This window comes from Urtica dioica, chromosome 7, assembly GCF_054948205.1.
Source record: "Urtica dioica subsp. dioica isolate 48M chromosome 7, U.dioica_male_clone48M_v1_H2, whole genome shotgun sequence".
Taxonomy (NCBI): Eukaryota; Viridiplantae; Streptophyta; class Magnoliopsida; order Rosales; family Urticaceae; genus Urtica; species Urtica dioica.
In genome coordinates, this window is record NC_142762.1 from 36,188,066 (window position 1) to 36,241,117 (window position 53,052).

Here is a 53,052-nt window from a genome sequence, read left to right on the forward strand (position 1 = left end):
TCCACTGAATATTATCTATCTTTACCCTTCATGAATATCATCAGCTAGTCGGGATTTACAAAAATTACCATTTTACCCTTCTAGTTGTTATTTTCTCAACTCCTTTGTCGCTTGTGACCAAGTTAGAAACAATGTATTGACGAGGAGCTAACAAGTCACATTGTTTCATCCAAAAGAGTCATGACTCAATTTGGACACTTGCCAGTTCATTTATTCACATTCCAATGAACAAAGCATGAGGTGATATACATTGCATTTCAGCAATCTTGTACATGAATTCCATATCTATGAGATCTTCACAAAGTTACTCATGACATCTTCATAACTTAGTACTTCACCAATAGATCCTGTTAAGAATCACATAGTGAATCCGAATTCTGACTTTCTCAAATGAGAATACGTAAGCTATGAAATGACATGTCTCATTTCAGGATTGAGGTAAGCATGATGCAATTCATACATGGTGACCTCGAGACATAAAAGGTTAAATGGTTTGTTCTTATTTTGTCTCTAGAAGTGCACTGGTCAATTCAGTACCTTCGGAAGATACCTAGAAGAACTATAGAGTCTCCAACTCTCAATGTCCCATAACCAGACATCATAGATTCTCCTAACAATCGTACTGAGATCAATAATCATTTGATCATTAGATTGCGAATATATTGTTTTAAGCAAACCATAAAGAGTTTGTTCATGCAAATCTACATTTGTCTCTTCATGTGATGCTAGGTTTGTTTATGGGCTAAAGACTAAGATTTTATCATAAAGCTTCAGACAATGAAGAATGGATGAATGTTTCAACTTTTATTAATAAATAAGCAATTACAAGCAAGAGTCTTCGTGAGACTTTATTACATCAAATGTACATAAGTAAATACTACAACTCTTCTTGTGGGCACCATTGACAACATCACCCACCTGTCAAACGACGACGACAACAACGTGGTGGTAGAAGAGAGAGAATGACTCAAAAGTGTGATTTGAGGTGTTATTGTGTGTCCAAAGTCTCATTTATTTTTTCAAGTTGGAACGAAATCTTTACCTACATTCAATAACTCAATGATGAAGATTGAGTTCGGAGAAAAAAAAATCAGAATCTTATGATTCTTCTTTCTTGTGTAAAAAATGTGGGGAAAAAATTGTCATTTTAGATCTTCTTATCAAGGAAGAGGTCTGATCGGCATGGTGGATGTCCTTGTTTTAGATATTTGGGTACGAAAAGTTGGATTCTGAATGTTATACATATATATTTATGTGAGATTTGTAACTAATTAGGCCACCTAAAACGTTTGATTTGGGATCTAGCCTATGTTTGGAGATTTTTAGGGAAATAGTCAAACGTATTAGGTGGCAAAATATTTTTTACTTTTTTGTCCTTCAATAATTAAGATAGTTTTTTAAAATCACGTTATATTCAGTATTTCTATTTGATTAAGTAAAAGGACAAATTAGTCTATTAATTATTGACACCTAAGCACGTTGGCTATTTCCCTAAAAGTTATGAAACATAAGCTAAAAACAAATTCTATAGTTTCAAACTGGCTATTTTGCTACACTGTCCTATTTATATATTCTTCTATAATTTGATATTTAATTTGTTTTATTTATTTTAGTTTTTAATATTTTATTTTTATATAAGGTCAGTGGTTCAATAGCCCATTCTCCTTTTAAAAAATAGTCAAAATTTTATTTTGTTAAAAAAATAGTCCATCATGTCGAAGTCAATTAAATTAATTTAACAATTAATTTAATAAATTTCGATCGGGTGAACTATTTTCTTAATAAAATAAAAATTTGACTTAAATTTTAAAAGAAACTAAGAAATTGACCAATTGCAACAAATTTTTCTTAAAAATAAGGTGTAGGAATTAAATTAACGTTAAACTGTTGATTTAACGTAAGTCTTAGCGTTGAACTAAAAATAAATAATAAATATTTTACTCGAACAAAAAAAAATACCAACTATATTCAATGAAAAAATATATGTGTTTGGTTTTCATTCCAAAAACTGTTTTTCACTTTTTGAGTGGAAAAAATTGAAAACAAAAAGTGAAAATGGTGTTTGTTTTAATTTTTCGGAAAAAAATTTCAAAAAATTTTGAAGTTGTTTTGTAAAAGAGTAAAGAAAATTGAAAACAAATAAAATGTGTTTTGTAAAAAAAATTTCTTCTCTTCTCTCCTCCTTCTCCTCATCTTCTCTTTTCATTTTTTCAAAAACAAAAATGAAAACTGTACTAAACAGTTTTTTCAGTTTTTTCAATTTCTCAAAAACAAAAATGAAAACTGTACCAAACAGCTTTTTGAAAACAACTGCAAAATAATTTTTCAGTACAACTACAAAAATTAAAAAATAGAAAACAAAACTTTTTGAGAAACTACCAAACAAGCCTTCCTCTTGTTAAAAAAATAAAAAATAAATAAATAAATAAATATTCCACTTTCAACGACAATAAACCCAACCCCTTCATTCTGAATGCTGATCAGTGCCTCTGTCGTTTACCCATTGGAAACCGCTCGTTCCTTCCCAACCTCATCGGAACCATCGCCGGAGCGTTTCCGAAATTAAAACGGAAGCCGAACACGGCCGCTGCGAATCCCCATACACTACACTCGACGATCCCGCCGCAACGTCAGCAGCACCGCCGGAGCTTCCCTTCGGAATCCGGCACGACTGAATCGGCCGGGAAGGGGTTTCGCCACTGCAGCAGAGGTCCGGCGACCAGGAGCGTTGTCAGAACCGGTCCGGCGTCCATCACCGCTTTCATCAGCCTCCTTCTCAGAGTTGGTGGTTTTTTTATTTTTATTTTTTTTAATAATTAAAAAATGAGCGAGTGTTTATTCAAAGGTCATAGCTTTTAATTTTGTATTAACTAAAAACAAATCTGTTGTATCACTGATGTGTTCCGTTTCTGTAGGAACTCCGATCATGAGTGAAGCCCAGTCATATCCTCCGATCGAGCCCAACACATTTGAGCTCATCGTCGTCGGAACGGGCCTCCCTGAATCCGTGACCGCCGCGGCCGCCTCCGCCGCCGGAAAGACCGTCCTTCACCTCGATCCGAACCCCTTCTACGGCTCCCACTACGCCTCTCTCTCCATCTCCGACCTCACCTCGTTCCTTAATTACCACTCTACCCCTCCCCAGCCCCAATCGGACCTCCCAAACACCGCCCGCGACGATGACGGCTTGGAAGCCGTAGATCTCCCTCGCCGCCTTTTGTACTCGGACGTCGAGATCTCTTGTTACGAGCCGGAAGCTCTCGCGGAACATTCCAGAGGCTTCAACCTGGACGTGGCCGGGCCGAGGGTTTTGTTCTGCGCGGACAAGGCCATCGATCTCGTGGTGAGATCGGGGGCGAGCAACTACGTGGAGTTCAAGGGAATCGACGCGAGCTTCGTGTGCGACGAGAGCGGGAGGCTCTGGAACGTTCCGGACTCTAGGGCGGCGATATTTAAAGACAAGACGCTCGGGCTCATCGAGAAGGGTCAGCTTATGAGGTTCTTCAAGCTTGTGCACCAGCATTTGGAGAGTAGCGAGGGCTCGAGGATTTCCGCAGAGGATTTGGAGAGTCCTTTTGTTGAGTTCTTGAAGAAGATGAAGTTACCGCCAAAGATCAAATCGTACAAGATCGTTTGCCTTTCTTCCGAATCAACCTTTTTAACTGTATTGGTTTATTTCAATTTTTTTTTTTTTTACGCAGGATTATTCTGTATGCTATAGCTATGGCTGATTATGATCAAAACGACATTGAAGTCTGCAGAGATGTAGTAAAGACAAAAGATGCAATAGAGCATTTGGCTCTTTACAACAAATCAGTTGGCAGGTTAACACTTCAATGAATTATCTTATGAATTTCTTGTCTAGTGTTTACACTAATATTATCTCCTTCTTGTTCGCTTGGATTCATTCTAGTTTCATTTACACTTTCTCTGTATGCTTCATTCTCGCTTTGTATAGTCTAGTTATGCTTCGATATGTTTTTTTTACTGAAAATATTTAAACTCGTCGATAGCAGTCTTTAAGTTGTGTATAACTACATTTTTTTGTAATTTTTTTTTTTAAATTGCTCAGGTTCCCAAATGCACCGGGGGCTTTAATATATCCTATATATGGTCAGGAATGATTTATTTCCTCGTATTCCATCGTTATTGTCCTGCAATGGAGTTTTTCCACCACTTAACAAGAAACAATACTTGGCTATTTATAGCTTATTTCAAAGTGTGTAAAGGTATCATCTAATTCATCAATCATGGAATCAAGGTCAACACCTCATCAAGGCTAAAAAAATCTCTTCTCTCATCAAGTCAAACAGCCAAGGAGTGAATCCTTGTCAGTTGACACAACCAATAGGAATTGAGCACGCAATTGAGTCATTTCGATTGTCACTTAAGAAAATTCAACAAAATGACATATGCTGCTTAATTTCCTTGACCGAAATCAACATGCCACATAAGGCTAAATAGCTAAATTCAATTCTTATGATGTTGTCATCATCCAATCACATTTTGATATTTGAATAATCTTATTTAATTACACTAATATACAATGACATGTGTAAAATCAAATATTAATTTTTCTTTTTTTTTCTTATTTAATCTTGCGACCATATTATAAATTATAACCTATGGTATTTATTTCATTTAGCATAAGGCCTCAAAATTATGTTTTGACCATTCAACGAGTTTTAGTGAAAAACTAGTTTTTGCACTAAGTAAATCCCTTAGTTGCATTACTCAAAATGAATTGTATTCAACATTGGAATCTTATTTAAATTTAGCTGATTCAACATATCTTAATTTTTTTGGCTAGATGGAGAGATCTAATGGACTCATACAAAACTTAATATTGAATCATTGTTGCAATATTTTCGTAAGTAAGTGCACGTAGTCGCTCAAGTAATATAATCATAAGTACGAGTCAATCCTACAAGTACTATGCTTAATCGAAAATCAAACGAGCTAATAACGATTGAACTCAAATAAGTGATGATGATTATCAACTAAAATTTTCAAAAAATAAATAAAACAAAAAATAAACACGGATGAATGGATACGTAGAAGGCAAGGCAAAGGCGTCTCAAAACTCTCGTATGGTCGGGATTCTTATTACTACGCACGATTTTTCGGTTCTATCTCTTCACTAATCACACTCACGTAATATTATCGCTAAATCTCTCTCGACCATCTAACAACCTATGTCAATACCGTATTTTTATCTCTTGATCTCAAACCCTAAAAATACGACAAGCATTACGATCAAGAGCTTTCGCACGACTCCGTAGCAGACTAGCTATATCTAGTCTTAGGAATGTACTACGGTTATCTAACTCTTATGTACGATTATAATGTTTCCTCTTATTTCCGGAGTGGTTTTTGTCCATTAGATATGATCTTGTGGTGGAAAACTGAAGAAAAAACAAAAAAATGGGTGAGTTGTCTGCGTCCTACCGCGCGGCATGCAAATGTCTTGGCGCGGCGCGTAAACTATTTTGGACCGGCTTTGCACAAGCGCGTGGCACACTCATATTATGTACGATGCAACGCGTAACTTCCACGAGGCAGGGCTCAACTTCCATGGCATACGCTTGAAGAGTTCCTGGCAGCATGGCACACGCTTGAAGAGTTCCTTGCTGCACGACGCGCCGTGGGTGTTGCGTGGGGTACCCCCGCGTTTTCTGATGCTGCGCGCGTAACTCTTCTAGCGTCGTCTTCACTTCTGCGCTGCGGGCTCTGCAACCCGCGCGGTGTTGACGGTCTTCTGGATGGTGCGGCGCGCTGTGTGTGACTCATGACATGCCGGGAGCTTGTCTGATTTCTCACTCTGATTGCTCCATTTGACAACCCATTATTTCCTTGATGTCCATAATTGCTCCAAAAACAAGCTTAACCCCAACATGTTCTCTAAATCATGGAAAACACTCGAACACACATCAAATACAACAAAAATCACTCAAGACGCATGAGATTCAAGTCCGAGAGCCACGTATAAAACACTCTCATCAATCATTAGACTATAGAATTCACAAACTTTTTACAATGTTCATCCTTAACGTTAATTGACTCATCTAAAAAATTGACAATGAAAATCTCTTAGTTAATATGTTCTAGTTTTCTACTCTATGCACTACTACTTTTGTACATGAGATACATTGTATATCTTTCGAGATGTATCCTTCACGAATATCATTAACTAGATGATAATTATGAAATTACCATAAAACCTTTTTAGTTATTACTTCCTTGAACTTTTTTTTTGTTTGTTGATAAACACAAGAATTCTTAGTGAGATGTAGTTAACGTGTCATAATGCTTAATTAAATTCATTGGATGAAGACATAAAAGGATTCCATTTCCACCATTGACAAGTTTGGGTGCTCTATTTTGACAACTCAAGGAATTTTGTGGTGGCTTTCCTTCACCCACCAGTCAAACGACGACGACGACAACGTGGTGGCAGAAGAGAGAGAATGACTCAAAAGTGTGATTTGAGGTGTTATTGTGTGTCCAAAGTCTCATTTATTTTTTCAAGTTGGAACGAAATCTTTACCTACATTCAATAACTCAATGATGAAGATTGAGTTCGGAGAAAAAAAAATCAGAATCTTATATGTTTCTTCTTTCTTGTGTAAAAAATGTGGGAAAAAAATTGTCATTTTAGATCTTCCTATCAAGGAAGAGGTCTGATCGGCATGGTGGATGTCCTTGTTTTAGACATTTAGGTACGAAAAGTTGGATTTCTGAATGTTATATATGTATATATATTGAATGTTATATATGTATATATATTTATATATTCTTCTATCATTTGTTATTTACTTTGTTTTATTTATTTATTTATTTTAATTTTTAATATTTTCTTTTTATACAAGGTCAGTAGTTCAATAGCCTATTCTCCTTTTAAAAAATAGTCAAAATTTTATTTTGTTAAAAAAATAGATCACTATGTCGAAGTTAATTAAATTAATTGAATAATTAATTTTATTAATTAAACAATTAATTTAATAAATTTCGATCGGTTGAACTATTTTCTTAATAAAATAAAAAAATTTAAATTTTAAAAGAAGCTAAGAAATTGACCATTGCAACAAATTTTTCTTAAAAATAAGGTGTAGGAATTAAATTAACGTCACCCATTGGAACAAAAAAAAAAAAAAAAAAAAAAAATTCCACTTTCAACGACAATAAACCCAACCCCTTCATTCTGAATGCTGATCAGTGCCTCTGTCGTTTACCCATTGGAAACCGCTCGTTCCTTCCCAACCTCATCGGAACCATCGCCGGAGCGTTTCCGAAATTAAAAACGGAAGCCGAACACGGCCGCTGCGAATCCCCATACACTACACTCGACGATCCCGCCGCAACGTCAGCAGCACCGCCGGAGCTTCCCTTCGGGATCCGGCACGACTGAATCGGCCGGGAAGGGGTTTCGCCACTGCAGCAGAGGTCCGGCGACCAGGAGCGTTGTCAGAACCGGTCCGGCGTCCATCACCGCTTTCATCAGCCTCCTTCTCAGAGTTGGTGGTTTTTTTTTTTTTTTTTTTTTTAATAATTAAAAAATGAGCGAGTGTTTATTCAAAGGTCATAGCTTTTAATTTTGTATTAACTAAAAACAAATCTGTTGTATCACTGATGTGTTCCGTTTCTGTAGGAACTCCGATCATGAGTGAAGCCCAGTCATATCCTCCGATCGAGCCCAACACATTTGAGCTCATCGTCGTCGGAACGGGCCTCCCTGAATCCGTGACCGCCGCGGCCGCCTCCGCCGCCGGAAAGACCGTCCTTCACCTCGACCCGAACCCCTTCTACGGCTCCCACTACGCCTCTCTCTCCATCTCCGACCTCACCTCGTTCCTTAATTACCACTCTACCCCTCCCCAACCCCAATCGGACCTCCCAAACACCGCCCGCGACGATGACGGCTTGGAAGCCGTAGATCTCCCTCGCCGCCTTTTGTACTCGGACGTCGAGATCTCTTGTTACGAGCCGGAAGCTCTCGCGGAACATTCCAGAGGCTTCAACCTGGACGTGGCCGGGCCGAGGGTTTTGTTCTGCGCGGACAAGGCCATCGATCTCGTGGTGAGATCGGGGGCGAGCAACTACGTGGAGTTCAAGGGAATCGACGCGAGCTTCGTGTGCGACGAGAGCGGGAGGCTCTGGAACGTTCCGGACTCTAGGGCGGCGATATTTAAAGACAAGACGCTCGGGCTCATCGAGAAGGGTCAGCTTATGAGGTTCTTCAAGCTTGTGCACCAGCATTTGGAGAGTAGCGAGGGCTCGAGGATTTCCGCAGAGGATTTGGAGAGTCCTTTTGTTGAGTTCTTGAAGAAGATGAAATTACCGCCAAAGATCAAATCGTACAAGATCGTTTGCCTTTCTTCCGAATCAACCTTTTTAACTGTATTGGTTTACTTCAAATTTTTTTTTTTACGCAGGATTATTCTGTATGCTATAGCTATGGCTGATTATGATCAAAACGACATTGAAGTCTGCAGAGATGTAGTAAAGACAAAAGATGCAATAGAGCATTTGGCTCTTTACAACAAATCAGTTGCCAGGTTAACACTTAAATAAATTATCTTTGGAATTTTGAGTCTAGTGTTTACACTAATATTATCTCCTTCTAGTTCGCTTGGATTCATTCTAGTTACATTTGCACTTTCTCTGTATACTTCAAACTCGCGTGGTATAGTCTAGTTATGCTTCGATATGTTTTTTTTACTGAAAATATTTAAACTCGTCGATAGCAGTCTTTAATTTGTGTAAAACTACATTTTTTTGTTAACTTTTTTTTTAAATTGCTCAGGTTCCCAAATGCACCGGGGGCTTTAATATATCCTATATATGGTCACGGGGAATTGTCACAGGCCTTTTGTCGCCGTGCTGCTGTCAAAGGTTGCCTTTACGTAAGTTTTTTTAATTTTTATATATATGGTGAGATCTACTATTTTCTATCTTGTACAGAATTTTATGTTCCATGTTATAGTGTCACTAAATGATCAGTTAGCATTCTTAGATATGTTTGTACTCAGTAGCAAGGTGTGTTTTGAAGGAAAAACTTGGATGTATTTACATTATTTGACAAAAAAAATAAGTTACACATAGAATAGCCTGGGTTAAATGTCAGGAAATTAGATTTACAAATTTGAAACTTTCTGATCCGTTAAGTTTTGCTGTATCTTTTTCTGCCCTATATATATATATATATATATATATATATATATATATATATATATATATATATATATATATAATTTTTCACCCGAAAGCCTACTCTTGCGCTTTATTTCAACGTATCTTACTAAATGGAAGAGAATGAGAAGGACGGGATATTCTATTCTGCTGTGATCAAGGTTCAATGATTGATTCATATTAACAAGCATTTCTTTGGAATGGCGTGTTAGGTTCTGCGAATGCCAGTTACTGCCTTGTTGATTGAAAAGGTACAACATACTTTACTCATGACCCTAGAGACCGAAATATTTTTCGAATACTCTTCTTTTTCATTGTCTGGGCCAAAATATTTTGTTGTAGGAAAGTGGAAAATACAAAGGTGTAAGGTTAGAATCGGGTCAGGATATATTCAGCGATCAGATTATCCTCGACCCGACTTTCACAGTCCAGTCACCGTCGAAGCCTCTCAGAGAAAGCGTTGATGGTAAAAGGAAAGTGGGTAGGGGGATTTGTGTCTTGTCGAGGCCGTTAAAACCAGAAGTTTCTAATTTTAATATTGTATACCCTCCTCGGTGTAAGTTCATTGCTGTTTGCTTCTGTACCTTTCCTTAAAATGGTCACTGGAAAATTAGCAACAAAAATATTTCCTTATATTGGTTTTAGCTTTATACCCTGAGCAGAAGACATCGGTTCGAGCTTTGCATATCGCTGGTGGTTTGGCCGTTTGTCCGCAAGGCATGTAAGTGATATCAGTTTCTAAAAAGGCGATGTTCATTCTTCTGTTTCACCATAATACTGTTGATTCTCAACCCGGGTTTGTGAAGAAACTACACAAACGGTAGTTTTATTGATAAATTCGATTACTATTTTAGAGGCGAACCAATCCCTTCGATTACTCTTGTATAGCCTAATTACCCACCCTCGTGACTTAAATACGAATATAAATAAATAAAACGAAACTTAACAAATAAATTACTTATTTACCCTTCCGGGTCTAAAATAGTCCCAAGTTTTGTTGTTGTTTTTGCCATGTCCATAGTGTCACTGTATTGCCCTGTTTAGTACACCATGGGATTTTGGCTCTCGAACACCTTTTATTTTTATTTTTATTTTTTGCTTGGTAGATAAGACAAATTGCGGTTATCTCTCTGCTCTCCAGGTTTGTGCTGTACTTCTCGGCAGTATGCGAGGACAAAAAACAAGGGAAGAGCTTGCTACGTGCAGCCATGGATGCACTTCTTAGAATCCCAGTCGTCGAAAACACAGAAACTAGTCCTCAATCGCAAAACCAAACTGAAGAAAAGCCTATTCTGCTCTGGAGCGCAACGTATATTCAGGAACTGACTACAGTGCGTTTCTCATTCCAATCGTTTCGTATTTTAAAACCTTCATTTTCCGCCGGTACTTGGTTGGCCATGCAATAAAGTTCGTTGCGTCACTTTTCAGGGTTGTTTTGGAGATTTCAGTTCCACTCCAATGCCAGATGGAAGTCTGAACTATGACGACCTGTTAGAGTCAACTGGAGAGGTAAAAAAGACTCTTTGGCTAAAAAATCATCGAATGTGCATATGAAGTGCTTCTCTCACAAGTCTTATGATGACAGTTATTCCAAAAAATGTATCCGGACCTGGAATTCTTCACCAACACTACTTCTGATGAAAACGTAGAGGAGGAAAGTGAGATCGGTCTTGAGAGTTGATAACGCCTCTGAATTTGTGACATAAAGGTTCTGCAGATTCTTAAAGATAGAATCCAATACATAGCCTGTAGAATCCGTTTCCTCAGATACATGTCGATAAAAACGCAACCAATGAATTCATAAGAATTCGAGGGTGAAAATTTTCAGCGTTACAGGAAAAATTTCAAACGAAAATCTTGATCAAATATAATTTTTTTCTTCTTCTCGGGTTGTTTGCATTGTATAATAATTATGCCCAGCTGTTGTAATAACCTTAAGTTATTATTATTATTTGCAATTAAATAGCCTCAAGTTATTATTAACTTATTAGCCTGTACCCATGTTCATTGAATTGCTTGTGGTTGTAAAGATGGCTGTTTGGATTACTTGAGAAAGTGGAGACTAAAATTTGAGGATTGATCAAGAAACTTGTTGAGTAATGCAGTTTTCAAGAATCCGCCCAGACCAATCACAATCACAGGTCTGCAGTAAACAAAATGTACATCCGTTTGAAAAGAGAAATTTGGTTTTGTAGATCTCAAAAGTGAAAAAAATATCAAGGCTAGATTTATTAGTTCGAAAATGTACAAAATTGGACTTTTTTTACTCATTTTCGGACAAAAATATCTTTTCACCCAATATAACCCTTAAATCCCTCGTTCTCTTCTCAAGTCTCTCATTTTCTCGTCTCGTTCTTCTCTATTTGGTGGAATTCTGTCAAGAATGAGTAAGCTCATTTATTTAATTTTCTTTGATAGATTTAGTGATATTTTGAGGAAAATCAAATAAATTAGTAGATCTAGGTAAATTTTTTTGGAATTTCACGTTATTTCCGATGAAATCCGATAGTTTATGATGAAATTTAACTATTTCTTACTATGAAATGCATGTTGAAATAGTCTAAATTTTCGATAACTTCCAATGGAATCCGATGAAATTAGATAAATTCTGATTATGTTCAAAATTTACGATAGGATCTGATGAATTTAGATAAAACCCGATGCTTTCCAACATGTTCCGATGCTTTCCGACATGTTCTGATGATGTCCGACTATTTCCAATGGTTTATTTGTATTTTTTTTTTGGTGTTTTTGCAGTTTTTATCTTGTTAAACGGCACGTGGAAGAAAGTAGAACACTTATGGGTGTTCAGTAATGCGGTTACATTTGTTGTTGATGTTTCGAAAGACATAACCTTCACAGAGTCAGTGGATAAGGTGTACAAGACGATCGATTTAGATAGATTCACGGTCGACTTAAAACTTGAAGTCCCATACGCAATGGGTACGATTCCGATGGCTCCTATTGTTTTGAAGAACAATGCCGACGTTTCATATTATATGAAGCACAAAAATCGTAAGAGATTTCCACTTTGTTTAAGCTTGGTATCGAAAGAAATCATAACGTCAAGTGCATATCGAGGAGTAGCTAAAGGGAAAAATAAATATGATGATTAAAAAACGTCAATTTGTCATAAAAAAACAAAAAAAAACATAATTTTTTTTAGAAATAGCATCGGAGACCATAGGAATTCATCTGGAAGTATCGGAATTCATCGCAACTCAATGGAGACTGTTGGAACTCATCGGATTTCATTGAAAACTATCGAAAATTATGATTTCATCATAACCTATCAGAAACCTATCTGAATTCATCAGAAATCATCGTAAAAATCATATGAACTTCATCTTAATTCATCGGAACTAGACATGAATTTCACCGAAACCCATTCTATTTCATCGGATTCCATCGGAAAAAATTCCAAATTCAAAACCCTAATTTTTTAAAAATAAACCCAAATCTGAAGAAGTCAACAAATAATCACTATTAAAACTATCCTACAACAATCAAAGCATAAAAATAAAGTTGAAATCTTACCTTTTTCGTCATTTTGAGCTCTGGAAGCTTAAAATCTGAGTTTCTAGCTCTGAAAGCTTGAAGAACGTTGAAGGCTGGATGAAGAGCGTCGGACCTCATCGAAAGCACTCGGAATTGGTCGGAGCTCGTCGGATGTGGTCGGATTTGGTGTGAGAGAAAAAGAGATGAAGAGAGATGCGAGAAGGAGGAGAGAAGAGAAGAGAGAAATGGTGTTTATTTGACTTGAGGAGTATTTTTGTTCTAAATTGGCTCATGAATCAAATTTTGGATACTTTTCAATTAGTGGGTCTAATCAATGATATTTCTCTAATTTTAAGGTCCACAAATTAAAAATATGATCATTTTGTCTACCTCGGTTTCAAACTCAACCGTTGTACTTGGGTTTGATGTTTTGATTTCAGTAGCATAGTCCCATGGTGCCGCACATTGTTAGTTTATTAGCTCTATACGCCCAGACTCACACGAGAACAGTACATGAACACTAAATGAGCTCATTGTTCTTTGCAATATTAGCATTTCTTTGTATTATCCGTCAAGGACTGTGAATCATGGTCAGCACCAGATTTCATGAACCAAGTTCACGGCTTTACCATCAACTTGTACTTCATGGTACGCTGACCCACGTCTTCAATAGTGGGAGCTTCTTTATGCACATCTTGCTGATCCACGTCTTTAACAATGGGAGCTTCCTCATGCACAACCTGTTGATATAAATCTCAGACTTTTGTATTCACATTCGGGCCTAACTCGAGCACCGAGGGCTTAAAATAACACACTAAAATATCAGCATACAAAAAAAAGAAGGGTGATACGTCCTCGTTCAGGATGAATCGTCAATGAACCTCTTCGAGTGAGGCATAACTCCAAAACTCAGAAAAAAAATTACTGAGAACAAATAATAAGGAAGAAAATGTCTGTATTTTCATTGAAAAACTCTATTCAGCAAATATTCCTCTTACATACTCCTTGATACGTGATTGTGACGTAGTTAAATAAATGGGCTTTTATATAAAGCCCGACTCTGATGCATTTAGTTATTTAGGTAGTTAGCATTTTGAGTGATGCTATTTGTCCCGATTCACGAGTGGGAACGATCCACTCGTAAGTTGACACGTGGCAGTTAATGGCCACGTGTCAACTCACGAGTGGATCGTTCCCCACTCGTGAATCGGGACGAAAATCATTTCCCTAGCATTTTATAGTGTTCTATACGTTTTTATTGTTGAGCAAAGGCTATAAATATAGCTAATGATATTGTACGAAAGAAATTAAGCATGAATCGAAGAATTGATTTGTGCTTTGGAGTTCGGCACCGACTCGAAGTTTACATGTAGAAAAAAGATGAAGAAAGAGAGAATCAGAAATGAGAGAGAGAGTGATCCGAAACTTTGAATATTCCTTATATTTGATATGAAGTTGTATCACCTATTTATACATATGGTAGATACATGAGAGTAGTCTAGATACATGTGAAGTAATAAATGACGTGTAATAAATATGCCTAGTAAATAGATAATAATAAATATTACACAGAGAACAAGACATAGAAAATAACATGAGAAATAAATGCGACAATTTCCCATGTGAAATGAATGTCGAGTGGTGTGAGTTCCCAAAGGCACAATTGTAACGCGTACTTTTTATTTAATAGTTTAATAAAACTGAAAATACCGTTTAAAATTCAAAATCATAATTTTTTTTTTTTATAAAAACATAATACTTTCTTTTTATTTCAAAATGCTAATATTCAACTATTAGAAGTCTAGAAAATAAAAGGACAATAATTATACATCCTCAAACATAGTAGAGTGAGTGCGGAAATTTAAAACATAGACTTAGATTAGAAGGTCATAATTAGTACTAAAATAGATAACTAATTATATATTTGCCACTAGTCACGTCGCAAGTCGTCTCATCGTCTTCGTTCGGTAACCAACTACTCGTCTCCTGAAAAAGAGTTTGGGAAAAAGGGGTGAGCTATAAAGCTCAGTAAGTAAACCTCATGCACGTGAATGATGACATGATAATGCAACCTGTATCTCTAAATTATTTTGCATCTCGTTTATTTAAATCTTTCTCTTTGATTCGAGCGCTCGGTGTGTGCCTAGTCTTTTGGTACCAATGGACCGTGGTTAAAGAACCTGTTAAACCTTATTGGATCCATTGTTCTATGCTAGAGGGAGAAGAGTACGAATTAAACCATGGAATCGTACACCACTCAATACTCCCGCCGAAACGGGCTCATTGTCCCCATCATGAATAGGAAAATAAGGGACCTTCCCTAGCATAGTCATTCATTTCATTAAAAACATTTTCAGTCGGTGGGTACGCCGGTCCTCCGCGTCCCTTGCCATTGCGCCCTCCAGACATAAACACACACCTTTTACATTATCAAAACCATTTTCATATCATTACGAGTGTTTTATTCCTTTATTCCTTAAAAACTTTGGATTCATGAGTTTTGAACACTTTATCATGATATGCTATGCTTGAGACCTAAATATCATATGTAATATTCTATCATGACATATATTAATCAATCAAGCATATAATAGATAACTCACACAAACACATAATCATACATAAATTAAATCTATTAACTAATGCAAGTAAGTAAGGTTTACTTACCTCGTCAGATGTTAATAAAGCGAAGTCTCCTCCGACCGCTCACGATATAGGTGCCCCAAAATTTTCTATAACTATTGTTTGGTTTATTATTAGTAACATAATTATAAAATATGTATGACTTTGTAAAGAATTATAATCATAAATCACATGTTTGCAACTTTATGGAAAATTATTAGATCCAGACCACTTAGTTCATAAAAAATTAAAATACCTTTGATTATAAAAAAAAATACTAATCAACAGACTACAAAGCTTTAATTCAATATGTATAATTATATATACATGCGATTAATTTTATAACGTAAACTAAAGAGGATTATCAAAAGAACACTAATTAACATCAATACTTTAATAAAACTTCTCAATATAGTAACAACAAATTCGAAATAGTTTATATAAAATAATTAGAGCAATAAACGGTAAGTGGTATAAAATATATGCCAACACTAGGTACTATTCCAAAGAATAAAAATAAAAATTGTAGAAAGTATATATATACTTGATAGGAGTGAGTGGAAAGTATATACATTTGATCTAAAATCTTGATACTACTATACAGAATACTTGAAAAAGATGTATAGTGGAGATAATATTGAAAATAGGAGTGAGTGGATATTACATAAAAATAAGTAAGGTATACAAGTGAATTATTTACCAGTGAAATGGACAAACTCTATAGTCACCGCTTGGATGAGAAAGAAGATTTGTTTCTCCACTACTTCTTAGATGAGTATTTATAGCATAAAATGAGTATAAGTGATCACCGAACTAAGAATGAAAACTAATATGTATAGGGGTATAAATTTGTCAAAGGTTGTATACTGGTAACATGACCACCGAAAAGAACCAAAACTAGTGTGTGTATATATACAGTATAGCATGCAAAAGAATAATAACGTGGTCATAGAGAAAGATTGTAGTATGAATACAAGTATAAATGTGTCAACATATAACAAATCACCACCGTAAAGTGCTTTCAAATTTTCTAAGAAGGCAGCAGTAAATACGTAGGAAGGAGTGTTTGAAAAATATGCTATTGACAAAACTGTAAGCGTTTACATTATCTAGATAAGTAAAAAAACTCTTTACTGTTGAATAATGCTAAAAACTCAAAATAAATATGTACATACGATTATAATATCATATATGCAGACACACATATATATCTGTATATAATAACTTTATATTTTAAATATATAAGCACTTATAATCACCATTAATTAATTTGGGCCCTTATAATCGTTGAAGCGCGTCGGTGGATATTTTACTGTAAATAAAATAATAACGATAATAATAATAATAATAATAAATATTATTAGTAATAATAGATTCCATCGTAGTTTAAATAGGCGTTACAACAATAGTCAGGAAGAGGGGGCAAAGTGACGAGGACGAGGTGAAGCTTAGCTCGGACGAGGTGACGAAGTGTCAAGAGAAGGCCGAACTGCCGAGCTAGATTTCAACATTCCCCCTCAAGCTTGACTGTATATATTGAGGAGATCAAGCTTGCTACATAGCTCGGAGAATGTAGTTCGCGGAAGAGCTTTGGTGAGGATGTCGGCGAGCTGAAGACCTGACGGAATGTATTCCATATCGATAATTTTTGCTTCAATCTTTTCACTGATGAAGTATCGGTCGATCTCGATATGTTTTGTTCTGTCATGGTGGACTGGATTTTTCGCTATGCTGAGAGCGGCTTGATTATCACAGAAAAGCTTGATTGGACATTCGATGATGATCTTGAGGTCGTCGAGAACTTTCTTCAGCCAGATGCCTTCACATACTCCACTTGCTAAAGACCTGAGCTCGGCTTCAGCACTACTTCTTGAGACAACAGACTGCTTCTTGCTTCGCCAGGTAACAAGATTTCCCCAGACGTATGTGCACATGCCTGATGTTGATTGTCTGTCTGGAACATATCCGGCCCAGTCTGCATCTGTGAACACTTCGACACCGCGACTTCGTCTTTTCTTGAAGGAGAAGCCAGTCCCTGTGGCAGCTTTGAGATATTGGAGGATCCTCATAACTGCATCCATGTGAGTTTTCGAAGGGTTACTCATGAATCGACTTACCATACTCACTGCGAATCCAATATCTGGTCTCGTGTGAGTGAGGTATATGAGTTTTCCCATGAGCTGCTGCAAATTTTCTTTGTCAGTGGCGGCCTCAGTGGTGCGAGCTAGAAGTTTCACATTGGTATCCATCGGAGTGTCTACTGGTTTGCAGCCAAGCATGCCAGTTTCTTTGAGGAGATCCAAAGTGTACTTGCGCTGTGAAACAAAGATACCCTTCTCAGACCGAGCTACCTCCATGCCAAGGAAGTATCGTAGGCTGCCGAGGTCCTTAACTTCGAACTCTGATGACAAAGTTTGCTTCAATCTCTTGATCTCTTCTAGGTCGTCTCCGGTGATGACTATATCGTCCACATACACACTAAGGATGGTGTGTTTGCCTTGTGTGGAGATTTTTGAGAAGAGTGTTGGATCTGCTTGACTCTGCTCGTACACATTGGTGAATTTTCCAAACCATGCTCGAGGGGACTGCTTTAGACCGTATAGAGACTTCTTGAGTTTGCAGACTTTGTTGGCTCCTTGATCATTGTCAAATCCCGGTGGGAGTTGCATGTAGACTTCCTCTTCCATTTCGCCATTTAGAAAAACATTCTTCACATCGAGCTGAATGAGAGGCCAATCTAAGTTGGCCGCTAGTGAAAGGAGGATTCTGATGGTATTGAACTTCGCAACTGGAGCAAACGTCTCTTGATAGTCAATGCCATATGCCTGAGTGTACCCTTTCGCGACAAGGCGGGCTTGTATCTCTCCACTGTCCCATCTGGATTGTGTTTGATGGTGAAGAGCCATCTACATCCAACAGTTCGCTTGCCTGGTGGTAGCTCGACGATATCCCACGTATCATTCTGTTCGAGGGCTTGGATCTCGGCATGACTCGCATCTCGCCACTCGGGACTTTGAAGGGCTTCCTCGATGGATTGTGGCACTTTACCTTCATCTAACTTCGCCACATAGGCTTGGTAGCCCGTAGATAGGTTCCCATAGTACACGTAATCCTCCATCCTGTATTGACCACACGACCGAGCAGGTTTTCTCAATGCAATGGGTAAGTCTGGAGATGAGATGTTACCTTGTTCAATAGTGTCGTGGTTCAGGTTCGGAGAGTCATTTTGTTCGCGAGCTTGTACCGGACTCTGGGTGATGTTCAGTTCGCATGAAGAGGGTTCAGAGGATTGCGAGCTGGGTGTCAGAGTCGGACTGGGCGAGCTGGGAATCTCTTGAACAGGTGAGGTCGGACTGTGGGGCGAGGTGATCGTGTTTTGGATAGGTGAGGTCGGATTTGGGAGCGAACTAGGTGGACTAAGAGGCGAGGTGAATTCTGGGTTTATGATGAGCCAATTTGGGAAGTCATTTTCATTATTCTCCCCCTGACGAACTGGATTGGCGAAGTAAGGGCTGAACTCATGAAAAGATACATCCATAGAGACTATGAATTTTCGTGACCGGGGTTCATAGCATTTGTAGCCTTTCTGAGTTGCTGAATAGCCAAGGAAGATGCACTTGAGCGATTTTGGTTCCAGTTTACCTTGGTCATAAGAATGGGTGAAGACTGAACAGCCGAATACTTTCGCAGGTAGAGTTGAGATGAGACGAGAATGAGGGTATGTCTCTAGAAGGACTCGGGTCGGAATTTTGTAACCAAGGACCCGAGATAGCATTCTGTTTATGAGGTATGTGGTTGTAAGGACTGATTCTCCCCAAAACTGAGATGGAACGTTTGAGGAGAACATGATGGCTCGGGCGACCTCGAGAATGTGTCGATTTTTCCGCTCGGCTACCCCATTTTGTTGCGGGGTATGAACTAGGCCTGTGCACGGTCCGGTCCGGTCCAAAACCGGCCAAAAAACCGGACCGGACCGTTCAAAACGGTTCAAAAAAACCCAAACCGGACCGGACCAAAAAACTGTAAAAACCGGACCGGACCGGACCGTTTTAAATCATCCAGACCGGACCGAACCGTTTTAAACCGTTTAGACCGTTTTGAACCGTTTAGACCGGACCGGACCGGACCGTTTTGGACCGTTGGACCGTTTTGAACCGTTTAACATAATTTTTTTTAAAAAAAACCATTAATTTTCTACCAAAACACAAACATATAATCATATTTGGGAGTTAAATACATGCACAAATGCCTAATTTGGTTAATTGGACATCAATTAATTTTTTTTAAATTTTTTTAAATTTTTTTTATAAATAAACCGGTCCGGTCCGGTTTAACGGTTTTTTTTTTAAAAAAACCGGACCGGACCGTTTACATTGAGTAAACCGGACCGGACCGGACCGGGGAAAAAAAAAACCGTTTTAAACCGGACCGGCGGTTTAAAAATCCCCGGTCCGGTCCGGTTTACGGTTTTTACGGTTTTTTTGCGCCGCCCTAGTATGAACGCACGAGCTGGAGTGAATTATGCCATGTGTTTTGAAGAAATCACCGAGCTCAGAATTAAAGTAATCGCGAGCGTTGTCGGTGTGGACAATTTGAATGGAGGTGTCGAACTGTGTTTGGACCATTTTGTGAAAAGTTTTGAATAGATTGGATGTTTCGGATTTTTGTTTCATCATGTATATCCAACTGAGTCTAGTGTGGTCGTCAACAAAGAGAATGAACCATCGAACTCCAGTGATATTGGGAACTTTTGAGGGTCCCCATATATCACTGTGAATTATGACAAAAGGACGAGATGGTTTGTACGAGGTGGGGTGATACGAGCTCCGAGAATGTTTGCCGAACTCACACATGTCACACTGAATGGAATTGATATTTTTATTGATAAACAAAGAAGGAAACAGTCTTTTGAGATACATGAAATTTGGATGCCCTAGTCTAAGGTGATTGAGCATGATCTCTTTGTACTGGGGTGAATGTTGGGCGAGCTGACACGTGACGGGCTGATCTGGCTTGATGACATAGAGTCCGGTACTCAGCTCGGCATTACCAATCTGCCTCCCCATGACCTGTTCCTGAAACACACATGAACTTTCATAAAAAATAGTTCGGCACTTAGAGTCTTGGTTGAACTTATGCACAAATAAGAGATTTCACTGTAGTTGAGGAACAAAGAACACCGAGTCTAGCCTCATGGACTTCGTCAAGACCACGGTGCCAATACCAGTGAATTGAGTCTTGGCTCCGTTGGCGATGGTGACTGATATGCTTCTATTACAAACGTAGTAAGTTGTGAATAGACTTCGATTACCAGTCATGTGATCAGAGGCACCGGAGTCAACAATCCATGCTGTGGGATTCTCTGAGCTTACATGGAGGGCTCTAGGAGAGTTACCTAGAGGACCAATGCCCGAGCGTTCTCCATTGAGTTTGACTTGTTGGATAAGCTTCTGGAGAATAGCGAGCTGGTCGTTGCTGAAAGGAGAAGAGTCCGAGGTCGAGGTCGAGGCAGCGGACGAGGTGGATACTAAGTTTCCGGCGGAGTTCGGATCCTTAGTGTCTCGGGTTGACTTCGAGCTCGGTGGTTTCCCATGCAGCTTCCAGCAGGTTTCTCGGAGGTGTCCAGGTCGTCTGCAATGATCACAATATGGGCGTGGTTTGCGAGGTCTCTCTATTGAGACGCAAGCTGCAAGTGCTTCATCTCCATGCGTGATGAGGGCGGAAGAGATTGAGGATGAGCCCGGAATTGAGCTCGATTGGATAACTCCAAGCATGAGTTTCCTCCTGCTTTCTTCGTGTCTGACCGCGGAGAAGGCTTCACAGAGAGATGGTAGTGGTTTTGTACTGAGTATCCGACCTCTGACCTCATCGAGGTCTTGGTTGAACCCGGATAATAGTTTAAACACACGTTTGGTCTCCACTATCCTGCGGTAGAGTTTTGAGTCTTCGGAGCAGGTCCACTGGTGATGTTCGTAGAGGTCGATCTTCTGCCATAGATGCGTGAGCGAGCTGAAGAACTGAGTAACAGACATCTCTCCTTGACGTAGGTCATGGAGAGTGCTCTCAGTCTCAAACAGCTCGGACACATCTTCGGAGTTGGAGAAGATTTCTCTAGCTGCTTGCCAGATTTCCACTGCCGTTGGGTAAAGAAGGAAGGTTTCCCCGATTTCGGGATGCATGGAGTTTATGAGCCAGGACATCACCATGTTGTTGTCTGCCTTCCAACTCTTAAATGCCGGATCTTCGATCTTTGGAGATGTAGCCATGCCTGTGAGGTAGTCATCTTTACCTCGTCCCGATATGAACATGAGCACAGATTGAGACCACTGTAAGAAGTTGTGGCCATTTAGTTTGTGGCTCGTGATATGTTGGGAGAAGGATTCAGATTGAGACTGAGTGGGCGAGGTCTGCGAGATGGTCGAAGTGGTGTTAAAGGCGGATGAGTTTTCGGAGGAGTTCATGATGCTTGAATTTCTGTGCTCTGATACCATGTAGAAAAGATGAAGAAAGAGAGAATCGGAAATGAGAGAGAGAGTGATCCGAAACTTTGAATATTCATTATATTTGATATGAAGTTGTATCACCTATTTATACATATGGTAGATACATGAGAGTAGTCTAGATACATGTGAAGTAATAAATGACGTGTAATAAATATGCCTAGTAAATAGATAATAACAAATATTACACAGAGAACAAGACATAGAAAATAACATGAGAAATAAATACGACAATTTCCCATGTGAAATGAATGCCGAGTGGTGTGAGTTCCCAAAGGCACACTAGTCAGGAAAAGGGGGCAAAGTGACGAGGACGAGGTGAAGCTTAGCTCGGACGAGGTGACGAAGTGTAGGGCGGCACAAAAAAACCGTAAAAACCGTAAACCGGACCGGACCGGGGATTTTTAAACCGCCGGTCCGGTTTAAAACGGTTTTTTTTTTCCCCGGTCCGGTCCGGTCCGGTTTACTCAATGTAAACGGTCCGGTCCGGTTTTAAAAAAAAAAAAACCGTTAAACCGGACCGGACCGGTTTATTTATAAAAAAAATTTAAAAAAATTTAAAAAAAATTAATTGATGTCCAATTAGCCAAATTAGGCATTTGTGCATGTATTTAACTCTCAAATATGATTATATGTTTGTGTTTTGGTGGAAAATTAATGGTTTTTTTAAAAAAAATTATGTTAAACGGTTCAAAACGGTCCAACGGTCCAAAACGGTCCGGTCCGGTCCGGTCTAAACGGTTCAAAACAGTCTAAACGGTTTAAAACGGTCCGGTTCGGTCTGGATGATTTAAAACGGTCCGGTCCGGTCCGGTTTTTACAGTTTTTTGGTCCGGTCCGGTTTGAGTTTTTTTGAACCGTTTTGAACGGTCCGGTCCGGTTTTTTGGCCGGTTTTGAACCGGACCGGACCGTGCACAGGCCTAACGAAGTGTCAAGAGAAGGCCGAATTGCCGAGCTAGATTTCAACAAGTTCCTTAACGCTCCTCCTTCACACAGCTACAGACCAACGGAAAACTAGTCAGGAAGAGGGGGCAAAGTGACGAGGACGAGGTGAAGCTTAGCTCGGACGAGATGACGAAGTGTCAAGAGAAGGCCGAACTGCCGAGCTAGATTTCAACAAGTTCCTTGACACTCCTCCTTCACGCAGCTCACAGACTAACGGAAAAAGAGCAAATGACCAATAAAACGATGACAGCTCGGATTGATAAAAATGACTATTTTCCATGGCACAATCTAGGAGGAGAGTGTTTTTCTTTTGCTCATTTACATCAACAAATGTACTGACACGTGGACGACTTGCAATGCTTGAGAGGTTGGGCCTCTGCGATTTTGTTTGGCAATTGTCGCAATTCTGGTTTGCTATGAACAGTTTCGAAATTGAAGCAATATTTGAACCTGAGGACAGAAATAGACGAACTATCGCGTAATTTGTCCTTGAGAAGCAACGCGAGAATCATTTCCTATATTCATGAGCGACAACGACCAAATTCCGCTGCTGAGCGGCACCGTCGTCGACCACAGAGGCCGTCCGGTGCAGAAATCCAACTCCGGCGGATGGATATCAGCCGCTTTCATCATCAGTACGATTACGAACCAAACAAACTCCTAAGTTCGCCGATTTCTTGTGATTGGCCTGAATATTTGTGTTCATGTATGCATAGGTGTGGAAATTGGGGAGAGATTCGCCTACTATGGAATCGAATCGAACCTGATAAGCTACCTCACGGGGCCGCTAGGGCAGTCCGTTGCGTCGGCGGCGGCGAGCGTCAACGCCTGGGCCGGCGCGGCGTCGCTTTTGCCTCTGCTCGGAGCTTTCATCGCCGACTCGTTTATCGGTCGCTACCAGTCTATAGTTGTTGCGTCTCTGCTCTACATTCTGGTTCGTTCCTTCTTACCTTTTCTTCTACATTCATTGAATTATTAGAAAAGACAGCTCGTGGAGATCCATTTTAGTAAAGAATAGTCGATGTGCTGTTCTCATTTCAGAGTTTCATTTACAAGGAAACAGTTTCTGGTCAGTAACCAGTCACGGTTGTGCTCTGATTTAATATTATTGAAGTAAGCAATGGAAGATGCCGTGTTTGTTTTTTTCTTTAGCTTCGTTGCGTTGTAATTCTGGTTTGCTTAATTGTTATGGATTTTCACACAGGGACTTGGTATGTTATCCATGTCTGCGACGATCAATGCTTCTAATGCCCAAGTGATACTGCTCTTCTTTTCACTGTACATGATTGCCATTGCAGAGAGTGGGCACAAGCCATGTGTCCAGGCTTTTGGAGCCGATCAGTTCGACGGAAGAGATCCCAAGGAGTTCAAAGCTAGAAGCTCATTCTTCAACTGGTGGTATTTTGGTATATCTGCAGGTTATATAGTGACGGTCTTGGTCTTGAGCTATGTACAAGACAACATCAGTTGGGCTCTCGGGTTTGGGATCCCTTGTATCGTCATGGTTTTCGCTTTACTTGTTTTCTTGCTCGGGACCAAAACCTATAGATACAGCGTAAAACTGGAGGAGAGAAGCCCGTACACGCGCATTGGCAGTGTGTTTTCTGCGGCGTTTAAGAACCGAGCTACGAACTCATCAGACATAGACGCAAAAGAGGAGTCTCGTGGCATATTGCCACATGAAAGCTATGGACAGTTCAGGTAAGGGATTAGTTACCTTTCTTATTACCTAAAAAAGTATCATCATGAAAAAAGAAAAAAAAATTGCCTTTATAAAAGTACAACGCAGGGCGTCTTAATGTTACCTTGTAAATACTAATATTTGATCGTACCAGGTATTAATTAATCTCATTCATGACCCTTTTCTATATGACAAGGTTCCTTAATAAAGCATTGATCGCACCAGACGGCTCGGCCGAAGATAGGAAAGTCTGCTCCGTGGTTGAAGTCGAAGAAGCAAAAGCCGTTCTGAGACTAGTCCCGATCTGGGTCACATGCTTGGTCTGCGGTATTATCCACGCTCAGGTTCCTACCTTCTTCACCAAGCAAGGGGCTACGATGGAGAGAACAATCACTCCGGGTGTCGAAATCCCACCCGCCACGCTTCAATCCTTTGGCTCGCTTGCCATTCTCTTGACCCTCCCGTTTTACGAGTGTGTTCTCGTGCCCGCCGCCAGAGCTTTCAGCGGGCATCCATCCGGTATCACAACCCTTCAGAGGATCGGAACCGGGATGTTCATTTCAACTTTATCAATGGTAGTCGCCGCTATGGTCGAGATCAAAAGACTCAAAACTTCAAAAGAATATGATCTGGTAGATAAACCGGGCGTGACGCTCCCGATTAGTGTGTGGTGGTTGGTCCCTCAGCATCTCTTATCTGGTATAGCCGACGTTTTTGTCATGGTGGGTCTTCAAGAGTTCTTCTATGATCAAGTGCCCTCGGAATTAAGGAGTATTGGGCTTGCTCTTTACCTTAGTATCTTCGGGGTCGGAAGCTTTTTGAGCAGCTTTCTTATCTCTGTTATCGAAGAAGTGACTGGTGGGACCGGCCGGTTCAGCTGGTTCTCGAATAATCTGAACCGGGGTCATCTCGATTACTACTATTGGTTGCTTGCTGGGCTCAGTACTGTGGCTTTTGCCAATTATTTGTACTTTGCTAGATCTTATATTTATAACAGAAAAGATCAGGTATGAGATTTATTTCTTTTTCATTCTTTAAAGTCTGAGATACTGATAAGCGCGTAGGAGGGGAAATTCAAGTGTCCTAGGCCATCATTTAGTTTCATTTGTTGTCTTTGTTAATAATTTTTTCGACGACCAAGCGACCTAGTCCTTCCCTTTTGGACAAGGACATGGTCTCTAGCTATTGAAAGCGGATCTCTCGAAGACATATCGTGTGACGTGGGTTTGATCTTCATCAACGCCATAAAAAACGTTCTCTCATGGACTTTGTGAACTCAGCCAGTGACACAGAATTGAGAGGATGAATGGTACAAAGTTGGAAGAGAATCGTTGTTTACCACTACCTCTTCCAGGATCAACGGGCGGATATTTAATCCGACTTCAACAACGGAAACCAGAATGACCAATTCTTAGGAATTTTACTTGTGTTTTCTCGTATTAGACTTCATCTATCCCAGTTATGGAAATATCGTCGGTGCGTTCATATATTACATTGTAGAGTCTTCTCATTCATATAATATTGGCGATGATCAAGTTTTTGCATCAGTAACTTCAGATAAATTTGCAATTTTTTTTTACAAGTTTGCCTTCCATTTTCGATGATTTTGTGATGTTTTTCAACGACTTTGCGATATTCTGTGATATTTTTGTCTCTTTGGATTTGTTTTTAAGCGTGATAGAGGGTGAAAGAAAGAGGTATTTAAATGTCATCGTTAATTGTCTACACCCAAATATGTAAGTTAGCGTATAAAATATTTGTGTATATTTATAAAAATTTATATTCAACAGCTGTGTAAGGTGGTTGTGACTGTTGACTTTTGACTTTTGTAAAGGGTAAAAATGAATTGTAAGGTAAACTGATAACCAAAGAGGGCAATCTTTAGTACAGTGAATGTGGGTAGTTCATCCAAAAATGAATGCGTAGGCATTCATAGTAATCCCTTCTGATTGACATGATTTCTCCACTAGCCATTGATGCAAAACACTATTGATCAACGCTAATAAACTAGACATTATAGTTTTCCTTCGTAAATGACAAGACTACCATTATAGGTTACATTCTTAACTAAACGCGTATGTTTCTACCTTAGTCATCAAGCAAGGCGGTTAAAATGGAGAGTACGATCACTCCGTGCTTCGAAATCTCACCTGCCAAGCGCCAATCCTTCGGCTCGCTCGCCATTCTCTTGATCTTCCCCCTTTTTTTTTTCTTTTTTTTTTCTTTTTTTTTTTCACTGCATTATTGCCGTTTCATTGTGCTCCATAACGTGTCTTTTGCCATAGACTTGTAATTCTTGAAATGTTATATTTATGGGCACTGTAGCGAAATAGCCAAAATGAAATTATAAAATTTGTTTTTAGCCTATGTTTAACAATTTTTAGGGAAATAGCCAACATGATTATGTGGCAATAATTAAGATCTTATTTACCCTTATTTATTAATAAATTCGTCATTTTCTCTCTCCTATTTTTTTCTACACTTTTTTTACATAAAAACTTCAAAAAACCATATCTATCTCATATGAACTCGAAATTGAGTGATTCCAAATCCTACGGATTCGTGACGCCGAGATCTTCAAAAATAGATCCATTGTGTTTGATGAAAAATAATGCTTAATACCGTAGATGTAGAAAAATCTAACTTAAATATGGAAATAACTGAAATTTTTTGAAATTATAAAAAAAAATGCAAATATAAATATGATGCATTAAAAATAATTTCTATCAAACACAATGGGTCTATTTTTGAAGATCTCAACGCCACGAATTTGTAGGATTTGAAATCACTCAATTTCGAGTTCGTATGAGAAAGATACAATTTTTTGAAGTTTTGATGCAAAAAAAATTATTTGAAAAAAAATAGAAGAGAGAAAGTGACGAATTTATTAATAAATAAGGGTAAATAAGACCTTAATTATTGCCACATAAGTCATTTGGCTATATCCCTAAAAATTGTCAAACATAGGCTAGATCCAAAATCACATGTTTAAAGTGGCCTAATTAGTTACAAATCTCTATTATGATGGGCGAATCATATAAATTCGGTTGAATTTTGACATTTTTCAATAAGCGAATCCAAAATTTTAGTTTTTCAAACTATTAGAGCAATAGTCAAAATAGTTTTAATATTTTTAATAAGTGGATCTAAATTTTTTATTTTTATATTTTTTATCAATAACCAGGCTAATAAAGTCAAATCAAATTTAGTTATCAAACTTTTTAAGATCAATATCATATTTGCAAACTAATTTTGAAAACTAAGTTATCTGATTCTTTAATATTTTGATCCAATTTTGAAATCGGTTTTAAAAAATAGCTATGAAACCCTAAAATTTACATTACGTCTAAAAATAAATGTACTATTAATCAACAATAAAACAATATAACATTACCAACACGTGTATGACACACATAAATCAAAATAATAATTACGCAAGTTAATAGTAGCACGCATAACAACATGGCGAGAAGTACATATAAATCAACGATCAACTGAACATTCTTTAGCTGCAATCAACAAAAAATCAACAATAGTACATTGCAATTAGGGAAGTACTAAAGCAACCAATAACCAGTTTCAAGGTGAGTAAATAAATAAAAAATTCAGTCAAATAGATTTCCCTTGAGATTTGAAAGTTCCGGAATTTAAAATCAGCAAACAACCTGAGATTTTCAATTGAAGATTTAGCACAAGCATACTAATTATAAGAAAAGTCATTGGAATTTAAAAAAAAAAAAAAAATCGATTAAATGATATGTTACTACCAAAGTACCAATGAAGGTGTGATTTTAAGAAAAACAAAATAAAAAAAATAGAAGGTGAAGAGCATTTAATCAAATTTCTCTTCAAAACCAGAACCAGAAGATCTTTTCCCTTTTGCGGTACAAAAAGACAGACTGTGACATTGGTCCCCAGTCAAACTTTGCATTTGCTTCAAACAGCACAAGAATCGTTGCCCATTCAAAGCGAAAACTGCTTTCCTATATTCATGGACGACAACGACCGAACTCCGCTTCTGAGCGACACCGTGGACGGCGTCGCCGACCACTCAGGCCGTCCCGCGCGGCGATCCAACTCCGGCGGTTGGAGATCGGCGGCTTTCATCATCAGTACGAACCAAACAAACACCTAAGCTTACCGTTCTTTATGACTTGACTGAGTATATGTATGCATTTATGTATAGGTGTGGAAATCGGGGAGAGATTCGCGTACTACGGAATCGAATCGAACCTGATAAGCTACCTCACGGGGCCGCTAGGGCAGTCCGTTGCGTCGGCGGCGGCGAGCGTCAACGCCTGGGCCGGCGCGGTGTCGCTGCTTCCTCTCGTCGGAGCTTTCATCGCCGACTCGTTTATTGGTCGCTACCGGTCTATAGTTATCGCCTCTCTGCTCTACATCCTGGTTCGTTCCTACTCACCTTTTCTCATACTTCCATCGAGTTACATGGAATTTAACAGTTCGTACAGGTTCAGTTTTCAAAAAATTTAACAACCATAGTATGAAATGGACGAACCAAGATTCGTTGTTCTCATTTCACCGTTTCAGTTACATGGAATTTTGTTTTCATTTAATATAATTGGAGTAAGCAATGAATATTTTCCTTCTGAGCAGTATGTGCTAATTATTCTCTACTTGATTGCTATGGTTTTTGACACAGGGACTTGGTATGTTATCCATGTCAGCGTTAATCGATGCTTCCAATGCCCAAGTGATACTCTTCTTCTTTTCGCTGTACGTAGTCGCCATCGCACAGAGCGGGCACAAGCCCTGTGTCCAGGCTTTCGGAGCCGATCAGTTCGACGAAAGAGATCCCAAGGAGTTCAAAGCTCGAAGCTCCTTCTTTAACTGGTGGTACTTTGGTTTATGCGGGGGTTCTTTGGTGACGGTTTTGATCTCGAGCTATGTACAAGACAACATCAGTTGGGCTCTCGGGTTTGGGATCCCTTGTATTGTCATGGTTTTCGCTTTGCTTGTTTTCTTGCTCGGGACCAAAACCTATAGATACAGCGTAAAACTGGAGGAGAGAAGTCCATACGCGCGCATTGGCAGTGTGTTTTCTGCGGCGTTTAGGAACCGAGCCACTAACTCATCAGACATAGATGCGAAAGAGGAGTCTCGTGGCATATTGCCGCACAAAAGCTATGGACAGTTCAAGTAAGGGATCACAACCTTTCCTATGGTCTGCACTGCATGGAAAACAGGATAATTAATCTCATTTATCACCCTTTTTTTATATGATAGGTTCCTCAATAAAGCATTGCTCGCACCAGACGGCTCGGACGAAGATGGGAAAGTCTGCTCTATGGTTGAAGTCGAAGAGGCAAAAGCCGTTCTGAGACTAGTCCCGATCTGGGTCACATGTTTGGTGTGTGGTATTATCTACGCTCAAGTTCCTACCTTCTTCACCAAGCAAGGGGCTACGATGGAGAGAACAATCACTCCGGGCTTCGAAGTCCCACCTGCCACGCTTCAATCCTTCGTCTCGCTCGCCATTCTCTCGACCCTCCCGGTTTACGAGTGTGTTCTCGTCCCCGTCGCCAGAGCTTTCACCGGAAAGCCGTCCGGTATCACGACCCTTCAGAGGGTCGGAACCGGGATGTTCATTTCAACTCTCTCCATGGTAATCGCTGCTATGGTCGAGATCAAAAGGCTCGAAACCGCTAAAGAATACGACCTAGTCGATAAGCCGGGCGCGACGGTCCCGATGAGTGTGTGGTGGTTGGTCCCTCAGTATCTGTTGTCTGGTATAGCCGACGTTTTCATCATGGTGGGTCTTCAAGAGTTCTTTTATGATCAAGTGCCCTCGGAATTGAAGAGCATTGGGCTTGCCCTTTACCTTGGTATTTTCGGGGTCGGAAGCTTTTTGAGCAGCTTTCTCATCTATGTTATTGAAGAAGCGACTGGTGGGCCCGGCCGGTACAGCTGGTTCTCGAATAATCTGAACCGGGGTCATCTCGATTACTACTATTGGCTGATTGCTGGGCTCAGTACTGTGGCTTTCGCCACTTTCTTGTACTTTGCGAGATCGTATATTTATAACAGAAAAGGTCAGGTATGAGATTTATCTATTTCATTCCTACCATTTGTGAAGCTTAAGTTTGAAATAAGCATAGGGGAGTTCAAGAAGGTGAATTCTAGTGTCTTAGGCAATCATCAAGTTTCAATTTTGTCTCTGTTATTCTATTTGTTCGATCAATGTTACCACAAAGTCGACAAAAGAGCTCTTCATTGCTCATGGATCGCGTGTCATGCTAAATTAAACTTAAATGGCTCAGTAGGGTGATTCGAAAGATGATAAGGAAAAGTATAATGTCACTTAATAATATAACTTGCACTGTGAAGCGAAACCCGGGCTTTGAATTATTCCGAATTTGGATGACGCAGAGTCTCTAAAGCATCGTAAAGTGTGGTTCTTCTGTAACCCAAATGAAGGTTTTGTTCTGCAAAAAATAAAAAACATAATTGATGGGTGAGACCACGGACCCATAAGTTGTTTCTGTACTCAAAGGACCTCAGACAATGAAAAATTTGTCTATACTGAAATCTAAACCAGTGCCTGGAGTTTTTCTTCCAATCTATATTTCTTGATTAAGGCTCTTGTGATTATGCTCTGCCAAAATCTTGGGGCCTTGTCAATTTCCACTGTGCTTCAGTGTCCAAAATGTTTCTTTCTCACCAACGACAATTTCCAAAAAGAATATATTATTTTGGAATGGTTTGGAACTTTAGATAGTATCCAAACCGGACTGGCAAGTTGGTGATGGTTTAGTAAACATCAAGGATAAGTTTATCACTTTATCTATTCTAGATTGGTATTGACTGGAAAATTAATTTCATTATACTTTAGAGATATTATTTTTCACGATGTCATTGCCTTCAATTAGAAAATTTCATCTCACCTTTCTTGTCGTTTCTCTTATTTGATTTATATTCCAGTACATCCTATCCTGCTTTAAGTTGGCTTTCCATTTGGGATTAAAGATTATAAATGTATATATATATATATACATTTTCCCAACACCAGCGAGAATTATTAGTGTTCCTTTGAATATTTAATTGTGATGCCTTTTCAATCAAGTAACCGAATATTCAAATCAAACTATTGAAAGCCTTGTGTTCATATTGTTTGTAACTTTAATTTTGTATGATAACGCCTACAAGGAAGACCTAACTTGGAAAGCAATTTAATACGAATATAATGCAACCATTTTATTTCCAGCTGTAACCAATATATTATTTAAAAAAGATTACACATGGATTTTAAGTACACACAACACACTATATATACAGTTTGGTATTTGTATTAATTTCATAAATGAAAATATTAAAGCTTGTTTTGTTGGAAGTGGGCAATAATTTTTGGTTGGCAATTACCTGTCACCAATGAGTAAGCACACACCTCATCTCTTCTGCTTCCTACCCATCTTTTTTTTCTTTTCTTCCTCAAATGAATGAATTGAATGAGTATTTCCCAGCAATATTTAAGAACCGTTACACATAAACATCAAAAAAATTTTCCAAGTTTTATTAATTATAGGTAACAAATAAATAAATAGCCGTTTCTAATCATATGTTTACAAATGACGTGAAACTGCCCCCCTTATATTTTTATTCATTTATCATTATTGCTAAAATTTAGCATTTTCCAATTATGTGGTTAGTTTGGAAGGTAAGGTGATACACTCTATAAATTCGGAAAAGTAAAAGCAACGTACTTTTTTTTTATATCACACTTGCTTGTAGCATTGACCATCAAAAGACAAAATCATATGCATACTTCTTTATAATCAAAGGAAAATTAATGTGTCGTTATTCCTCATTCGAGTAGTATGGCTGAATGTTATTTTGCAAAGTCTGCAGGATATTGCAGGAAATGAATTAATTAACCACCGTCTATATAATCACAAGGAATCTATCAGTACACAAATATTTTTCCGGGAATAATTTAATGAAAGTTGATTTGAATTTTTTTTTTTCTTCCCTTAATCGGGTCATTCATTTCCATACTTCTGATACTGAATTAATTAAATAATCAGTGTGCAATTATTACTCAAATTCCATGCAGCATTTCCGAATAGTCAATAGATAAGCAAATTCCAAACACAGCAACTCCATGTTGCGTAACCATATATGTAAATGTATTGCTTCTTCATCAATTTTTATAAGGACATAAGATCAAGTTAGTTATCTCTATTACCCATGCATTTAATATTCTTTTCCCAAGTTTGTTCTCCCTTCAAATGAATAGAAAGAACTCTAAGAATACGCCATTCACTTGATAATGGATATGTATTGGATACTCTTAATAAATAGCCAGCTAATACGTCTTCGGCCACACAAAAATAAACATCAACAAAACAAAGGTAAACCAAAATCCATTCACGGAAATACCAACTATTGGTGAAGAAAGAAGTTCAGCCACACCGATCCATTCATAATTGCGGAAAAATCTTGTGTGTTAAATAAAGTTCACTTTTAGACAGGGGACTATTAACGTCGCTAGAAATAACGCCGTAAAAACGTTTCTAACAGTGCATTATAGCGATGTTGCATGTGTGCATGTGTGTCAAGGGTCTTTAAGACGTTTTATGCAAAAGTGTATTCGAAAAACCATGCCACGTAAGCGTCACATGAAAATTGTGTGGAAAACATTCCACGGCGTTCATGCACAGAGCAAGCCATGGGAAGTCCAAGCATTACTTTTCTAAATAATTTGGAAATTTATTAAATTTTAAGTACGGATTTTTTTTTTGTTAACCGCCTTTAAATGTATTTGTGTAGTGGTGGTTATTTCATAATTTCTGTTTATGTGCTTAATATATATAATATACTGGTGGTAAACACTAAAAATCATATAATACAATTAGTTCTATGGAAAAAAAAAAAAAAAAAAGATTACCCCACATACATGGAATCATATCACATGCTAACAATGAAATGGTAGTATGAAAAAGTCCTAGATTGTATATGACCTTTGAGGTGAACTGGTGATTTTCTACACCATGTATTCGTAATGCATATGATATCTTATCATATAAATAGTTAATTAATCCTACCACGATAAGTAGGAAGCCTTTAAATTAATGTAAGGAAGTAAAAAAAAAAAAAAAAAATTATACGAATTTGTAGAGAATCCGACTGTCTCTAACATATCCGATCCTTTTGTATAATTGAAATAGAATACTAGATACAAAGCTTGAAGCATCATATGCTGTCTAATTCCATTTAAGATATAAGCCTAACCTAAAAAATAATAAAACAGAATTTGGAATAATCAACCTTAGATAATAGGTGCCTACTTCCTTTTATATTTATGCTACGACAATTAATCATAGAGCTCTACTTGTGTGTTTGTTTAATCCCAATATGTTCTTTCTAATATAAAGAAGGAAGACCCTAGGCGATTCATTTGATTCTTAGCTGATATTTCAACTTGTGAATTTTAAAATATATTATACTATTAAATTCAGGGGATAGAGTCATTTTAAAATTTGGCCTTTAAAATTTTCACCATTCAAGTCTACGTTCGGATTTTTAAATGCGCATAGTAAAAAGAATGAAGCTAGCACGAGGCGTTACGAGATCAAATTTAGATTCCGAGATAGACGTTAAATTTTGATATTAATAACCAGTAATATAAAATTGAGTTTGATTTTCGTTGTTGCATTATATTTGTCCACAAAGTTTCATATATTATATATTTGCTGCAAATATTAAAACTTTTACTTATATTCTTCGCGATTTATAATACCAAGGACAAAATTCAAACCCTATTTTATATTAAATTATAATTTGATTTCATCAAATATTAGTGATTGTTGATTAAGAGAAATCTTACGTCAACAGTTTGATCCCATCTGTGAGAATTAATTTTGAATTACTTCATCACAAGAAATTTAAGCCGTCAAAATAACGGGCCTAAAGAAGGGGAGGAGATGAGCATGAGAGAGAGATTACCAGACATCAGTTGTGTGGGGTTAACGGCGGCGGCTGTGTTTGGCCGAGAGAGTTTTGTGTCGAAAGTGTTTGGTTTTTTATTTTTATTTTATTGAAACTCTCATTATATTAACCTAAAAGTCTCAACGCGAAGAATTTTGGAGAATTTTGAAATACCGATATGGCAAGTCGGATGTGTATATATTTCTCTAAATATCTATTCGTGAATGAATTTTAGATTTTTTTGAATAGTGAATTAAAAATTATCGTGTCTAAGTAAACGCGTCGAATTGTGTCAGTTTCTTTTCATACCTCAAGTATACATATCGTATCATAGTCCTGTACTCACTCTATATATTCAGTATGTTTAATTATTTCGAAACTAACAAAATATTGGCTATAATTAAATAATAATCTAACCGTTTATTTGATCTATGTTACTCATACAATTAGCACAGTCCAAGTATGTTTTCAGACCCTCTGAGAATTGTAGGAATTCAATATTGAGCCCGAGTCAAATAGGCCCGATGGCTTATTAAGTTTAAGAAACAACCCGTTTATAAGGAAAAAAATGAACCATGCTGAGCAGAACTTCGAAGAAAAGAGAAGAGAAGCTGGTGAGTCCAAAGACTATAGTCACACTAAGAAAATGGGGTCACGTCATAATATAAATAATAAGCGCCCGAGAACACATGCTTAGCGGTTACCTTAGTGAAAATAACTCCTAAACGGTTATGCAAAATAATCACCCACTCCCCATAAATAAAGAGAAGTTACAAAGTAACTATCACATCATGAACTTGATCACTCCCATGATCTTCAAACTCACCACTATAAAACGGAAACAAAACAACAAACAAAATAGGCTAAAGACAAGTACACGCTAGAAGTCTCACCTACCACAAAACACCCTCATTTAACTCTTTCTTTTATACTAGATTCGTCTGTACTTAGATAAAATCATATCTGAAACCTTTATGTGCTCGGAAGCTCAGAGCCTAGTGTTCTTCGTAAGACAGTTGTTGTAACATTTTTGTACGTCAACAATCTGTATAATCATATTAGTTGTTTTTTTTACAATTCAAATTATGCTCTTGTAAAATTATATGATAACAAAATGTTGAAAATTATATACCTTTTCAGTTATCAAGAATAAAAATTAATATAAGGGTTGGGGTAAACAAGCAAACTAAAAACATACACTACAACAAATACTGGCAACAGCCGCGACAAAAGTCGTGGCTATTGCCATAAAATTCGTGGCTGTTGCCACATCAGCCGCGACAACAGCCACGACAAAAGTCGTGGCTGTTGCTTCTCAGCATCAACAACCTTCTCAACTTCCACCACCGATTCCTCAAGCTCTCTAAATTTTAATAAATAAAAAAACAAGAAAAAGGATTAACCAACTGAATCCAATACTGTAAATATTAGGAGTGAAAGAGAGAGAGAAAGCCTGAATGGGGGTTGTCAAGTTTCTAGGGTTTAGCGAAATTTGGGGCTTTTCATGGGCGTGGTGTTTAGCGATGGTCGTACTGATTTGGGAGTGAAATTTCTAGGGTTTTCGCAAATATGGTGGTCGTGGTCGATTGGCGGAGTAGAGGTGCGTGGTCGCGGTTGTGGTGGTGGTGGTGGTCGATTGCGGGAGTGGTGGTTTTCGCGGTGGTTGTGGCTTGGTGGTGTTGTGGTCGTGGCGGCTTTGCTTGGTCAATTTCAGAGAGAGAGAGAACGAGAGAGAGTGATTCGAAAATGAAAAAAGAAATGAAGCACAAGTTATAAGTTATAACGCTATCGAAAATTCCCAAATTCTAAGCGCCAAACGAAAATGAAAAACTAAAATTAGAAACAGCAACGACAAGTCGCGGCTGTAGCCGTATATATCGCGGCTATTTAGTCACGACAAGTCGTGGCTATGTCCGAGTATAATAATTGTGGTTGATTCTAGTATTTGTTGTAGTGATAAATAATCTTTTACCAAGAAACAAACAGTTAAATATATATATATATATATATATATATATATATATATATCTATCTGATCAATAAAAAAAAAATAGTAAGGGTTCTTTCATTATTCTTGTTTCCCAGTTGAAAAATAATATATATATATTTTTTTTATCGAATGATGGACTTAATCAAATATAATATAATAGCGTTTAGATATATATATATATATATATATATATATATATATATATATATCATATAAACCTGAGGACAAAGTATAATTAAAAAAAATATAAAGATCACATATCTAAAAGCATATTTGTAGTCGTTGCACAATGAATCATATATCCCAAGGCCAGCTCTGCGCTTTCTTGATTTGGTTTATTCCACAGAATGTCTGGCTTTTGCGGTGCTGACAACTCTTAAACTTACACTTTCATTTCTATGATTTTAAAATATAACATTTATACACTTAATACGTCCATCAACATGGTGATATAGTATATAGTATTTCACGTTTCAGCTACAACAATATACTTTAAGTGTTTCATATCGATGTAATTAATAGAGTCTTGTTAGTTGGATTATAGCCAGAGAGATTACATTTGTTTTTAATATTTGATGATTTTATAATTAGATTAACGAGTGGTCCCATATACCGACAAAATTACACCCGGCACGTAATCTCTTCTTCCTCTGGAATTTCTGTCTAACTTAAGGAAAATATGTCCTTGATATCAATTGGTGGTTCCGGGCGGTTTAATTTCCATATTCAGTTATTTATTTATAAATACCTGTAATATATATACTTGGAATAAGGTTATAACTTATAACAAACAATATAATAACAGGAAAAATTAAAATTTAAACGGAGGGAAAGAGACAGCAAGGAAAACCCAGCCACCAGCTTTTTTGTGGATTTTTTTTTTTTTCTTCTTTTCTTTACAGAAGCGAAAGAGAGAAAAGACCTATTGAGGACCCACAAACGAAGAAAAAGACAAAAACAGCCCTCTCTTTTCTCTCTCGTCCTCATTGTTTGGTGTTATTTTCTTCCGTTACGGCCGGCCTCTTTTTTATTTTTTATTTCTTAAAAGGGAAGATCATGTCTATATGCAAAAGCTTTAATTTTTTTTTTTTTTTCAAAAAGAGGAACAAATTACAAAAGAAGAAGAGAATTTTGATTTCGTGACAGCCTGTTCTATTCTAGGAAAACCCAATATCGGATTACATGCTCCGAATAGTTACAGACTTTGGTGTTTGGTTTATAGTTTTTTTTTTTTTTTTTGTTAATAGTTTACGATAACTATATGAAAATATCTCTCACCTCATTTAAAACTGTCATTTTCATCGCATAAAAGAGTACGTAGAGAGAGAAGGAAAAAAAAAACTACAGGCACACGTATTGAAATTTGAGGTTTAGGGTTGGGCCGCTTTAGATTATCCATTAAAAAAAAAAAAAAAACCCTTCAAGCAGATCAGATCAACGACATTTTTATAAATTTTTTTTTATTATATATATATGTATTTAATTATGAAATGTTGTGCTCATAAACGCAATTTTTTTTTATTTTAGGGTAAGAAAGAAATAGTCGAAGCACACTATTACACTTCCTAGTTCCTAGGTTACGTAACTACTACGTCATGGTAAATTTTAAGGTTATATATGTAAGAGATTAGTTACGAGTCCGCTCTGTGCCTAAATTTTAGAGCTCTTCTATAAAATAGTAACGGACAAAACGTCCGTTAGGGTTTCAACGAACGGATCTTGTGATTCATGCTTGTTTGACAGCTATGTGGCGTTGTGCTCTTCGTTGTATTGGGCTGAGCCGTCGGAGATAAAAATATCCGAGAAACAAGTGAATTGATTTCCTTTTGGTACTTTCTCGCAATACAAAATTTATGTTATTATGACAACGCTTTGCTTGCCAATAATATCACTTTACGTGCTTACAGGTTCCTGAATATAAATAATTTTTAATTATTATGTTCTATTCACTAGCATCATGTATACTATATGTATATATATTGTGGCCCATTGTTTTGATGAAATTGGGACGGCTCAAACTGACAAGTCTACTACTAAGTTGTGAGATTCATTAATATGACGATGTTACCACCACTTATTATTAAAAAAAATATTATTATTTCTTTATGTTTAGTCATTCCTATACGTTTTTTCATATTAGCTTAGATATGTCGTAAGCATGAAGAAATGTGAAATCACATTATTATAAATATCCTTGCGACCTTATCCGAAGGCAGGAATTTCTCTGGCCCAAATTATAAAATTATTGTAAATTTATTAAATAAGTATATAGACAAAATCAATTGACTGTAGTTGATAGTCTTGGGTCTATCGGAAACAAGTAACATAAATGAAAAATAAATCTTAGCTGAAGATGTGTATTTTGGCCCTTCTAAAACAACAAAACCATATGATATAATAATATTTTTTTTCACTGTACAAACTACTTATTGCATATAACGTCTATATTTTGAAATGATGTTCCCAGAAAATATATATAAATATAATATATATGTGTGCATGGGAAACTAACTTTATGAAACAAATCTATGAAAATTATATCATTTAATTACACCTATGTTGTTGTTATATGGCAATAACATATACTAAACGATAATCAGGTCGTCAATCAGAAAGAGAACCATAAAAAAAATCCTCAATCTATTTTAAACCATAAAAAAAGCTCAAAATTCGGAAATATTTAAATTTTATTTACTAAAATCAATTAATGTTTTCATTTAAAGGCAGTAATAAAATTTATACAAAAATAGCAACCCAGTTACGGTTACTATTTAGTAAACAAATTTGACCACAAAAAAAACAGACTAAAATAATTCAAACGCCAGCAAAATAAGTTTTACGAAACAGCGGTAGTGGAGTATTCGAGAGTTTGGGAGGTTCTAAAATAACCGATTCAAATCGATGTACCTCATGGATTTGCTATTTTTAATATTTTCACTTAAAAAAAAAGGTTTAATGATTATTATTATTATTTATTTTTTTGGGGTGTGTAACCTGTAAAGCAGTCTCAAACGGTAAGTAGGGCGCAAAGAAAAAGAGTCAAGAGAGAACGTAATAGAGAAATTGAAGGAGAAATTTAAAATTTCTGAAAAAAGGAAAATAGAAAATAGAAATGAGAAATTAGAAGAGAAGTGGAGGTGGGTCCCACATAAGAGAGGAAGTGGTGTAGTAGCTGGCAAAGTTGTCTGACAGACTGGTTCTCTTTCTTCTCTTCTTTGTTTGCATAACAATTCCCTCCTCAATTTTCTCTCTTCCAAACCCTCTCCTCCTCCTTTTAAGCCCCCTCTCTCACACTCTCTCCCACAATTACACAATTCTCTCTCTCTCTCTCTCTAACATATTCTAAACTTTTATATATTCAATTTCTCTCTCTCAAGACCTAAAAAAGAAAGCTCTGAGAAAATGACTGAGGAAGCGCAGAAGCCTGTGGCGCCGGTGGTCGTGTCCGAGGTTCCGGTGGCGGAGAGCGCTCCGGCGCCGGTTCCGGAGCCGGAGGTGGCGGAGAAATCCGCCGACGCGGCGGCGACGACGGAAGCTACCGTTGAGGTGGCGGCGGAAGAGACGGAGGAGGAGAAGACGAAGGCGGTGGAGGTTGAGAAGGCGATCGCTCAGTCGGTTTCGTTCAAGGAGGAGAGCTACGTGGTGAGCGAGCTTCCCGAGAGCCAGAGGAAAGCTCTTGACGAGCTCAAGCAGATGGTCCGCGAGGCTCTGGACAAGCGCGAGTTCGCCGAGCCGAAGAAGGAAGAGAAAAAGGAGGAGAAGAAGGAAGAGGAGGCCGAGAAGAAGGTTGAGGAAGCCGAGAAGACCGAGACTGAGGCTGTGGCTGTGGTCGAGACCGCCGCGGCGGAGGAGCCGAAGAAGGAAGAAGACAAGGCCACCGAACCGACGCCGGAGCCGAAGAAGGAGGCGGAGAAGGCACCAGAACCGACGCCGGAGCCGAAGAAGGAAGCGGAGAAGACACCAGAACCGACGCCGGAGCCAAAGAAGGAAGCGGAGAAGGCGCCGGAGCCGAAGAAGGAGGGGGAGAAGGCGCCGGAAGCGAGTCCGCCGGCGGCCTCTGTCTCGGCGGCGGTGGAGGAGAAAGTCGCCGTGGCGGTGGACGACGACGGAGCGAAGACCGTGGAGGCGATCGAGGAGACAGTGGTGGTCTCAGCGGAGGAGCCAAAGAAAGAAGAAGAAGAGGAAGCTGTGGTGGTGGAGCCAGAGGAGGTGGAGATTTGGGGGATTCCGCTTCTAGAAGACGATCGGAGCGACGTCGTTCTGCTGAAGTTCCTGAGAGCGCGCGACTACAAGGTGAAGGAAGCGTTCGCGATGCTGAAGAACACGGTGAGGTGGCGAAAGCAGTTCGGGATCGAGGCTCTCCTGGGAGAGGACACCGCCGGAGCTCACCTGTCGGAGGCGGCGTTCTGCCACGGCGTCGACAAGGAGGGACACACTGTGTGCTACAACGTGTTCGGGGCGTTCCAGGACAAGGAGCTCTACCAGAAGACCTTCGGCGACGACGAGAAACGCTCCGATTTCATCAAGTGGAGGATCCTCTTCCTCGAGAAGAGCATCAGGAAGTTCGATTTCAGCCCCAAAGGAATCTCCACCATCGTCCAAGTCAACGACCTCAAGAACTCCCCGGGCCTCCTCAAGCGAGAGCTCAACCAGGGCACCGAACAGGCTCTCAAGCTCCTCCAAGACAATTACCCCGAGTTCGTCGCCAAACAGGTACTTGAATTCACAAATATTCAACACTGATCCTAATCAATTTCTTTGATTATATCTTATATCTAATTCTTGTCATGTCATGTTACTTGAAGGTCTTCATCAATGTCCCCTGGTGGTACTTGGCCTTCCACAAGGTCATCAGTACCTTCCTGACTCAGAGGACCAAGAGCAAGCTCGTCTTGGCTGGACCGTCCAAATCCGCCGAGACTCTCTTCAAGTGAGTGCTTTCAGTGTCCTTTTTTTTTTTTGCTTGATTGCTAAGTTGAACTATGTTGAAGACTTTGTACTCTTTTCTTTTATTTATGGTGTTTGTATCCAATTCTTGTGTATTATTAAATAAAAAAGGTACATCGCACCGGAACAAGTCCCGGTTCAGTACGGCGGACTAAGCCGAGACGACAACACCGAGTTCGCCACCTCGGACGCCGTCACTCAGGTCGTCATCAAGCCCGCGAGCAAGCACATCGTCGAAATCCCCGTCACCGACGAGGTACTCGAAAGTTTAATACTAACGAAATAATTAGAGGACCTAATTAGGAGTGTGTGTTCATAATGTTGCGTTGGTTCTGTATTTGTTTTCAGATCAATCAAGTGGATTGGGAAATCAGAGTGGTTGGATGGGAGGTCACGTACGGTGCGGAATTTGTGCCGGCCGCAGAGGATCACTACACCGTAATCTTGCAAAAGGCGAGGAAGGTCAGTTCGGCGGACGAGACCGTGATCGCCAACAGCTTCAAGGTCACCGAGCCCGGAAAGATTGTGCTCACCATTGACAACCAAAGCTCCAAGAAGAAACTGGTCTTGTACAGGTACAAGACAAAGCCTTCCTCGTCCCATCAATGAAATCCACTCTTTCAGTTCTCATCATCGAACCTCAACTCATGTGATTCTGAAGAGAAAATATGCATGGATTGTTCTAAAGGAGAAAAACACAGGGTTTAAATTTTTTTTTTTTTTTTTTTTTTTTATTGCTTCGTCTCTTTTGGTTGATATTTAATTTTTGTGGATGATTCCAAAAAAAAAAAGTATTGGGGGATTGTATTAAATTGTTTCTTTGTTTAAGTACATTTGGATTTGTAAATCAATTTTATTTTTTTTAGTGGTGGTAAAATGAAAGTTATCTGGGGGGATGCGTAAAAATGGAAAATATGTTTTCTGTTTTTTCGGAGAGTGGGAAGGTAATTGTGTGGAGTCTCTGGGGACAGAAGATACTGTGTTTTGCTATATGCTATACTTTTTGTCTTGTAAAATTTGTGTAAATTCGATTTTTCGTTACTGAATATGTTATATGCTCTTTCGAGTTTCTTTATTCTTTATTCTTTATTAAATTATTTATTATTTTATTTCTTTATTGCTTTTATAGTTTATTATTACAAGTTTACAACCTAGGAATGGAACATTGGTAAATGTTCTTTGGATTTGTAACGAATGGTAGAGGAATCCAAGAGAGCTCAAGCTGCTCAACGATTGAGAATGTTTGTTTTTTCTTGTTTCTTCAAAATGCTGAGCTTTTTTTTTTTTTTTTTTTTATATATATATCTGATTAAAAAATAACAGTTAGACATCATAATTTTACAATATATATATTAGACTAATTTTAGATCCGCTCCTTAGATTTAAGAATTAATATATAATATATGAGGGTAAATGATCAAGAAATATCTTTAGTCTTAATCAACAAATGAGAGTTTTTGGATGCTACTTGACTCAGCTTATCATTCCTTGAGTATTTTCCTTCACCAATAGTTTCTTTTAAAAATTAACAAAAAAATTATGAACATATTCATGATGGTTAATAACATGTATAATAATAGGTTAAATCCAGTCGTTACAAGTCTTACAAATTTAAAAGGGAAAATATAATAAATCTCCCTTGTGTTTAATCGAAATGTTGTGTTTATTCCCACAGTTTCTAAAAATATTATACTGTCCCTTAGCATTTCTATTAATATCAATTATATACCTTAAAAGTTAAAACGTGTTTATGTATCAAAACCCTCTTTTTACAAGATTTTGTTGATTTTTTTTCAAAATGAAATTGAATTGCCCAGTTTCAAAGGAGGTGATCGCACTTGGCCACCGACAACGACAACGGAAGGTAGAGCTTCTCAGAGAGAAGAGAAAGCATTGTTGTTGTCGCCATCATAGTCGATAAGCACCGTATAAGCTTTCTAAATCCGGTTGACTAGCCAAATCAAGCTTTCCATAGTCGTCATGATCAAAATCTCTCTGTAAGGTCTTTTCTCGATTAAAACCCTAGAACTCTCTCCCTTTTGTTAAGTCCTTAACGAAGAAGAAATGGACGGCAAATCGCACGAGCCAAACAAGAATTTTGTTCCTTTTTTATTATAAAAAATTTCATGGTATGAAATGAGGGAATTCATTAAGGATAAAATGAGCAGTTAAATTTTTAATTTAAAAAAAAAAATCAACAAAATCTTATATAAAGAGAAGGTTTTGATATGTAAACATGTTTTAAGGTATGCAATTGATATTAATATGAATGTTAAGGGACACGTATGATATTTTTAAAAATTGTGAAAATAAACGTGACATTCCTAAGATAGATCTCAAAGTAGGCATTAACTTTATCGAACACTACATTTGTTTTAAAGATGAAAGACTTAATATGTAGGAATAAAATCAAACGTGAATCTAGTTTGGAGTTGGTATCATGACTATTCATCTAATGTAAAAGCCAGAAAGAAGAAAATCGAGTTAAAAAAAGGGGGAAAAAGGATGGAATCGTTGAACAGATAACTAAAGAACCAATATAAAATAAATACACATCCAGTTGTTTTCTTGCATAGACTTTCCGTGTATATAAATAATCGACATAAATCGATTCATAAAAAGGAATGATTCCCTGGCCTCGTTACACTTGCATAATCATTACGACAAAGAGTTGGTAATTTGTTTAATTATATTTTGTTTCAAATCGCCTAATTAATAATGGAAGGTAAGAAGAAAAATTAGAAAACAAAACAAATCACATGTAGGTTGTTGCAATATTTATTTATTTCCTCTTAATTACGATTCACCCCCACCTTTTCCAAAATAAAGTTAGTTGTAAGTTGTAACTAGTTACTACCCTTAATAGTATTACTAGCGTACACACTTTTTTAAGAGATTTGTAAACAACTAATGGGGTCTTTTAAAATAATACCCGAGGTTTGAGTTATATTAAGCAATTAGCCAAACAAAATTCATTGTGCCTAAAATACCATGTAGACTACGATGGAACTCTACCAGACCAAGTTGAAGAAGCAATCCTCGTAGCAGAGAGAGAGAGAGAGAGAGAGAGAGAGAGAGAGAGAGAGAGAGAGAGAGAGAGAGAGAGAGAGAGAGAGAGAGAGAGAGAGAGAGAGAGAGAGAGAGAGAGAGAGAGAGAGAGAGAGAGAGAGAGCGGCTCCGTCTGGATCGCCACGTGTCGGAGCGTCCCGGGCATCGGTCGAACCGGGTCTCTGTCCTCGTCGCTCCTCCAGCGACGTACCGGCTCTAGAGCTTCGATGGCGGCCATGTCGCCGGAGATGTCCCGCAACGACCCGTCGCTCCATTTCATCAGACCCGTCGAAGGCATCGGAAGAAGGGGCCAGAGACGGGGGCGGCGCATGCGGCGGTGGAGGTGCGATTTTAGATTCTAGGGTTTTTTTTTTTTTCCGACAGTTAATCCGATTAACTGTCATAGTTAATCTCAATTAACTGTCACAGCTAATCTCGATTAACTATCACGGTTAATCTGATTAACTGTGTCGAACCTATTCCGAAAATGATTTTTTCGAACATCGGTGAGTCTCGCGGTTGCGCCGATCCGGCCGTTCGAATGTCGCAAGTTCAATTATGCATATTAACTGTTATAGTTAATCGGATTAACTGTGAAAGTAATTCGATTAAACGTGACGATTAATTGCATATCTTGTCTAATTGCTCCGCCATAGCCATCCAAGCTCAATCAATGGCATTGACCTAATCCGGCGGAATCCGATGGGGATCGACGAGCCTTCAAGGTCCGAGGGAGGAGATAGAGGACGAGGTCGTAGTCGTCCAATCCGACGAGCTTGATGGATTTCATACGAGGTCGTCGGCTGTGATGCCAGATTTGAAGCGCATGAGCGCGGTCTTGTCCTGGGCCAGCGAGTGTCGGACTAGCCCCGAGGTGAGTGGCACGTGTTGAAGAAAGAGGAGGAGTTTATTACTTTTCTTGTTACTGTTAATATTATTTACTCTAACAGTTGATAATAAAAACATTTAAGGGTAATATTGGAATATTAGAATGTTATCATAACAAATTGGTTACTTTCCTAAATATGTTAATATTTGGACTATTATTTTAAAATAAGAGAACTGTTTGGACTAGATACTTGGTCCGTCCCTTTTTAATCTTTTGTCGGATCTTCTTCGATTAGCAATATTTCGTTGTTATCCTTTGTGTAAAATATTTTCCTCTTAATTCCTCTTCGATTGAAAGTATAAGAATTTTCCTGAAAGTGATGTTTATGATCTTAGAAATATTAACTATTCAGCAACTGTATCATTGCAACTAAATAACAAAAAAAGAAACATTGAAACAGCACAACTGTGTTGTCTTTGTCTTCTATAAAAAAAAATCTAGCTGCAAAATTTTTGTGAGTTATGTTTGAATCTTAAAACGATTGCCATATAGGATTCGCCGTCTTTGGAGTAACTATTGTAAGCAATGATATGATTAACGACTAATACTCTCAATCTTACTCACTGTCAAATAATAGGTTAAAATCAAATTACTGGTTTTATTTCCCTTTCTTTGAAATGCAATTTGATATTCCACCAAGACTTTTCGCTTTCAAAAGATTTTTTTTTATTCATATAATTATGCATTTGATATTTGTTGTAATCTCTGCTATTTATCAACAAAAATCATGATATACATGGACCAAAATGCTTAGCTCGATAGTCAACGTCACTATCGTATGCTGTGACGTATGATTAACAATCAACATAAATTGAAAATTAAAGATGGTACAATATTTCCAAATAACTTGCTTGTCTTAGAGGATCTCTTAGCATATCATAAAATTCAGATATTAGCTATTATACTAGATATATATTTAGACTTCATAATTTTCTTCTCATGAGAAAGATTTTGACAAGGTCGGGCAACACCATAATCCATCTTCGTCAAAAAAATTTTTTTTTTTAAAAAAACATCATATTCAAACTCATTTATTTTAAAATGATAATTGTGTATATTCGTCCTTTCCAAATTTTAAATTACCAAATAGTCAAGTTCATAGTGTTTAATAAAATAGCTAAATTGTCTACACATGACATTTATAAATAGAAAATTCGATACTTAATTGCCAATTATGTTAACCTTATTAATTTCATAATATAAAAAACAAAAGTTATATTTATTGACAACTATTGTTTGAGGTTTCTATTAATATTGTATATTTGGCTCTCTCTCTCTCTCTCTCTCTCTCACACACACACACACACACACACACACACACACACATTGGGTTTAGTGCTCACAACTAGATGTAAATGATGAATTTACTTAAATATAATGTCTTTTTAATTACAAGTTTATGTAAAATTGAATTCAAATCAATACAATGAAACATTCATTCTTCATAAGTTTGTCTTATAGTTTAATAACTTTATCCTGAAACAACTCACAATGAACAGAATTAATATAGTGAATTACTATATAAATGGGCTAACAAAATTAACAAATAAAAAATAATTACAATGAATATAAATGATTCAGGAGTAAAATAAAAAAATTAGGAATTTTAGGTATTCGTGGTTAGTGTGTGATATTTGTGAGAAATTTACTATATATATATAGTAAATTTATGATATTTGTGCGATTTTAATAGTATACCGCTGGAGATGTTCTAACCGCTCTTGCATGGGCATAAAAGCAGGAAATTGTTGATGCCGAGTTCGGCTCTTCAACAATCATGAACAATTAAGACGAAAGTATTTTTTTATTACTTATATTTATGTGGATCTCAGTATTTTATCGAGTAATAAATGAATTAATTTAACGATCCAAAGTAAAATTGATGAAATAATGAAATAATACAAGGACAAACATAAATAAATTACTTTATTAATACGTTGGGTCGAATACAAGATAGGTTCGAGCTCAACGATATTGAAAGGTCGAAGTCAGCAAGAATTGTTCATTGTAATTATGTTTGCATTTCTTCGCTGATTGATGCTATTTTTACTTAAATGATGAATTTTTATTATCAATGTACTTACTGTATGTTGGCTGTTTTTGTTATTGCAAACCTGTTGTTCTCTGTGATATTGGAAACATCTCCCTAGAATATGAGGTGTCTGCTTACACGTCATTATAGTGATGTTGATTTTTGCTGACAGATTTTTTGTTTGATTCGTTTCCGCGCTTTTTTACGATCATCCAATGAGCGTTCTCCAAGTACATTGGAAAACCCTAACCAATGACACTACGCATGTATGTGTCTTATATATGGATATTTTCCCTCTTCTGTAAGATTCACATCTAGGTAATTTGTTATAGTCCTCATCGCCGAAATAATGGATCCTAAGTGTGCTTTTAAACTTTGTGTTGTTTACAACCATTGTTAGACCTATGTCACAGAGTTGCTTGTGTTGTTTATTCGAATTATTGTAAACACGTATTATTATAAACATTATTGAAACACTAGGAGAGTGTGAGTGAAAAATAAGGGGAGTTCAAACACAGTGGGAGCCTGAGTTAGAATATCTAGGATAGTTTGAAGGTTTCTGAAACCTGGATGGTGATCATCCATGGTTGTCCAACATTGTACTTACTCTACTGTCTAGTGAAGTTCTCTTTCCACCAGGAGTATCATCCCTCCATAAGTAGGTATGTTTGGCCGAACTAGGTTACCAACTCTTGTGTTTCTTTACTTTCATTTTATGTGCTTATGATAATGAGTTAAACTAATAAGTTGTTTTATAATGTGTTAGGACATCTTTAGAAACATCACTTAAACAATATATCTACTTTTTCAATCACCTTTCGCGAGGACATGCGGCCGAGTTGGACTGGTCTCATCATGATGTTTATCTTCGGTTGATGTGTCGAGTTGGGCTCAATTAGGTATGTTTCGTGTTTGTTACGCCCGAGGTGGACCCGTCTGTTCTAAAATGAGATGGGCTTAATTTGGTTTAGCCATTATTGTGCTTTCAGGCCTAATGTAGTGAGAAGTTCGTTTGCTACACCAACATATGCCGCACGAGATACTAATTTCTGATTTGATATTTTATACTTTGTTTTGGCCAATATTTATGGGTCAATGCGTGAAAAAACAAGTCGGGTTGAGTTATTAGGAAGCTTAGACTAGATCGTACCTTTTGAAGAAAATGGTCGGACTTATGATTCAATGATTTAAATGTCGTTTTTATATAAATTCAATTAAAAAAAATAAAAATTAGAAAGAATATAGTAAAAAAATTGAAATAATATTTTTTTGACGAAAAACTAGCTTGCGCTGGTAGACTAATTAATGTTGCAGAATATGATATATATATATATATATATATATATATATATATATATATATATATATATATATATATATATATATAAACAGATTTTATTTATGTTCTAAACTTAATGTTGAACTACAATATCTTTAAACTTTAAAGTACACAAATTCTAAGCTTGAAAAAACTTAAAACGGCACAAATAACACAACTTGTATCCCCGACTAAACGAATTGCTTAAGAAATCACAACAAATTCTTGCGCTGAAATGGTACCATATATTTCAAGGTCTTTACAAACAACACGAGCTGCTTCATTGTATCCTTTAGGAATCCACAGTAAAGAAAAATTCTGAAAACAAGAAATCAAATAACGACATTCCTCCACTAAACACTCAACAATCTCTAGTCCACCACGTTCTGCATGATATACAAAATAATATATATTGAACAATGCTTATTAAGTAAACTTATTATAAATATGCATATACTTAATTTTACGGATTTTTTTTAGTTGTACTTTTTCATGGAAAAAAAAATTAAATTCGAACTTTATCGTGTTAAAAAAATGATTTCAACTTTATCATGTCAAAATTCTGACAGAAAAAAAAAAAAATCGATGGCTAGTTACCAGACGTTGCTTTAGCTTTACACGAATGCAAAACTGAATTCGACAGTCCTAATAGCATCACGAACTTAATTGAATTATTAAACAAAAAAATATTCAACATAATTTTAGTCTACATTTTCATCTGATATAAACGTAATTTTTTATTTTACGATTTTCATATTTCAAATATTGTCTAATCACGAAACAAATCATCGGTCAACGGCATAGTCTAATGAAACGGGTATTTATCAGAATAGAAATATTTATTAACTGACATCGTTGCTAATAAAATCTTTAACGTCACAGTAATTTTTTATCTCCAAGACTCGAGATAAACTTAAATGGAGTAGAAGGTGTACTTTAAGGCCTTGTTTGGCAAGAGAAGATGAGAGAATGACTGTTTAGAAGAGACGATGAAGAGACAGTAATGAGAATTTTGGGAGATTTTGAATCATCAGACCCACTATAATCCTTTCAATTCTAAAAAAAAAAAAAAAAAATCACAAATGCAATTCGGTCATTCACTATTATTTCCTCTCTACTAAACATATTTAAGAAATTATTTGATCGTTTTTTTTTCTTATTTTAAAGAATCCATCCCTTCACTCTTATCTTCCAACTAAATAAGGCCTAAAATATCAAAAGGCACACGAGCATTTTTCTTAGGCACAATAAAACCCCACGCTAGAGTCATATATTTGTCTTATAATTACGCAAAAAGACAAAACTATGACCGAATGAAGTTTGAAAAACCAGCATATGTACTATTGGATTATTGAGATAGTGAGAAAACTATTTATTCTTACCGCTTATATTTAATTTATATATATATATATAAAAAATAAGTTGCCTAACTTGTTGTCATGGCTATATTATTTTATTTTATTTTATGTGTAGTGACTGTGAGACTATGGCATTGCGTTACTTTTAGCGAGTGTATGCTAGATGACCAAACTACGTCTATTAAGATTTAAGTGTTTCCCTTCCAAAAAAAAAAAAAAAAGATTTAAGTGTTGGCTGCAATTAGACATGGCCTAAAGCTATATTTTTCAGACCATCTTCCATTAATTAATAGCTATTTGTTTACGATCCAAGAATTTTATGATATATGTTTTCAATATGATATAAATTTTCGTTCATCCAGACATAACATTAATTTATGAACATGCAAGCATTAAGTGGTTTATAAGAAATCACATAGCGACTTTCAAACTCCTTTTTTCAACCAATTTTGTGTCAACAGAAAACTCTTAACAAGAACAGTTAGTTCTTAAAGTTTAGTTTATTTATTTTAGGTAAAATAACTATGCGTAAACATCATAATTTTTTTTTAAGTCGAGATAGATGGTGGAGAGGTTTTCGTAGACTGATTTATGAGTTTTTATAAATATTTTATACTTGTAATACATGAATTTGATGCATGTCCATAATTTTTTTTTATGCAAGTATACCGAGATGGACACAAAATATTTTATCACTGCCATAAATGTTATGTTGTATCAACATAAGTTATGCCGCACGTAGTGTAAATTGTATGCCATATCAACATAATTTATGACACGTGTATATATTTTAATTTATGTCACATCATTTAAAAAATGGTAAATGGTTAATATGAGTGTTTCTAATAGTATCCTCGTCGGGACTTTTGTAGACCTTTAAGTTTTGAAGATAAAATTCAAAAACTCGACTTACTCTCTTTATATAAACGTTTCGAGTATATAAGGATATCTGATTTATTTTTATGCATAAATTACAAAAAGACCAAAAATACTTCTAAACGATCAATTTAGAAATTATAAAACTATTTATGTTAATTAATTTTAATTTATAGTGTCATCTCATGATGGTGGGTCCATTATACTAACACAGTAATTTTAGCGACGTCAATGTTTGGAGATGCCTTATATAACCTAGAATATTTATAAAAACATCTCATATGCAAATGGAAGGTAAAAAACTTTTCATCTCAAAACTGAATTTAGCACTTTGAGAGAAAAACAAGGGAAAACTAAACACCACCACAAAAGGAAAAAACAATTTAAGCCTGTAAAAGAGGAAGCACAAAAGAGCATAATGTGGGCCTGTGCAATATATGTAAAGCCACTTATTTATTGTTCTACGTGAATGAATATTTAATATTCAGACAGCTGACTGTAGACTTAAAATGACCACGCATGGTTTTAAGTTGTAGGTACTTGCTTGTAATTGGCCCACGTAATTAATCACGAACATGGCTTATACCCCACTACTCAACGACCTTCCCCTATAAAGAATAAACTATATAATACAACTAAATGATAAATATGATTATGAGCGATAAAATTATCTACTATAATTTGAAAAATGAATTCAAACGTCATGAGGGTAAAGTAAAATACAAGGAGAGATATATGCGGTTAACTTCGCTGGAATTAGTAGACCCCAATATCACGTTATTAAGTATTATAATCTTATGTATATCTTCCCCTCAAATTCTAATATGAGATCAATGACAATTTGACATATCACGTATCCTAAAAAATTATTATTATTGACACTACACTTGCATTGTGTACAGCTATATATTTACAATATATTCACCTAAAATTGAAAAAATAGGTTAGAAGTTAAAACACGCACTTACAACATAAATATCAAAGGAGTACGAGGCAAGGGGTTATAAATGGATCGAGCCATTGGTTTCACAAGTGGATATATTGATACATATCTCATTTAAGAGTTTAATATCCAAATATGAACTAAGATATCCATTTTATAGTATGAAGTTTTTTAGTATCTCTTCTTCATAATTCTCGTCTAAAAATATCCAATTTACTTCTCTCTACTTATGATTAGCTACCTGATATTCTCGAACAAAAAAAAAAGATTAGCTACCTGATATAATAATACCCATCGTAAAAAAAGATCTGGATTAACCATGTGGTAAAATCCAACAACTCTTTCTCAATTATTCTGATCGATATACATGTTAACAATAAATAAAGGGCATTCATTGCTTATGGTATGAAATAGGTTTCACATAATTTAATGTACACAACATTTGTAACCATTATAGGTCTTAGCCGCAAAGTCTTACACACACACACACTGTGTATACACATACATACATATACATATATATATATATATTTATATATATATACAGAGACAGAGAGATAGAGATATCAGGCCATGTGCAAGTAAACGCATGTGTAGAGTTTTAAAAATTAAAATAATGTGATTTGGGATTCAGAGCAATCACCGGCGCAGACTGATGGTGGGCAGCGTCGCATGTGTGTGTTTGTTGGGTTGTCTCTTGTCCCTCGCGCCTTTATTATCACTTCATTATTTACTTTTGCTTTTACGTCGTAACACTTATATTCATAAATACATATACATGACTTCATTTAATTCCTTTTTCATTATAGAGAAGAAAAAAAAAAGTGGTTTCTTTTTTGTTCTGAATTATATCAGCAGGGCCGAATGCGTTTTGGATTGTTTTTGCTGGCAACGGATATGCGAATATGGGCCACCACACCACAACGTCTATCCAATTTTCTTTTACTTTATATATTTTTTTTTCTTGTTTTAATTTATTTATAGACTGGACGACATAATCAGCAATTTCCTGCGAGATTGTCTCTTCTCAATAACTTCCGTGAAAAATTCGGCAACTAAATTTTCATCAGTGATTCAATCGTAATATGGTAGTTTATACTTTGTTCAGGGTTTGTTGATTAATTCTAACTACTTGACTACTGCCAATGTGGCCATTATATTGATAAATAAACTTGCGTGTGTGACACGCAACTCATACTCTAATGTTGCGCCTCAAACTCAGGGCACTTGAATCTTCTACGCGGAGCTTGTCGCGCTATTCCATAAATTGTTT

The 53,052-nt window shown here is 37.0% G+C and overlaps 6 protein-coding genes and 1 long non-coding RNA gene across 10 annotated transcripts; 5 read left to right on the forward strand and 2 right to left on the reverse strand.

Moving 5' to 3' along the window:
* Nucleotides 1–2,292: 2,292 nt before the first annotated feature.
* On the forward strand, nt 2,293–4,124 carry LOC149391158 (rab escort protein 1-like). Its single transcript, XM_089619943.1, has 4 exons — nt 2,293–2,781; nt 2,916–3,621; nt 3,702–3,824; nt 4,073–4,124. The coding sequence occupies exons 2-4, from the start codon at nt 2,927–2,929 to the stop codon at nt 4,122–4,124; spliced, it is 870 nt and encodes a 289-aa protein (XP_089476069.1). The 5' UTR covers nt 2,293–2,781; nt 2,916–2,926.
* A 3,068-nt stretch (nt 4,125–7,192) lies between these two features.
* Nucleotides 7,193–11,182, forward strand: LOC149391159 (rab escort protein 1-like). 2 transcript variants are annotated; one of them, XM_089619378.1, is made up of 10 exons: nt 7,193–7,518; nt 7,649–8,354; nt 8,433–8,555; nt 8,804–8,903; nt 9,402–9,440; nt 9,532–9,745; nt 9,835–9,910; nt 10,331–10,520; nt 10,618–10,698; nt 10,775–11,182. In XM_089619378.1, the coding sequence occupies exons 2-10, from the start codon at nt 7,660–7,662 to the stop codon at nt 10,868–10,870; spliced, it is 1,614 nt and encodes a 537-aa protein (XP_089475504.1). In that variant the 5' UTR covers nt 7,193–7,518; nt 7,649–7,659; the 3' UTR covers nt 10,871–11,182. The 2 variants fall into 2 exon arrangements, with proteins under 2 accessions (XP_089475504.1, XP_089475502.1); XM_089619376.1 differs by having other exon boundaries at nt 7,194–7,514.
* Nucleotides 11,183–14,398: 3,216 nt separating this feature from the next.
* LOC149391160 (uncharacterized) lies at nt 14,399–16,319 on the reverse strand. Its single transcript, XR_016300285.1, has 3 exons — nt 16,010–16,319; nt 15,355–15,425; nt 14,399–14,673 (listed from the first exon to the last, which is right to left on the reverse strand). It is a non-coding gene; the product is annotated as an uncharacterized LOC149391160 (long non-coding RNA).
* Nucleotides 16,320–16,826: 507 nt separating this feature from the next.
* Nucleotides 16,827–21,800, reverse strand: LOC149391161 (uncharacterized). The gene is made up of 3 exons (XM_089619944.1): nt 20,991–21,800; nt 20,360–20,384; nt 16,827–16,927 (listed from the first exon to the last, which is right to left on the reverse strand). The coding sequence occupies exons 1-3, from the start codon at nt 21,798–21,800 to the stop codon at nt 16,827–16,829; spliced, it is 936 nt and encodes a 311-aa protein (XP_089476070.1).
* Nucleotides 21,801–23,177: 1,377 nt separating this feature from the next.
* On the forward strand, nt 23,178–26,158 carry LOC149391162 (protein NRT1/ PTR FAMILY 5.10-like). 2 transcript variants are annotated; one of them, XM_089618880.1, is made up of 4 exons: nt 23,178–23,390; nt 23,472–23,689; nt 23,960–24,456; nt 24,633–26,158. In XM_089618880.1, exons 1-4 carry the CDS (start codon nt 23,279–23,281, stop codon nt 25,447–25,449), a joined length of 1,644 nt encoding a protein of 547 aa, XP_089475006.1. In that variant the 5' UTR covers nt 23,178–23,278; the 3' UTR covers nt 25,450–26,158. The 2 variants fall into 2 exon arrangements, with proteins under 2 accessions (XP_089475006.1, XP_089475007.1); XM_089618881.1 differs by having other exon boundaries at nt 24,054–24,456.
* A 1,825-nt stretch (nt 26,159–27,983) lies between these two features.
* On the forward strand, nt 27,984–30,767 carry LOC149391163 (protein NRT1/ PTR FAMILY 5.10-like). The gene is made up of 4 exons (XM_089618879.1): nt 27,984–28,548; nt 28,623–28,840; nt 29,097–29,593; nt 29,681–30,767. Exons 1-4 carry the CDS (start codon nt 28,428–28,430, stop codon nt 30,495–30,497), a joined length of 1,653 nt encoding a protein of 550 aa, XP_089475005.1. The 5' UTR covers nt 27,984–28,427; the 3' UTR covers nt 30,498–30,767.
* An 8,875-nt stretch (nt 30,768–39,642) lies between these two features.
* Nucleotides 39,643–42,390, forward strand: LOC149391164 (patellin-3-like). Of its 2 annotated transcripts, XM_089621480.1 has the most exons (5): nt 39,643–40,367; nt 40,398–41,081; nt 41,174–41,298; nt 41,427–41,571; nt 41,664–42,390. In XM_089621480.1, the coding sequence occupies exons 1-5, from the start codon at nt 39,771–39,773 to the stop codon at nt 41,922–41,924; spliced, it is 1,812 nt and encodes a 603-aa protein (XP_089477606.1). In that variant the 5' UTR covers nt 39,643–39,770; the 3' UTR covers nt 41,925–42,390. The 2 variants fall into 2 exon arrangements, with proteins under 2 accessions (XP_089477606.1, XP_089477605.1); XM_089621479.1 differs by having other exon boundaries at nt 39,643–41,081.
* Nucleotides 42,391–53,052: the final 10,662 nt, after the last annotated feature.

Bases quoted from the DNA above. Each gene is read 5' to 3' on its own strand.
- LOC149391163 (XM_089618879.1), top strand. From the start codon at position 28,428: ATGGACGACAACGACCGAACTCCGCTTCTGAGCGACACCGTGGACGGC. The intron at 28,549-28,622 runs GTACGAACCAAA...ATTTATGTATAG, and splicing joins ATCGGCGGCTTTCATCATCA to GTGTGGAAATCGGGGAGAGA. The intron at 28,841-29,096 runs GTTCGTTCCTAC...TTTTTGACACAG, and splicing joins CCTCTCTGCTCTACATCCTG to GGACTTGGTATGTTATCCAT.
- LOC149391164 (XM_089621479.1), top strand. From the start codon at position 39,771: ATGACTGAGGAAGCGCAGAAGCCTGTGGCGCCGGTGGTCGTGTCCGAG. The intron at 41,299-41,426 runs GTGAGTGCTTTC...TAAATAAAAAAG, and splicing joins TCCGCCGAGACTCTCTTCAA to GTACATCGCACCGGAACAAG. The intron at 41,572-41,663 runs GTACTCGAAAGT...ATTTGTTTTCAG, and splicing joins AAATCCCCGTCACCGACGAG to ATCAATCAAGTGGATTGGGA.
- LOC149391159 (XM_089619378.1), top strand. From the start codon at position 7,660: ATGAGTGAAGCCCAGTCATATCCTCCGATCGAGCCCAACACATTTGAG. The intron at 8,904-9,401 runs GTAAGTTTTTTT...ATGGCGTGTTAG, and splicing joins CTGTCAAAGGTTGCCTTTAC to GTTCTGCGAATGCCAGTTAC. The intron at 9,911-10,330 runs GTAAGTGATATC...TCTGCTCTCCAG, and splicing joins GCCGTTTGTCCGCAAGGCAT to GTTTGTGCTGTACTTCTCGG.
- LOC149391158 (XM_089619943.1), top strand. From the start codon at position 2,927: ATGAGTGAAGCCCAGTCATATCCTCCGATCGAGCCCAACACATTTGAG. The intron at 3,622-3,701 runs GTACAAGATCGT...TTTTTTACGCAG, and splicing joins TTACCGCCAAAGATCAAATC to GATTATTCTGTATGCTATAG. The intron at 3,825-4,072 runs GTTAACACTTCA...TAAATTGCTCAG, and splicing joins TACAACAAATCAGTTGGCAG to GTTCCCAAATGCACCGGGGG.
- LOC149391161 (XM_089619944.1), bottom strand. From the start codon at position 21,800: ATGGTATCAGAGCACAGAAATTCAAGCATCATGAACTCCTCCGAAAAC. The intron at 20,385-20,990 runs GTCTCAATAGAG...TGTGTGTTTCAG, and splicing joins ATGAAGCACTTGCAGCTTGC to GAACAGGTCATGGGGAGGCA. The intron at 16,928-20,359 runs GTAATGCCGAGC...ACATTCCGTCAG, and splicing joins GGTCATGGGGAGGCAGATTG to GTCTTCAGCTCGCCGACATC.
- LOC149391162 (XM_089618880.1), top strand. From the start codon at position 23,279: ATGAGCGACAACGACCAAATTCCGCTGCTGAGCGGCACCGTCGTCGAC. The intron at 23,391-23,471 runs GTACGATTACGA...ATGTATGCATAG, and splicing joins ATCAGCCGCTTTCATCATCA to GTGTGGAAATTGGGGAGAGA. The intron at 23,690-23,959 runs GTTCGTTCCTTC...ATTTTCACACAG, and splicing joins CGTCTCTGCTCTACATTCTG to GGACTTGGTATGTTATCCAT.